This window comes from Hemicordylus capensis, chromosome 1, assembly GCF_027244095.1.
Source record: "Hemicordylus capensis ecotype Gifberg chromosome 1, rHemCap1.1.pri, whole genome shotgun sequence".
NCBI classification, from domain to species: domain Eukaryota; kingdom Metazoa; phylum Chordata; class Lepidosauria; order Squamata; family Cordylidae; genus Hemicordylus; species Hemicordylus capensis.
Genome location: NC_069657.1, coordinates 237,735,981 through 237,808,069, shown reverse-complemented (window position 1 = coordinate 237,808,069; position 72,089 = coordinate 237,735,981). Strand labels below are relative to the sequence as shown.

The window sequence follows — 72,089 nt, the reverse complement described above, 5'->3', positions numbered from 1 at the left end:
AGCTCCATGTGAGTAATCATTTACACAAGCAAAGACATGGGGCAGACCATGTGTCGGTTGTCTAGTACAAGGAATGTACTTTGTGCCAAGAACAGAGAGTTAAGGTAAGGAAGTTTCACTACAGTGTATGTGACACTCAGCTAGAACATTCCAAGCGCATGGAGAAACCTTTCTTTTTGTTTATGTCTGTTTAGAGCTGTTGCTAGGGTAGACTGAAGAAATCCAAGGAGTTCTCAATCATTTGATATAAGCAACGGGCATAAATCTTAGAGGAACTTTGTTAAGACTTTTGTATTTCCATCACAACTATGATGGTCAAGAATGCTATCCCAGGGAAGAGGAAGAGGAGAGCTGGTCTTGTGGTAGCAAGCATAACTTGTCCCCTTAGCTAAGCAGGGTCTACCCTGGTTGCATCTGAATGGGAGACTTGATGTGGGAGCACTGTAAGATATTCCCCTCGGGGGATAGAGCTGCTCTGGGAAGAGCAGAAGGTTCCAAGTTCCCTTCTTGGCATCTCCAAGATAGGGCTGAGAGAGATTTGTGCCTGCAGCCTTGGAGAAGCCACTGCCAGTCTGTGAAGACAATAGTGAGCTAGATGGACCTATGGTCTGACTCAGTCTATGGCAGCTTCCTATGTTCCTATGGACTTTACTTGGTGTAAACTCGACATGTAAATGTATACACTTGGGGAGAATTGGATTTCCATAAGTTCAGAAAAAAATGTGTTGTATGAACTGGAACTTAGACTTTGAGGATGGCCTTGGATATGCCCTTGGAGTCTGAAATCTCTGAGAAGTATGCTTCCTTTTCTTACCTCCCTTCCTGTGGGTGGGCAACTTACAAGTCCCCTCCCTGTGGGTGGGAAGCAAGAGCAGACCAGGAGCCCAGGAGTCTGTAATGCTTGCCTGGGGGATAATGGTGGGGCCAGTCGCTCCTAGGATGTTTATACCTACAGGTCCACACCTGGCTCTCCAGAATCCAGTGGGAACAGCCAAAAAGGAGACCAACTCTCCCTTGAAAAGGGAAGTGATAGTAGGGAGACTTGCTCCATGTGATGAACTGGACGCATTCAAAGGAACAAAGGCAAGCAGAATGAAAGATTGAATATGGGTATACAGTAACACCATAGCTGACAGGAAAGAAGGGATAAGCCACTAACTCCTGAAGGGAAGAGAAAGGAAGGGAAGGGAAGGGAAGGGAAGGGTAGTGCTTGTAGTGTAGCCCCCTTTGGGTTCCTTACTGGGTGCTTTCAGGAGTGAGGTTAACTCTGGGCTGTGTTTTGCTTGTAACAGGGTTGTAGCATCCATTGGACAAGGGGGTGTGAATGTCCCTGTGCTGCCGCTGCCCTCCATGCCTGCTGCAGCCCTACCTCTTATACTGCCCATAATATTCACCTCTGGGGAAAGCAGGCCACCTCCCATGGCGGTGGTGGGCAGACGTCTCCCTCCCCCACTCCCAGCTGGCCCATGACTTCTCTCAGGACTGTGTGCCTGCACACTCCGATTATGGATAGTGTTGCGTGTCGCATGTTGGGCAGCAGTGATGCGTAGGGGAGCAGTGAGGTGAGTAACCCCCCCCCCACACACACAAAATCAAGGGAGGGTCCTCGCAGATGGAGGGGGCATAGATCATGAGCACAGTTCCTGAGCAAATCTTGCTGTAGGCACAAGATAGCTAGCACGTGAGCAGAATGCCTGTAGGCACAGAACTGCTAAACTGCCATGTCCAGAGACTCCTTCTTATAGTGGTTCCATCCTTTGATGTCTTCTGGATCACAAAAGGTGTTTTTCTGCTATCCTCTGAATATTGTCTTTTAATTACCAAAATTAGCTCAGGATATTTGGTCAGTCCAGAGAGATCTCTGAATCTCATCTTCTGTAAACTCTGTGCTGAGAAGGGAGGGGCGGGGAAATCTGCATCTAAGATGCTGCAAATTGCATTTCCCCCCAATAGGTGTTAAAATTCAGAGTTAGTAAGGGAATTGATCCTATTTGGTGTCAGACAGTCATTCTTACTTCTTGTGTACCTCTTATCTAGTGTGTAATTATATTTAAAGTAACATATATGTCCGTGAGACATTCAATACATTTGTAGCCTCAGTGAGGTGAGATTAAAATCTGCAGACGGATCTCTGTATGCATTTGGCTATGTTGAACTTCCATGGAGAACAATACAGTTAATCACTGACAAGGATTTAACACTAATAGGAAGGGGGAGGAATCAGCCCCCTGGCTCCTTCCACAGACACTTGGTAGTCAGTGGTATTAGCATATGGATTACAGCATTCAGCATTCAGACCTGGCTTCATTGTGTTTCCTTGCATATCCATTTTAACAACACAATGCTGGATCACCTCCTGCTCCAGAGCAGGGGGAGCAACATCCTAGTTCATCTTGAGTTCAGGTATCACTTCTTTAAACTGAAATCAGACACAGGCCTATATTTCACCATACTTCTGAGTTGGTACCTCTGGTTCTGATATGTTATAGACCATTCATAACAGCGTGCCCTCAAAGAGCGCACACCAGCCCCCACTGGGGAACTTTCTCCCTGGGCTGCTGGGCAGCTTGCTATATGCCTGGCTTGTAAAGAAAAGATTGTTGCTGAAGGCTAAGAGTATTTACATGTGCCTCTATGTTCCCTGCTGACCAGCCCAGCCCCTGTGATGAAGAATTGGCCTTCTGGGGTGACATGGATGACCCACTCTCCCAGTACCAATATGAGAATGAGCATTTCCAGTAAAACCGTTTGCCTGTGTTTTATCTTAATTACCATTGAGGAGATCACATTTTATTTTATTTGCTTCGGGAGGCCCCAAGCAAAGACCTCCTCTGAGCAGCCGTGGGCTAGACTCTCGAGGAGGTTTGCACTTTTCGAACTCCCTAAAAGAAATGTAACTCCACTGAGGAATTCACACCAAATTGTTCAGTATGTGAAGCTTAATAAGCTAAACAGCTGCAAATTTAGATGCTGTCATGTGTGATGGCCTGAAGCAGGAGTCTTAAGCGGCATTTGGGAAGCTGGCTTTCACTCTGCTTTTGGCTGGGAAAAGAACAGGGAGACTGCTTCACTGACAGCGCCAATTCGTATTTGACCTAAGTGAACAGTGGCAGGTGCCTATCCGTTTCTAGGCACTATAGCAACTGCGTTCTGCTTCTGCCTTTGACAAAGTGGAAAGTGAATGTGATCATCAGTGTCAGAACTGCTGTCTCTTGTGCCTACCTCTCATCCTGGACAGTGTGACTTGACAAGCTCAACATGTAATGGAAAGCAGTGACAACACTCAGGATTCATCTGCTGGCTCTTTATATGTCCCAGTCCTAGACAGTATTTAGACTCCTTTCACTTCATAATAGGGCTTGCTATAAGTCAGGAGTTCTCTAACTTTGCTCCCCAGCAAAGGTTCCCTCTAACAGGGATTCCCAGATGTTGTTGACTACAACTCCCAGCATCCCCAGCTGCAGTGGCCTCTGGCTGGGCATTATGGATGTTGTAGTCAACAACATCTGGGAATCCCTGTTAGAGGGAACACTGCTCCCATCATCCTGGAGTTGGGGACGATGGGAGTTGTAGTCTCTACACCATCTGGAGAGCCAAGTATGAGAACTCCTGCTGTAAGTCACTCTGCATCAGTAGCAAAGGAACACTGCATACATGCTTAGTAATTAAACTGACTCATGGGATTATCAACGTTTGTTATGGTACCACATGAGCTCAGATAAGTTAAAGTAGTTTCATGCTACCTAGAAAACAGGCATTTGCACATCCTTCAAAATAGGTATATCCAAAATGGTTTTAGTATGTTCACACCCGCTGTAAAGTTATTTCCTGCTCACATCTTTGTAAACAGTAATTAGTTGGTTCAGATAAGTTCTTTAATAATTAATTAAGAGTTCTAACCATGCCATTTAGATGGCTTCACATTTCTCAAGGCGCTCTAAATAACCACAGCCAGGGAGACATGCAGTGGATAGATCTGAATCAGGGAAGCCAAAGTTCAGATCCTCACTCAGGGAGGCCAGCCACCATCTGTCAGTCTAACCCACCTCACCAGGTAGTTGGGAGGGTAACATAAGGAAAAATGCAAATGTGCTTGACAAAAGATTTTAAATATAACAAGCTAGGCTCAAAAGCTGTTGGCTTCTGACTAAGCACTTCATCATTGCTGAGGTGATTGCTTAAAATGCTGTTCTCATTTCCACAGCGGCTGTTTGATTTTATATCTGAAATAAGTTTTCGTGAAAGAGAAACGCAAGTATGTAGTACACTGCTCTGGGCTCCTTGGAGGAAGAGCGAGATATAAATGTAAAAATAAAAATAAAAATAAAAAATAAATAAGTTGCCACTGGATGACCCATCATTACTTCTGAGCATCCCAGAGGAACCAAAATCAACAGGATAATGCAGAAGTTTGTTGGGTGGAGTAAGTTTTTATGGCTTCTTGGTCAGAAATAGTTGGCTGTTCTTATGCAACCCAGCCTCTTCCATACATCTACATTTGCTGTGAGAGAGCCTGGGATAGCCACTCTCCACATGAAGTGCAGAAGGAGAGAGCTCTGAGCAAAGTATTTGACAAAATAATTATTTGCAATTAATTACAGCATGTGGACAATACCGAAGTTATCTTGGGAGTAGAATTACATGTCACCACTTTAGAATGGATGGGGGAGAAAGGCAATTCTGAAACATTTTTACCGTTGCCAACATTTTTATCAGCTGTTGCACCTGTGCCTTTAACAGCAGCTTGATGTGGAGGCATCAGCAATTGATAGTGCTTTTCTGCTCTGAAAGCGCCACCTGCTGATTTCTACACATCACACTGCTCTTAAGATATGGGAGCAGGCCAGGACATCCCCCCCAGTCAGTTGGCAATCCTACCTAAGAATCACTAAATAAGAGCGTGCACTTATGCTTTTGAAGATTTCCCTCAAGATTTCCATAACTATATTTTGAGTTATGAAAGCCTCAGTGGCTGATAGCCTGACTAACGAAGCGTGTATGCTTCAAGTAACTGTGGGGGCATGACAGGAGGCTGTGTGCAACTCCCCCTTTCCTTCTGTGGGGATGTTGCTCCATCATAGTCCTTGGAGTCTGGAGTGCTCCCTGCACTCTGGAAGGGCCTTGCAAGATCAGAAAACATGATGCTGAGGGATGTCAGCCACTGTGAGCCAGGTTGTTCTACAATTCTGCTGGTTTTCTTATCATAGACAAGGGGGAAAAAGGCCTTTTGTATGATAAGCTTAATTGCCATTTGGATTCACGTGAGGCAAAGAGTAGAAGGTGACTCTGTTGGGACATGAAGGGCTTATGTACAGTTATGACAGGAGCAGCAGTTCCAAGAAAATTATTGTACACTCACTAACATCAGATGCAGGGGGAGGACAACAGAAAACAAAGATTTGGAGATATTAATGTCTAAAACAGAGCACAAGATGCCAGTGAAAGCAAAACATGAGCAGATACCATTTCCCTATAGTATGGGGTGTTTTTTTCTGTGTGACGTGTGTGCAGGAGGCTGTGTCCATTTGCCAAAAGGAAGGACACCAACTGCTGTGCCGCATATAGCGCATGGCTGACTTTGCAGTTGTGCCTCATTGCCCTCTTGCTCAAGGTTTTCTAATTCTGTCTCAAAGCAATATCAGTGTCTCTAGGCAATCAGCCCAGAGGAATGCAAATTACTCCTTCTAGAACTCTCCAGCACCTTAGCCTTTCTCAAGGGGGCATGGCAAAAGATAAATAGCTTCCTGAAACTGCAGTTGTTTACTGAGACTCAAAAGTACAATCAAGAAGTCCACATTTGGTTAAAAAAAGTAATCCAAACTCCATTAAAAGAAAAATCAAGATTTCCCCCCCTGAGTGCTATAGAAAGCTGTGAAGATGGTAAATTGATATGCTTTACTTGGGACCCAAGAGTTGAGGTTTTTTAATGATTCCTCCCCCCATGAAGAGATCTTGCTACACATTTTCAAATATGATTTCAGAGACAAGAAATCTGTTTAAAACTAAAATTGATGTGTTATGAATTCAAATGCTTTGTTAGATACCCACTAAGAGGTAGAATTTCAAGAGAAGCATAGCCTGTATAAAACTTTCTCTCTGAAATAATTCAGTTGTGGATGACTAGGGGGATGCTTCTGGTTAATTTTCAACAAGTTTGTTAATTTTCAACAAGATTTTTATTCGTTTCCTTTAAAAAAAATACCCCACTTTAATTATCCATAAAAAATGATTTGTTCTTTTCAAATGGACGATTGTTTATTGGTGACGATGACACCACTGGAGAGATCACATGAAAGTGGCACCTAAAATGTAACTAAGAAATTAGTGACGGCCACTTCCTAAGCAGCACCTGTTCACAGCTGCTCTTCTTTGGAGAGATCTGTAGTCAACACAGAACTCGTATAATCATGATTCTCATCATGCAGAACCCTTCACAGGGGAAGGAGTTTAGCTGACTGCATCCCAAGCTCAGAATGTTCTGCCTCGAAATGGGTTTTTTTGAGTATTCCAAACACAAAACTGAACACCTTTCAAATGAAGGGCCTGTTCTGATCTCGGAGCTTGGAACCCTGTTCCAAGTAGGGACGTTTCAAGTATTCGGAGTGGCACTAGGGTGGGCGGTGGGAGGTACCTTTAACAATCATTACCTGGTTACCGCTTGGACTTGCCAGCCCTGCCCACCCCCCCATGAGCAGTGGCACCCTGCCCAGTATCTCGTGCTGAGGCTGCCCCATTTATGGCACTCTTGGGGCCTCTGTGCACGTGCGGCAGCCATTTGTTTGTATGCAAATGGCTGCTGCATGTGTGGAGAGGCCGGAAGAGCACGGTCAGAGCACGGTCAGAAGAACACGGTAGATGGGACAGCCTTGGCACGAGATGCCGGGTGGGGTGGTGCTGCTTGCGGGGGCTCACAGGTAGGTGGAACCAAGGTAATGAATTTTTAAAGGTACCTCCCACCATCCCTTGCTACCATCCCTCGCTCCCCCCTGGCTGAGAACACTCAAAACCCAAGCTCATTCCATCCAAACAACATGCTTGACTGGTTGTTCTGATGGAGCATTCTGGGGATTAGCATTCCATTTCAAGATCGGAACAGTACACAAGTCCCGTTCTGTGCACATCCCTATTTAAAATGTGAAGATTAACCACTGTGCAAGATGCTAATTCTGGCATACTTGCTTGCACTATGTGTATGTTTAAAAATAAAATTTATTTGAAAGTTTTGCAAACAATTTGAATTCTTATAGCTTCAATGCCCCACGGTCTGTGCACTTTCACGTTTTTCTTCCCGACTCCTTCCTGGAATGTGTAACAAATACTTCTGTGTAAGTGCACATTTAAAGGAGCAGTGTCTTCCTCAAGTTTCTTGTCTGAGATATGGAAAGGAGGTCCTGGTGTGGTCAGCCACTGTGCTGGCATGGTTCGTTTAGCATGCAGATATGTTATAGATTACGTTCCCGAGGCGGGAGGTTACATGCATACATACATACATGCATACATACAGGTCAAGACAGCCATAAGAAGATAATGTTAACTCAGGAAGGGAGGGAGAGAGAGAGGAAGGAAGGAAGGAAGTTGGGGAAGAAAGATAGAGGGGAAGAGCGAGAAGAGGAGAGAGGAGAGAGAAGAAAAAGGGAGGGGAAGAGATAAAGAAGGAAGGGTGAGGGACAGGCCTGGGCCTGTCAGCAGCCTGAGAGGAATGTGTCCATGGTGGTGATGGCAGCGAAGAAGGGCCTGGTCATCTGCTACTCCTGCTCCTGTGGAGAGGAGCAGGAGCGGGGCTCAGGTGAGGAGGTCCCTGGAGTTAGTGGCTGTGGCTTGGCCAATCGGCGTCAGCAACGCTGCAGCTGTAATCAACAGGGGTGAGGGGGATGGAGCAACAGGATGGAGGAGCAACCAAGAGGGGGTGAGGGGGTGGAAACAACGGGATGGAGGAGGAGGAGCAGGAGAATGGCTCAGGTGAGGGGGCTGTGGTGGGGGTGAGAGGAGCAATCAAGTACTAGTGAACAGATGCTCTGCGTGGGTTAAGCTAGTTTTTGTTAACTACTTTGACATGTTAGGATTGATGAAGGCTAATATTGATTCCATCACCTGCCAGCAGCAGCCTTATTGGGACAATCCATCTCTGAATCGAGAAGACCTCTGGGTTTGGAAAAAGGGTAATATCCACCAATATGGGACTCTGACCCATAAGGGCAAGGTGTTAACAAAACAAGAACTGCCAGACAAAGCAGGGTTGGAAATCTACTCTGGTTCAAATGCTTGCAAATAGCTCATTATGTCTTTTGAGGAAATCTTTGGAGCCACACCACTATGAAAAAAAATTAGCCAGTAAACTTCCCATTTGCAAAGAATTACTTGCTCAATTTTATGACACTATTAATTCATGTCAGTGGTATGTAGATCTTCTATATACAAATAAGTGGTCACAAGACTTTGCAGAGGAAATAATTGATAAAATCTGGCCAAAAATGGTCCTCAAATACCTTTCAATCCTCCTCTCTGAATATAAGTGAAATAACCTTTAAAATGCTTACATTTTATTTTATTTTATTTATTTATTTAAAAATTTTATACTGCCCTTCCAAAAGGCTCAGTCACCAGCCAGGCTCGCCTCTATATTTCCAAACAGCTCTGTTGGAAGAATTGCAGAAGTAAGAGCACTTTCCTTCATGTTTGTTAGACATGCCCTAAGATCTGTAAGTTTTGCTTATATTATCTCTATACCAAATAAGCAGATCCCTATATTGTTTTTATTAGACAATCCAGCACTATCTTCTCTGAGTAAATTTCAGAATTAACTTGTAACTCTCTTAGAATTAACTTGTAACTCTCTTACCCAGAATGTTGGGGGGCAATATGCTAAATCATTGTAAACCGCTTAGAGAGCTTCCAGCTATAGAGCGGTATATAAATGTAAGTGCTATTGCTATTGCTATTAGTAATGGTAGCTAAAATTGTTATAGCATCTAAGAAATTGGGTCATTTGTCTATTATAGAAATGCTTTATAAAACTCTTGGATATAATGATAATGAATAACGTGACTGATTTCCAGACTAATAAAGCATACATGTAGCAAATGTGCAGCACATACTATGGGAAGAGGCAATTTTAGTCAATTTCTCCTTCCCTCTGTAGCCATTGTGACTCCTGAAAATACATCCCTGAGGACTGTGTAACCGTTAGGGACATATTTCTGGGAGTCACAGTTAGTTACAGAGGAAAGGGAAGATAGATTTTTAAAAACTCCCTTCCCTATAGCACATGTAGAGTCACTACACATGTCAACTTACAATTTTTTTAAAAAAATTATATAGTGAAAATTATTTTTCTGAGACAACTGCCTTATTTTAGTTATGTAGAAAGGAGAAAAAACACTTTGACCCATGCAGGAAAACTCAAGGTGATTTATACTTGGTAGCTGTCAAAAGTTACATCAAGTTATCAGTCTAGATTTCATTTGATTGTATTTTTGGAGATACACTGATATGATGTCTTATTGTATCAATCAATCAATTTTTATTGGTACGGCTACAGACCAGCAAATAACAGTACAGATCAGAGAAAGAGGGAGATTTCTTATTGTAATACCCGTGGTATTCATTCATTCATTCATTCATTCATTCGATTTTTATACCGCCCTTCCAAAATGGCTCAGGGTGGTTTACAATTAAAACAAAACCATTAAGATCAGTTAATAATTAAAACAAAAATTATAAAACAGTATAAAACAGCAATTAACAATTAAAACATCATAAAACAGCAATTAAACAATCACCACAATTAAAAAACCCTGAAAACCAGGTTACAACATTAAAACCAATTACAACTATTTTAAAAACCTGGAAGGCCAGGCCAAACAGATAGGTTTTAAGGGCTCTCCTGAAGGCTAGTAAAGAATTCAAATTGTGGATTTCTCCCGGGAGTGCATGCCATAGCCTAGGAGCAGCTACAAAGTAGGCCCGCCTTTGAGTCCTCACCAGACGAACCAGTGGTAATTGGAGATGGACCTCCTCCATGTGTGGAGGAGGGATCATGCAGAAGAAGGCACTAAGATAACTCAGACCTAAGCTGTTCAGGGCTATAATTTGGGTACAACTGAAAAAAGAAGTATTTTGCCTCAGGGGAGAATCCTGGTAAATTGTTAGTAGTAGAAGAAGATCTCTGCAACAGTGTTGGAACTATGAATTTAAAGGGGTCTCTGAGCTTTCAGCGCCTTCATTTCTAAACCTTCTGGGATCTCTTCTCAGCCACAGCCAGTCCTTAACCTACTTCAAACAGCTCCTCCATCCATAGGCTATATGGAATTTTAATCCCAGCCAAATTGACAATTATTCCCTTCTCATTGAATTTGGATTGAATGTTTTGTTGTTGGCAGCTTTGAAAATATTCATGAATATTCTGTGCTATCTATTGCACCAGCTCAACCAGACAGCATTAGAAGCTTCACCGCCCCAAGCACAATGCAGTGGATATTTGATTAATGGGAAGGTGGGTACAAATAAGCACGGTTTCTAATGCTGAATGGAATTATCCAGCTATTCAATGTGCCTTGTTGGACATTCTATATGTTGCACTCTGATTATGCAACGTCTATTTATCATACTTAGTGTACTTTAGTTCAGGTGTATGTCAGGAAGCTAACATGTAAATGTAAATAAATATACTCCTCTGTCACTGTAGTCCTGAGAGCTAGGAAATGATATGTTTTCTTTGTAAAACATTAAAAATAAATATCTTGTGAGTGTATCAGGCATCTAGAGAATGCACAAATGTTGTTTATTCCTCCCGCAGCAAGACCATGGTTTATAGTTCATACAGGAGGTTGGCACATTGACAGCCTGATGGAAGGGTGGCAAAGCGTGGGATGGGGAAACTGCAGTTGGTTGCCCCTCCTATAATATCACAGATCTGGCTGTGTCTATAGGAAGTTACAACAGAGCAAGAGTTCTAAGGCCCCAGGAATCAAATGCTGTTCTGCCGTGTGAACTGCAAGGTTTGGTGTGAAGGGCAGTGCTTAACTATAAGGCTGAGGGAGGTGATACATGCTGGCATCCCTTCCCACCCAGCAGTTGATCACTTAATCTGTTATATGTGTATGTGTGGGGTGGGTGGAACGCAGTGGCTAGACCCAGTCCAGACACTTTCTCAGTAGCAATGCCCGAATGACATTGTCTCTGGGACAGAAGAGAAGAGCAGAGGCGTAACTATAGGGGGGGCAGGGGGGGGCACGTGCCCCGGGCGCCATCTTTTCTGGTCACGTGGGGGGCGCCGCCATGACAAAAATTTTTTTTATTATTTATTTATTTTTTTGTTAATACAAATGTTTCCTGCTCAGTGCAGCAGCGCTGCAGCAGTCAAGGGAGCGCATCGGTGCCCCCTCGCCCACAAGCGGTCCCTTCTGCGCCGCCCGCGCCCCCCCCCATTGCTTTGCTGGCGCCTGGCGGCCAGTCAGTGGCCTGGCTTGGCGGCCGTGGCGGGCGCTTGTGAGGAAAAACCTAAGTATAATGTAGTATGTTGGGGGGGCGGGGGGGCACCATTCAGTCCTTGCCCCGTGCGCCATTTTCCCTAGTTACGCCTCTGGAGAAGAGTGCACGTGTGGAGACCTGACTCTCTGAATCAAATCCCCACTTTCTTTCCCTCTTTTCTCTGTGGGAGAAAAAAAGGAAGTGGATGCTTAACTATCATCTCCCTTGAGAAAGAACAAGATTGGAGGTAAGCCTATTCCCCCGCTTGTTCCTTCTGCAAAGAGGGATGTGGACAATGGCTCCTTAGCTGATCAGGCCTCAGCACAATCAATCTAAATTCTCTTCATGATTTTATGGTAGGTATCTCCTAATATTTTATTCCAGTTTCTAAAGGATGCATGAATCACTTTGAAATCAGGAGCTGAAACGTTCAATCGGACTGCAGTTGTTTTTTTTTAAATCAAACTTAACTTTAGAAGCTGCCCTTCCTTAATTTCTTAACACACCCCTATTCCCATGGAGATTTATTAGGCTTCTTTAAATGTCCACAACCCCCTGAGACCTTATTTAGCAATAGAGTCAAGTGGTATGTAGCTCAAGAATGCCATTCTGCTTCTCGTGTATCCTGTGTGATCAGAGGTCGTTAGCAGGAGATGTACAACAGCTTTCACTGAAGGATATATCTATCAATCTTAGAGAATAAGGCAGCATGTCAGGACAGAGTGAAGAAGGCCTCCATGGGCTGGAGCCAAGGATAATGGAAGAAGAAATACTGGGAAAACTCCCAACAAAGAGACCATATATTCAGTACTGAGGTATTTAAATAATTTATAGTACCAATGGTACTTTTTTTTTTACTGCAAGCATTTCCTTTAGTTCATTTAATTTGATTGTCGAAGGCATGAGGTATGTGAGAGTATGCTAATTTGCCACCCCCCTCCAGCCTCAAAGGCAGGATGCCCCTGAGTACCAGTTGCGGGGGAGGAACAGCAGGAGGGAAGGCACGCCCTCAACTCCTGCCTGTGGCTTCCAGCGGCATCTGGTGGGCCACTGTGCGAAACAGGATGCTGGACTAGATGGGCCTTGGGCCTGATCCAGCAGGGCTGTTCTTATGTTAATAAAGACAAGAGGCAATGCAACTGGAAGGTGTGGGCACAACTTTATTAAACCGAACATCCAAATAAAGCAAGATAACAACAGGATTGGACTCTCCACCCTCCTTCACAGTATGGGAGTTAACAGTCACTCTGAGCCAAGATGACGTTTCCTTCCCTAAATCAGTGTCACATCCCTAAGGCTGATCCCTGCTCATGCTAGCCAACCCCAAAGAGGTTAAAGTATGCACCAGGAGTATTGTTCCCTCCAAGCCTTAAGGTTGCTGATGCCCCTATGTCAGAGAGAAGTCCTAGTCACAATTTCCTGACCCATGAAGCCTCTAGGGAACAACTGCAACTCTTGTCACACTTAAGATGTGCCTTAGGGTCCTCACCATTACACTTTTCTATTGTTCTTCAGACTCCACTGTACCAAGGTGAACCTAACTAACTATGGCAAACGGTGTGATGTAGACAAGGCTCTCTATGACTGGTTGATCAAGAAGTCAGAAATTCCTGTCCAACATAACAACCAGCCAAACTGTTGCTCAGGATGGGGGTGGTGGTGGTGGGTGCCTTGCAAGTGCCATGTGAGCAGCCAGGCGAGAGAGCTGATGGCTCCTCTATACCCTGCCACCCAGCTCCCAGCCAATAAGTGCACCCCACCCTAGTGCTTTTATCAAGGCTGGGTGGGGCAAAGATGCCGCATCTGAGACAGGTGTATCCTAGCTTGTTATTGGTCACTGAAGGCTCATTACCATGTCTCAGACAGATACTGGAAGATGCACCAGCTCTATCTTTGCTAAGTTTGGAAAGACAAATCCAAAATGGAGGGACACTCACTGAAAACATTTCTCTGCATGCCCTTATAATCTGGATTTAGTGAGTGAATGCCACCCACTGGGTGGTATACGTAACAGAGCATTCTCAGTTGATCTGAGAGATGGTTCTGGAACTTTCAGTTCCATTGACAGCTAGTGTCTGCCTCTGGGCTGCATTAAGCATCAACCCTCTATGTTTGAACTTTCAGGTTCTCATGATGGCCAAGGGCACTTTTAATCAACTCCATCCGGTGAGAACAAGACTGTATCTTGGTGATCTGGACGTTGTGGCTCATTCATTTCTTTTCAGTTTACACTACTTACATGAATGCATTCTATATTAGGCTGTCTTTCATGAGAATATAAGAACTGGCATGCTGGATCATATCAAATAGCTATCTAGTCCAGCACTTTCTATATCAACAATAGCCAGAATAAAATTTTGTGAAGATTCACATATATGGTGGCACTATCCATCCTATGTTCTTACTCATTAGTATTCACTGGAAACTAGTTCTGAAGACAGAGATTGTACTTGGTTGCTATGTCTAAAGTAACCATTGATATGCAAGAATGCACATCCTGGGTAACAAAAACCAAGGTACCTGGATCTGGCACCAAGCCCATTCCTGCCCTTCCTGTATTTCTTACACCAGGGTTTTCCAACATTGCATCCACTTCTAAAAACTTTAATAATGTGTGGAATTGTCTCTAAGCTATATAAGACACACTGGGAAGTTGTTCCAGAATAACTCCAGCGCAAACCCAGGTAGTCTTTTCTGTGAGCAGTTCCTAATGTCATTCTGGGCTGCAGCCACTGTTACAAGAAAGCTTTTACTATAGGCCTCACATTACTACTTAAAATATATTTTAGCAAAAGAAAGCTAAAGAAAAAGAGTAGAACATGTATGCATGCATGCAAGCTAAATATATTTTAACAAAAAGTGGGCTAAGGAAAAAGAATGGAACAAATGTAAAAAAACTGCAGACTAGTTTGACTAAAACTAAGTTTGCTACTGACGATTCAATCAGTAGCAAAATTGGCTACTGATGATTCCATCAGTAGCAAAATTAGTTTGTTTAGTCAAGCTAGTATGCTATATTTTACATTTGTTCCATTCTTTTTCCTTAGCCCACTTTTCCTAAATAGAACCAGATAAATCTAACCAGATGCTAAGTCGAACCAGATACTTCAGCGGCCATAGGCAAGGGAAACATTACCACATTTAAAACAGGAGATATTACTTTAAATTTCCAGGCACATTCTGCCTCAGTAAGGCACAGTCATTCAGGTATGCAAGACTAAAGATCTCAGGTAACCTTAATGAAGACATTTTATGAAATAGGAGTCTTAGGTTTCAGGGGAGTATGACCTCAGACCTCATGTGGTCTAACTGAGATCCTGAATTCTGAGTTTAGCCAGTGACACTAATAATTGGGTGTTTTGTGTTGACCCTGCCTCTCTCTACAAGGAAGGCTTAACATGCACGTTTCTTCCCAGTAGGAGTCCAGGATGGTGGGGAAAGCAGTTAATGGTCCATCAGTACTATTTAGGCTATATTTGGACTAGGCAGACTCCATATTAGTAGAAGATGCAGATGTTGTTAATTCTGGGACAGGCCTATGTATAAGGGGCCAAACAGGAGCATACTGTCACTAGTCACATCCTCCACCCCATATCCGCATATTCCCTGACCCCTTATGATTCTAATCACAGTCAGGATTTTGCCCTGGATTCAGCACTAATCAGTGTTCAGCTGGTCTCAGCATCATCTGGAAGTTTGCATGTCCCGTTTGCCTAGTTTGGTGTTTTGTTGGATTTCTGTGCTTTGGTTCAGCTAAGCAGGGAGGGAAGGTTGTGTTTGAAATCTGAAACTTGGTGAGATTCTGTTTTAATCTTGAAATGTATAGATATACATATTCTCTAATATTTGCAGATGAAAATATACTTTTGAATGTGTAGTGGGAAGTGTGTACAGTTATGACTACAAGCGTGCTACAAATGGAAAGTAAGTGCTAAAGTGCACACAGAGCACACATTCTCACACCAAGGATTACTGCCCAAACTCCTCACCCATTACACACTACTAGGACCAGGAAGACCTGAGTTCAAATCGCCAATCAGCCATGAAGCTCACTGGGTGACTCTGAGCCAGTCACGTATCTCTCAGCCTAACCTACATCACAGGGTTGTTGTGAGGATAAACATAACCATGCACACCTCTCTGGGCTCCTTGGAGCAAGAGCAGGATATAAATGTAAATATGACATGAGACGTGATGGATCCACCCACCCATGTGGAGATTTCATTTCTAGAGTCTGGGGAGGGAATCTGAATATTGAAGAAGCCTCTCTCACCTTTTGAGGTGTAGAGCGAGATTTAAAATCCAAAACAAAATTTTAGCCATTTTTTAAAAATACAGTTGGTGCTGTGGTTGGGTCTTTAAAATACAAAATATGCATAGTGGATCAAGTATGTTGTTGGGTCAGTGTTAGTTGTTGAAAGAGCATGCAAGCTTTTGAGAAGAGTCTTGTTGCTTAATGGAGAGTTCTGTGCAATGCAGAAGCCTTGTACTTGCATACCTTTACAAGCAGGACCAATTAAAGATATCACCTTACCTGCAAAGTATGTATATGCGTTTCAAAGAGGGAGCGATTGAGGTCGTACTGGTTATTCCAGACTCATAAAACTTCTCGGCAGCCTGTCTTCTCTTCAAGAGCATGGTAGTGCATAATGTCTAAAAAGAGAGGGGGCAGGGTTCGAGCTGCCTGAAAGACCCACTTTCTGATACAAAAACATTTCTCTCCTTATCTCAGATGTGTAGGAATTGGCCTGAAGATGGGCATGCTATCTGTACATACTTGGTGGCATTCATTATCCATTCCAAAGGCTGAACTCTAATCAGACATGAGGATACAGGGAGGCACATTATTGCACAGAAACAGCAGATTGTGCGGAGACAACACAGGTTGTAGCCGAAGCAGGGAAACTAGTACAACTGAATTATTAGTCTGTTCCGCTTGGGATGAACCATAACAAACAAAAATCCAAAGTAGAATTCACACAGCTCTCTGGGTACAAGAAACTACACAGCAACATTGTTGTTTCCCCCTCCAAAGACTACTTGAGGGAAGGGCCTGGATGCTATAATAAAACTAAGGCAATTGCTGGAAATACGATCGCCTCAATTAATCCGATCAGGGCCAAGTCGTTATGCGAAACATTTGTTCCAGTTCTGTATGCTGTTGCATTCTGAAGGGTAACTATTTATGGGAACAGCTCCAACTGGATTTATGGACGATGAGGAGGTGGAGGAGCCGTCTATGGTTTCAGTTACAGTTCGCCACTGTGCACAGTGCAACAAATTGGGCTGCTGTGAACATCACTAGCACAAGCACTGTCCAATCAAAATTTTTATCACTGACCGGAAATTCTTGAGCCGTGAGGGAATGCTGTTTGCAAAAGGCTAGGTCTTATTTCTTAGCCCTACCCAAGCTCAAAACCTTCCTTGGTTACTCTAGCAGCAGGCTTCTATATCCCTGCCTGCTCCTATTCCTACCACTTCATTAGCTCTTACAGTGAATTAAGGTTCAAATGGACACCTATTGCTGTAGGACTTGGTCCAGGTTGCTTTTCCGGAGATGTAATGGCTGCTTTATATTATACAGAAGCACTCTTACCCCTGGACTTCCAGGCCAAAGTCCAGGGTCTCCACAGCTCCTGGGGGCCTACAAATCCTCTTTATTCTGTCTGGGTGGTGTGGTCGCCCAGCTGAGCATGGTGCTTAATTTACAGGCGATGGGGAGGGGGCGGGGCGGGCTCCAAAGGCCTGTAGGTCCAGGCTCCAAAATTACCTAGGTGCACCTCTGTTTATACATAAGCCTCTGTAGCAGGGAGGCTGGAAATCCGCAGGGCAACAATTGTGTAGAGGACTGTGGAGTTACCTTCCAGTGTACAATCTGTTCTAGCAATTCTAATCTTTAGAAACTCATCCCTTTTCTAGGCCTCCTGTCTGTGAAGAAAAACCTTTTGGGTTGCATACTGACTAAATTAAGTTATGACTTGGGTTATTCCTGCCTAACTTGTCCCATTGATTTAAAGGGTGTTTAGTGACAACTAACTAGTTGGTATGAGAAGCCATGACTGCAATCCTATGTACATCTATTTGAGACCAAGTCCCACTGAAATCACTTCGAATTTACTTGTGGGCTGCACAAATAGATTAGATGTGTAAGTCTTCACAGATGTGTGAGTCTTTCCCCATACAACTTTCTTGTGCCCTGTCTTAGCTTACACATGATGCACTGGCATCCTGCCCCCCTCCAGTGCAATTATATTTATTTACAACAAATATTTATCTCTCTTTTCAATTCACGTTCCCAAAGCGGTTTGCATAGATATAAATAAAATGTCTCCCTGTCCCCAAAGGGCTCACAGTCTAAAAGGAAACATAAGGCACACATGATCAACAGCCGCTGAAGGGATGATGTGCTGGGGATAGAGAGGACTAGCTACTATGAAAGTAAAGTAAAGTTGTGCCGTTGAGTTGGTGTCGACTCATGGTGACCACGGAGCCCTGTGGTTGTCTTTGGTAGAATACAGGAGGTGTTTACCATTGCCATCTCCTGTGCAGTATGAGATGATGCCTTTCAGCACCTTCCTATATCTCTGCTGCCCAATATAGGTGTTTCCCACAGTCTTGGGAAACATTCCAGTCGGGATTCGAACCGGCAACCTCTTGCTCGCTAGGCAAGTTATTTCCCCGCTGTGCTACTATGAATATTTATATACTGCTCTTCAACCAAAGTTCACAAAGTGGTTTACAAAGAAAAATAAATAATACACCAATAAAATGGTTCCCCTGTCCCCAAAGGGCTCACAATCTAAGAAACATAAGGCAAACACCAGCAACAGCCACTGGAGGGATGCTGTGCTGGGGCTGAATGGGGCTAGCTGCTCCCCGCCCCCCCCCCTAAATAAAGCGAATCACCACTTTAAAAACGGAACCTCTGCTAGGGTTAGGGTTACACATGACTCATGCTCTCATGGGAAGGTCTATGGCCACCCCTTTAGTCTTCCTTTGCACTGGTTTCTGCCTTCTTGCTGTTCATGACAGTAATGGCTATCTCACACTCTCTTTTAGAAAACAGGGGAGTATGGAGGATCCTGGGACAACTGTTTTTAATCCAAGGGCAGCTGTAGAGACATGCCACAACACAGACGCCCCATCGTTCTCAAAGGCTGCAGTTATAATGTATAGAAACCAATAATTCGTGAAATGTGTATTGTAGAGTAGGAAGTGCGAAGCAGTAGTAGAGCCTTTCATGCACCTCCAGTTACAAGCAGCTCACGAAGCAGGGCTGGGAAAGGGGCATCTGCCTGAACCTCTGGAGAGCCACTGTCCGAGTAGACACTGCTGGACTAGACGGACCGAAGGAAGCTTCATATGTGCTCCTGTGACCAAGAAGAATCACACTGCTCCTTCAAGAATCACACTCCTCCTTCCTATTAGAAGTTCAGAACTTCTGCTTTACCTTCCAGGGTGAAGATTTATTTATTTATTTATTTATTTATTTATTTATTTAATTTACACCCCGCCCAAACTTGCATCTCTGGGCGGCTTAGCACACACTTATTACAAAGCAAAATACAAATGCTACTTGGGGCAGTGCCATAAAAAGGATTTGGGTGGTAGGATTGCCAAGCTGGCAGCCAGAGGACTGGTCTTTCCCTATAAAGTTGCCAGCGTAGCCAATGAGATGTGGGGCCTGAGGAAGTACTTGGCTGTTGCCCTTGACAAGAAGCGAAGAGGGAGGTACCTCTGTCTCCACCCGAGGGAATTGTGAGGTGGCAGCCAAGCCCCACCCTCACCTTAGGTCTCCCTCAAGTAAAGATGCACTTCCCTTGAGTATAATTTCAGCCCCCACAACTCAGCAATCACGTTAGAAATTTAAAAAAAAAGGGGGGGGGACCACCTTTGGGTTGCCTATTGATGTGGAAAACCCACTCTGCATTTCTGCATTGCCTCCAGCAATTCTGAGCTCCAAACACACAAAAAACTTTCTCATACAGAAAGATCTTCATACTTCACATTAACACCTGAATTAGAAGAAGAAGAAAAAAATCACATACATCCTTGTAAATTGCAATTTCAGTCAGATTTACATCCCAGCATGTATTTTTCAGAAATCCAGCTGTAATTCAAATTATAATTTATGGTTTATTGTATTTAATTTTTTTATGATGCAATCGGATGCAAAAAGTCTCCAAACTCCTCCACAACAGTAATGGGGAATGCTCCTGATCTGTTTTATAGGTGATCTTCTAGGCTAGAAAACTCTGGTCCTCTTAGGCTAGAAAACCTAAGACGACCAGAGTCCTCCACAGAATCATTATGGGTGACAATAAGGACTGAAAGGCAATGTGTTACTAGAGATGTGCTCCTTCCCTCTGGATCAAAACACTGAGAGTGACCTGGAGTTGGAGAAGCAAATCAGAGAGGCGTCAAAGAGAGACAAAGCTGTAATAATGGGTGACTTCAATTATCCTCACACAGACTGGGCAAATTCAAGTCCGGGTATTGACAAAGAGATCAAATTTCTAGACATGCTAATCGACTGTGCCTTAGAACAGTTGATCGCAGAACCAACCAGTGTGGTGTAGAGGTTAGAGTGCTGGACTAGGACTGGGGAGACCCAAGTTCAAATCCCCATTCAGCCATGAGACTTGCTGGGTGACTCTGGGCCAGTCACTTCTCTCTCAGCGTAACCTACTTCACAGGGTTGTTGTGAGGAGAAACTTAACTATGTACACCACTCTGGGCTCCTTGGAGGAAAAGTGGAATATAAAAGTAAAATCAATCAATCAATCAACCAGAGAGAAAGTTGATTTAATCTGGAGTCCAATGCCACTTTCTCTCTGGTTGATTTGATTTTTTACATTTATTTATTTTGACATTTAAGTCAGGAGGGTCAAATCACCATACAAAGCATAGAACTTATTCAAAACCACAATAATGCTCAGTTGGAATGTATACAAAGCAGGAGGAATGGATACCGCAGAGGATGCTGACCATATCCCTGCTCCAGAACTGAGCTTCTCAGGCTGAAGAATTGGGCCAATTTGATAAGGAGCACCTAGCATCTGGGGCTTTTTCATTTGGAAAAGAGGGGACTATGGGGAAACATGATAAAAGTATATAAAATAATGCATCAAGAAAATTTTCTCCCTCTCTAACGAGTAGAACCAGGGGCCATCCCATGAAACTGGAGGCCGGGAAATTTAGGACCAACAAAAGGGAGTACTTTTTATTTAATTAATTTAATTTATTACATTTTATATCTCACTCTTCCTCCAAGGAGCCCAGAGCGGTGTGCCACATACTTGAGTTTCTCCTCACAACAACCCTGTGAAGTAGGTTAGGCTGAGAGAGAAGTGACTGGCCCAGAGTCACCCAGCTAGTTTCATGGCTGAATGGGGATTTGAACTCGGGTCTCCCCGGTCCTAGTCCAGCACTCTAGCCACTACACCACGCTGGCTTTTCCCTCCATACTGTGTGTTATCTATGGAATTCTATTACGGGATGTGATGACGGGCACTGTTTTGGATGGCTTAAAAGGGGGCTTAGATAAATTCACAGAGGACAGGTCTATCAATGGCTACTACTCTGGTGGCTATAGGTCACCTCCAACTTCAGAGGCAAGATGCCTCCAAATACCCAAATACCAGTTGCAGGGGAGCAACAGCAAGAGAGAGAGAATGCCCTCACCTCTTGACCGCAGACTTCTCAGAGGCATCGGTGGGCCACTGTGTGAAACAGGATGCTGGACTGGATGGGTCTGATCCAGCAGGGCGGCTCTTATGTATGACCAAAATTCAACTAGAGAAATTGTTTTCCCAGCATGAAGATACAAAACATTACCTGTTGAATTTTGTGATTTCTTCCAGTTAAAAGGTGCAAGATCTCTGGCAGAATCAAGCTAGAGATTTACATAACAGGCGGTATAAAAATATGATCAATAAAGTAAGCCAGCAGCCAACTTGTATCAGAGGTGCCCTGAGACTCAGACAATACCAAATCCTAGCCTGATGTATGTGCTGGTATGGTTGTCAAGAGGAGAAAGAACTTTAGTACTTGCCATGTATGGGAAACTGCTGCCACTTTTTGTCCTGTAGAAGCATCAGCTGTTGGCAATAAGCACTTATAGTATGAGTGGAATGAAGAATGCTCAGCCATTCAATAGGCCACAAACCATCTGAATCTTTTGCAGTTTAAAGGGGACTGGGAAGTGGAAGAATTTTCAGACGGCTGGTTGAAGGGGAATGTTAGACATCACAGCTGCTATGAGGTAAAAGGTTACTCTTGACTAGTTAAGCGTGTTTGTATGTAATGGTCTCATCTTTGTCCCTTAAAGACAGCAGTCCTTTGTGGGACTCTTTAGGTTGCCTTGTACCATACCACAGTGGTGCAGCCATCACCCCTACAATACTTCTGTGTAGGAGGGTCTCCAAAGAACTGCTGAGAGCTCACCACAACTTCCAGTGGTATAAAATGGAAAGGCTCCACCACAAGGGCATGCCTTCCTAGAGGCTGCTGGTGTAGCTAAGGGAACTTTCCCCATGTCGGCCTAACAGTGAATCAAGCCACTACAAGGAATTTTCACTCTGCTGATTCACACAAGCACCCACCAGTGTATGGGATCAAAACTGGGTCATGCCAAGAGTGCACCTGCCTTGATGTCACCGCAAGATGTCCCGACACACTGTCAAGGCACATCCTTTATTGATGTAAGGGGGATATTCACCTGAATCACCTTTCTACACACATACTCCATGAGGAGCGATTCAGATGAATGCCCTCTCCTCCAATTAAAGGATGCCCCAACAGTGTTTCAGAATGCCACAAGGTAATGTCAGGGTGGGCATGCTCTTGGTGTTGCCCAGTCCCTGGCCAGTGCTTGTACAAACAGGCCAACCAACTCTTGAGCAGCAGCTACACAAGTGTGAGAATCTCCAATTCTTTAAAAGGCCTTTTAAAACCCATCTCCTACATGGGATCACTGCTGGGATCCACATGGATGCTGGCGGTTCTCACGGGCAGCCAAGCCACGGTTTGGCTCTTTAAGCCTGAGCTTGGCTTCTTGTGAAAACAGACTCTAGAGCTAAGCCACTTTAGCACTGTGAAAGAAACTGTCATGTACAGCTTGAGAGAACAACCATGTCATTATGGCATGACTGAAGAGGTATTTGAAAGCTAAAGCATACTTCAGCCAGATGCACTTTTGGAGGTGTAATTTTTTGCTAAAATAAACTAATGTCCCTAGGGAATTTAGCAACTTCGCTAATTTACCTTGATGGTTGCACTAGAACATGTACAGCATCCTGCAGATTGTCAATGTAACACAAAAACATTGAACTACCGCCACCTGCTGGAGGGGAAACACCGGTCTTTTAGAGTTATCCTTACAAATAATCAGTGAAAATCTCAATGCTTTTAGATAGAACAGTTCTCATGAACATCACCCTAGTCACACATTATGAACCGTGTACAATGTATGCAGGTACAGTTTATTCACATGTTATGTTGAAGACAGCTACAGGAGTACACTACCCATTTGCATCCTGCATTTCATGAGGCCTGTACCCAGATTCACTTTTAACATGAGTGCAGGTACAGTCATTCACACAAGATTATGTATGTGTACAGACATCTGAACATTGGTACAACATAGTGTCCAAATAGAGCTCCTGCTCAGACATCATGTTGCACAGGTGTACAGAGTCTGTATACAGGCAGGATACAGCCTAGCATACAGCAGGCTCAATTTATAGCACACTCTTATTTTGAATATTTCCAGATGAATTCTCTATCCCCGAATATGCTATTTTCATCTATTCAGTACACATTTAATCTTTTAAAAAAGCAAACCAGGGTATTTGTTCAAAACATCTTTAATGTACGCAACTATGACACTCAGCCAACAGCAGATTAGCCTCACTGTGTTTCAAAGACTTCAAATTAATTGTCCACACAATCAATGCTGAAATATTTTGTTGGGAAGTCAATGGCACGGCAAAGTTTCCATAGCGAATCCTTAATATCGGCCTCACACAGGTTATGCTATAGGTTTGCCTAACTGAATTTAATATGGCTGTCTAAAAGATAAGGTCAGCATTCTGGTTATCGTGTCCTTCTTAGCTGCTGATTATAATAAATACGGGAAGATCTAAAGTCATTGGATGAGGGAAGACTAAGGAACTAACACCTCCTAACAACCACCAACTGGAAGGAGTAAGCAGTAAGCTGCCAATAACATTTACCTTTGCACATCAGTTACATGGCTCTAGCTTAATGTTTGGTGTCCACCTAATTTCATAAAGGTGTATAATAAAAGGTGCTTTTAAACATATTCCAAGAAGCTGCAGCTTAGACCAAGCTATCAACAGGCTGATATCAAAACACTGAGTGATAGATAGCCCTTTATAAAAAGCTCTCCACAGTGTGTCGCTGTGCTACAGGGGACCCAAATCTGTTCACTACAGACAGAAAAACGTGTAGGCCTATGTGTCAGCCTATGCAGTACATGCTTGCTGGGCTTGGGAAACCACAGATGTCTGAAACTAAAATGCAGTTTCTTCCGTGGATGCTTTAAGGGTTATAAATTTGCTCACTGACCACTGACAAAGAAAGCAAGAAGCAGTAAAGAAAACCTTTCCATATGAAGCAGAAAGATAATAGTTAGACTTTGGTACATTCCTGTCATAACTGTAGGAGACTCTGCAGTCTTCTGGGGGACATCATAGTTAAGCAGCTTGATAGGCTATTAGCTGTATAACTACTAAAAACCAGGACAAACCAGCTTCATATGTTTTATCTTTTGTAACTTCCAAAAACAAACTAAATTTCCATCACTATCAGTAGAACTGATGATGCAGATATTCAGAACAGAAAAAGGTTCTCCCCCTTAGTATCAGATACATAAAATAGCAACATTCTTGCATTTTTTAAAAAATACACTCCAAAAACAAATATTGTACAATCACCTGTGTTAACATCCCGAGTGTTGTCTTTTGTAAACTTAAGGGGGAAAAGGCTAGTAGCTTTTAAAGCAGATCAGATACCGAAGAGAATGAAAAATACTGACAATCCAAATATTTTTCTCTGTTAGCTAATAATAATAATAATAATAATAATAATAATAATAAATGAGATGATGGCCCATTTAATCTGCCTTTTCAGATGTAGTGAAGTGCAACAAGCTGTATCAGTAATTGTTGAGATGGAGTTCATAGTTCAAACGCAGGGAACTTAGCTTTAGTCGGCACCAGTAGGTCAGAAAGAAAATATATTGTTCCAGCCATTCCTAAAAAGAGACAGAAGACAAACAATAGTAATTATTTATAAGCAGAACTACCATAGTGTTTCCCTAGTTTCCCTACAGGAGACAAGATGGATCCTCTCTTCCCGGTAGCAGCCAGAGAGTAGGGATGTCCACAAATTGTGATTTGACACACGATTTGGAACACATCCCCAACCCCTTTAAAATGGAGGAGAGCAGGTGCATAACTGCTCCTTTGCTGCTCACTGCCACTTGCTGAATTGGCGGCACTCCTCTCAGCTATCTACATGCACCAGCAGTGCTCTCCCCCAGCTGCCCTTGTGTGCTGGCATCGCACAAGTTCAGCTGAGGGAGAGTGCTGCCCGCGAGCTTAAGATAGCTGGGAATAGCGCCGCCAATTGAGGAAATGGCGGCGATTGGCGGAGGATCAGGAATGGACCTGCTCTCTTCTGTTTTAAAGGAGCTGGGGATGTGTTCCAAATTGTGTGTCGAATCACTATTTGTGCACATCCCTACCAGGCAATGAGGCCCACAGGAAATGCTGTCATAGGCATACTTCAGTGGCTTCTTTGGATCGTGGAGAATTAGCTGATTAACAGTACTGCAAGCCAAAGCAAGAGGCCATTTAAACATGGAACAGGAGCACAGGCAGTGCCAGGTAAAGTAAGAGTAGCATAGTTAGGTGGGACATGTCAGTTCAGCTGTAGCTGTAGGCTAGTCATGACCAATGTTTCTATGGTTGGAGGTGCTTTAGCAGAGCTAATGTAGTACCATGACTAAGAGACAGAATCATGAACTAGGAAATCAGACGAATATTGATATACTACTTTTCAACAAGAGTTCCCAAAGCAGTTTACATAGATATTAAAAAACATAAATAAAATGGCTCCCTGTCCCCAAAGGGCTCACAATCTAAAAAAGAAAAAACATAAGAGACACCAGCAACTGCCACTGGAGGGATGCTGTGCCCAGTTGCACTCCCCCTGCTAATTAAAGAGAATCGCCACTTTTAAAAGGTGCCTATTTGCTCAGTTAGCAGGGTTCAAATTTAACCTCTAGGTAGCAGTAAAATATAATAGCAGTATAATGTTGTATTAGACTGGGCTGAAGGCCAGTCCAGAACTTTAGTAAAGACAATCCCAATATAGTATGGCTGGGATTTGAATACAGGTTATCCAACTTCTCTAAATACCCAGGAGTCAAGGACAAGCCTTCGATAACCAGAGGTAACAAACCCGCTTGGCTCTACAATGTTTTGCTTGAAGTTTGCTCTTCAAACTATAATTTTGAATCCATTTTGATTCAGGCCACATCACAGTGACATTTTGTGAACCTATATGAGTTGTAGTGGACTGGTGCACAATTTGGAACAGGGGAGCATATTTCACTTTTCCATCATTAGTCTTCCATGTTACTATCAAATAATTACATTCACACTGGAAAACAGGGACAAAGGAGAAAAGAGATTACCTTCGAAGAGCGAAAAGGGAGTATCTGGTGTTCGACACCCATGCTGTCCATAACTCAAACACCATTCTGCAAACTAAGACAGGAAAAGGTTTAAAATACCAAGACGCATTAGGCAAGGTTTCACTATGGCTAGCTGCCAACACTAGACAACAAGTTCTCCACAGATCACCATTTCTCACAACAGTCCATTTTTTCGCCTTCATTTTTAAGGGTAGATATGCTGAGACAGCAAAGGACTGGCGGGGTAGGGCGGTAATGGAGGGGTGGTGAAGTACTCGGCCTGTTGCTGGCGACCTGCTTACAAGCCTCCCCCAATAATGGCCTCAGTTGCTGTTGTGTTAGGGAACATCCACATCCAGCACTAGAACTGTCAACATCAGAATGTTCCCAAACTGACAGTTTGGTTGGGGAAATCTTACACCAGGCCTGAAGGGGCAAGAACAGCTCTGCATGGAAGCCAGAGCCCTGAGGGCTGGGAAGCTGAATGGAAAGAAAACCCAAGGGACAGGAAAACTCAACATCAGGGTGCCTAGAGGCAGGGCAACTACACAGGGGTGAAGCTGACATGTTCTGTGCTTCATTTTTAAAGTGAGACATACTATAGCATAAGCCAGTTTAGAGACCATGACACGATTTTCAGATGTACAAGGCCCCTTTTGCAATTATTCAGTGGTGGAGAACAAGTCTGCACATATGCAAAGGACACTCATTGTTCGATTGGACTAGGATCCCAGGGATAGCACAGCTGAGTCCCGGCACAAATGAAGTTCTCGAAATCTTCGTCGAGAAGGGCTGATGGTTACAAAAGTGAATGAAAAGAGGGCCGAGAATCTGGCTGGCTGGAGGAAAGAGTAGCACCTTCACACATACGGAGATGCGGGCCATATGTTAGATCGGTACAAGTGTTGAACAAAATGTGTGAATAGGGATGTTTGATACAGTATGCAATCATCTGCATACAGATCGGTATGCAGGTACAGTTATTCACATGTTATGCTGAATGCAGGCACAGCAGTATACAGGTGAAACTCGGAAAATTAGAATATCATGCAAAAGTCCATTAATTTCAGTAATGCAAATTAAAAGGTGAAACTGATATATGAGACAGACGCATTACATGCAAAGCCAGATAAGTCAAGCCTTAATTTGTTATAATTGTGATGATCATGGCATACAGCTCATGAAAACCCCAAATCCACAATCCCAGAAAATTAGAATATTACATGGAACCAAGAAGACAAGGATTGTAGAATAGAACAATATCGGACCTCTGAAAAGTATACAGTGTACTGTGCTTGATTGGCCAGCAAACCCGCCTGACCTGACCCCATAGAGAATCTATGGGGCATTGCCAAGGGAAGGATGAGAGACATGAGACCAAACAATGCAGAAGAGCTGAAGGCCGCTAATGAAGCATCCTGGTCTTCCATAACACCTCATCAGTGCCACAGGCTGATAGCATCCATGCCACGCCGCACTGAGGCAGTAATTGCTGCAGAAGGGGCCCAAACCAAGTACTGAATACATATGCATGCTTATACTTTTCAGAGGTCCGATATTGTTCTATTCTACAATCCTTGTCTTCTTGGTTCCATGTAATATTCTAATTTTCTGGGATTGTGGATTTGGGGTTTTCATGAGCTGTACGCCATGATCATCACAATTATAACAAATTAAGGCTTGACTTATCTCGCTTTGCATGTAATGCGTCTGTCTCATATATCAGTTTCACCTTTTAATTTGCATTACTGAAATTAATGGACTTTTGCACGATATTCTAATTTTCCGAGTTTCACCTGTACTTCCCATCTGTATCCTGCATTTTAGGGAAGGGGCATGGCCAGTGCTGGGTGCAAATGTGTGGCAGCCTCACATCCTCTCCAGCTGGCAAAGCGTTTTGTCAGAGAAGCTCCTAGCAAGTGAACCAAGTGCTCACTGGCTGGAGTGGGCAAGGGGCCGCTCAGTGTTCGTACCTGGTGTGCTGGGGGAGGGGCTGATAATGGGAGGGTGCCCCCCTAGACTCTCGTGGCCCAAGGATATTTGTGTCAACACCCACCCATCCATGCCGTAATCCCTACACACCTGATTGTGACCTAGTGAAAGGGGGCAAGAAGGGAAATGTATGGAAGGCTGGTGATATTTCACACCCACATTAATCACTAAGTACCAATATCACATCATGAGAGCTGCATAAAAAGAACAGGTAATGCAGTTTTATTACTGTGGCCTACATATGAGAGAGCCAGCGTGGTGCGGTGGTTAGAGTGCTGGACTAGGACCAGGGAGACCCGAGTTCAAATCCCCATTCAGCCATGAAACGAGCTGGGTGACTCTGGGCCAGTCACTTCTCTCTCAGCCTAACCAACTTCACAGGGTTGTTGTGAGGAGAAACTCAAGTATGTAGTACACCGCTCTGGGCTCCTTGGAGGAAGAGCGGGATATAAAATGTAAAAATATAACAACAACAACAACAACGATGACGATGAAGAATAGCACATTAACAGAAATGCCTTTGCAGGCATTTTGCAACATCTTAAGCTGCCAGTTTTGCAAATTCCATCACAACTTACCATTTCCTGGGTTTGGTATAAGCCCTAACAAAAAGATAGATAGCTTGGAGCTTATGACTTAATGGCAGCATGTAAGCTTCCTTTTTGCAACCCACGAGCTCTTTAAAATCCAGACAAAAAAACCCCAGAACAAAACCCAACTTTCTAACTTTTGAGGACAGATCACAAATAGTTTTGTTGGGTGCAATAATATTTAGCAGGACACAATGCTTTGCTAAATCTAACATCGTAGGTCCATATCCTTAAGTCAAAGTTGTTTCCAAAGACTTATGAGGCATACCTGAAAAGAAAGTTATCTTGTGTGTGTGCGTCAGCTGCTGCTCACCTTGCAAGCTCTGTAGAGATATTTCATGTCTTTAGTAAGGTTGTAGAGAGCCAGGAAGGCATATGCATTGCCAGCTGTACCATGACACAGGCCATAACCTTTCTTCAGCAACCCGTACTGCCAAATCACTTCAGCACACTGCATAGCATCACTGAGGTACTTTTGATCCCCAAACACCTGTTGAGACAAGCACCATTTTGCTCTGCTGTATTACTGGCAGCCCCTGCATCATCTAAGCTTGGCCGGGGAAGTCTCAGGCATACTTTTGCTAATTAGCTCTTCCATCAAGGAATGGCTGCTCATTCTCTCTCTCTCTCTCTCGGACAAGAACACAGTGACTTTGCCATTTACCTTCAAAGATTTTTGGAGTGATAAATGGAAGGGGCATTGCCATTATTTAAGTCACAACTGGCTGTCACCATTAGTCAACCACCACAGAACAGGACACATGGTCAACTCTCTGAGCAATAAGAATGTCCCGCAATCAGGATGCATGACGGAGATGTCTCCAGAAATCATTTGTAAAAGTCTAATTTCCATTTTAGTAGGGGGTAGAGGAGTTATTGCATTAGAAGATTATAGCCTCCATGTAGGGAGGGACGGACACTTGCTAGGTTCCTTTACAGTTAACACTAATCTCATCTCTCTATGGAAAGTTACTTACCTTAAAGGCCTGAAGGAGCATGTAGATAACGCCAGGTGCACCATGGCACCAGTGAACGAGCAAGTCTCTCTTATCATCAATGCATGGAGGGTAGTTGCCAGAGCGGAACTTCAACTGGCAGACATAATCCACGCTTGGCTTGACCACATCATGCAGCTTTGCTTGGCTCACACCAAGATTGGGCTGAGACAGACAAGCAACAGTGTTAAATCAGATACAGGCTGCTACTGCCATCAGCTTTTCATGCTGGTTTCAGCTTCATTAAAAATGCTACTTCTTCAGCCTCTTCAAAATATATCTTATACATTAAAGATGCTGAAGGGAAACCTGTGGCGCATGGGGTCTCTTGTGTTAATGGTTATACCCTACCTCTTCATCACAGGGATCCACAAGGTGGCTAATATGAAATATAAAGCCATAATAAAACCTTTTACACAATGATCAAATAAAAGAATCAAAAGAATTCAGAAACAGCAAGCGCATCGGATCATATACAAAGCTGGGGGGCGGGGGATAGACAGCATCTTCAGAAACTTTCTAGAAGGCAGCAAAGAGGGAACCTAACAAATGAACAGGGGAATGCATGCCAGAGGTGCGGAATCTCTTGTTCCTGATTGCTACCCACCTCTCTTAGACAGTGGGGGCATTCTGAACAGAACATCTAAAGAACAACAACAATTATGTACCTGCTGCTTCTCAACAACATTTCCAGAGCGGTTGATACAGAGAAATAATAAAGAAGAGCTGAAAAGTTGGCCGGGCTCCAGTCCCAACCTCCCTGCCTGTTAAGTCTCTCTGCCTACCAACCCGAGTTGCTGGTGCCAGCTCAACGTAATGATTTGAGACCCTAACTTTGCACATGTGTTGTGGGGTGGGCAGCTCCCAGCAGAAAAAGTATCGCACTGTGACTGGAAATGGAGATTCCCTTAAGGCAGGGCATCAGAGTGGAGTTAGGAGGCAGAACAGATCTTGGCTGAAAGCAAGGGAGGGGGAAAGTGCAGAGTAACTCATCCTCATCCTTGGGACACTGGAGTGGATTCTGACAGCATAGGGATTCTCCACCCTCCTCCCAATAGTGGGGGTGAGGAGCCAGAAGCTAGCAGGAAGCTGTTCTGTAGCCAGCAGCTCACAATGTATATCTTATCCCTATAGTGACCTCACATCTGGATGAAGGTGAACTTCCATTTCAGACCTGAGAAATGTGAAGGAAATAAAACTCAGCACACTTTCTTGAGCAGAATTTTTGCCTCTGAGCCAGAGGAAGAACATTGGAGCTTCTTTACAAGAAATGATCAAAACGTAATCCTGCCTTTCAGGCCATTCCTGTTTCGTCCAGGCTGAAAATCCAGGGATAGACTACTAGACTTTGCCCACCTATTTATTACATTTGTATCCTGCCTTTTCCTCAGAAGGCCTTGTCCAAAGGTCACCTACCTACATTCCAGTAGTCCCTACTTATCAGGGACTGTCCTTACTTCCCTGATGCCTATTTCTGGTAAATTACTGTTCCCGCACCCTGTATTGCTTTTTGGGGAGATGTTAGAAATACCTTTTCAAAATGTTTGCTACTGGGCACTAAAATTCTTTTGATTCTAGAGATTTCAGGTCTTTAGAAGTTAGATTCCAAACTACATCTTTATGCTACTGCCCCATTTATTGAATGCATGCACATTAACACCAAACACCAGTGCATTCACATTCTATTCGGTATTCTTAAGTTTTTAAAAAAGAAGCCAACACGACCACCCACTGTTATGGTAACCTTCTTTCAGAAGGCTGTACAGGACAGGCTGTTGAAGAATAAGGAATACAATGTCCTACAAGCAGAGAAGAACTTCCATATGAACTGCCATACATACAATCAGAGCACTGGTCCAGCTTATCCAGTATTGCCTGCCCTAGTTGGCAGAGGTTCTTTTCAGCTCTGTTACTTTTAGCTGGAGATGTCAGAACTTAGGATCGTCTGCATGCAAAGCATATGCTCTGTCATTGACCTATGGTCCTTCAGCAGTGTATAATGGGTGGGAGGAGAGTTAGGAGTGCTCATATGGCAAAAAATAAGTGTTTTAAAAGTCACAAGAACCCTTGTTTTTATCCCTTAGCAAAATGTGTATGTGTATATATGTGTGTGTGTGTGTGTGTGTGTGGCAGGGAGATGTATCCAATGAACTTCTAAGTCAAGCAAGGATTTGAACCTTGGTTTCCCCACAGCCAAGCCTAAGGTTCTACCCACTGGACCACACGGGCTACACAAATGTTTATCTAGGTAAGCATAAGGAACAACAGTTTATTATCTCTCGAAATTTAATCTCAGGTTTTGGAAATTCCAATACAATTCTCTGAGCTTTAAAACAAACACATAAAATTAAATTTAAGAAGCAAATCAGAGATTGAGTGAAGCACTTATGGCCTATATTCTTCCAGAATGGTTGCAGATCCAGGAATATCACATTTAAAGTAAGCAGCTGGCTTGCTGTCACCCTAGGGGTGGGAGGTGGGGGGATTTCCCCTCCCTCTGAAGCCCATGGCAGCTCCTGAAAATGGTCCCTGAGGTTTGTGCTCCTGCCCTCTTGCCACTGGCACAACACTGCAGGGGTAGTCTAGATGTCAGACAAGTCTTCTATTGATTCAACAGAAGCTGGAAAAGACTTCATTGTTGAACTCCAGTTACAAACTTTCAACAGATTAAGGGGGAAAAAGACTCTTATTTTCATCTGCAAGCACTAAACCCCTTGGAATAAATCTTATATAAAAATAAAGCAATCCACACATTGGTATCCAATAAACTGGAGGGGGGGCACCCAAGAAAACCACCCCTGAGAACGTTTGTGTTTTGAGTAAAGGCCACAGAGATACGGCTGTCCCAAGGGGAGAAAGAGAGACAATGGTCGACATCCCCACTAACAGTGTGCATGTGGAATGAAAAGACCTCCTGTGCAGCACTTGCCGTCTCACTACTGCAGTGCCCTCCCCGCAGAAGAGTGCTGTGCAACCGCTTTCAGGTCATGTGGAGCATTTCCGTGGTGGGGAGGGGTGGACTGGCCAAAATATTACACTCCCAACCATGCAAGTCTCTGTGCTGGGGTAGTGGAGCCATTAGCAGTATGTGCATGGGGTTTTTTTTTTGCTCCCCGCGCACAGTTAGTGGGGACGCCAGCCAATGAGTCATGGTTGAGATATCATTTTAACTCTTGTCTCTCAAATCCCGGTTCAACTTTCTAGCTTATGCAGTACAATATGGGCTCATGAAATTCTATTTGCGCCCAAATTCTTGGCGATGGAAGAGTGTGCAGGCACAAAGCTTCCCATGCTTTCCATATGGGTTAGAAGGAGCCCTCCCAACTCTGCAGGATGCCTCTTACCTGCATGAGAAAGTAATAAATCCCAGCTAGGCCATGGGCTGCTCCTACATAGTATTCTTGGTACCATTCATACATCAGTGGGCTTTTAGATGTGAAGTTCCGTCCTTTGGCCAGCTGCTCACCAGATGCTATAACTGTGTCACAGATCTGCAGGGGAGAACTAGAAATACATTACTGTTGTTCCGAAGTGGTCACTTCAAAATTTCACCGACGTCTGAAAGAGAGAAAGGAGCTCTGTGGGGAGAGCAGGTTTTGCTTACCCTCTCTGCAGACAATCTCCTGTCTGTTCCTGGGTGGGCAGACTGTCACCCAGATGAGTGGCAGGGTCAGGGTGCTGGGACACGTCGCTGCTCTGCCCTCCCCGCCCCGGCCCCAATAATGCGCCACGCGAGTGCTCAGTGCATTACTGAGATTCTCTCCCCCCACCTCCCGCCCGTGTGCCAGCCACTGCTACAAGCAGCCGGTGACACACAATTTAAAAAATGAAGTTAAGGAAGCACTTGCTGCCTTCACTTCATTTTAGAGGGAAGCTACTTTGGTGGGTTTGCCACTGTGTAGCCTCTGGAACCGGGCACAATCCCGGTGGTTCACATGAGTGTGCAAAACCGGGCTGGGCTCCCTTAGCCCGTATTTGCACGCTCGTGTGAATAGCCTCAAAGACTCAACATATACCATTGCTGCCCCGAGGCTTTGGAGCACACTTCCTGCTGAAATAAGAGGCTCCCCCTCTCTTACAACTTTTAAAAAGGCTTTTAATTAGATATTGTTTTAATTGTGTTTTTAATAGCTTCAACATTTTAAATTTTAATTGTTGTGATGTTTTAATCTTTTTATCTGTTTTTGTTGTTTTGTTGTGAACTGCCTGGAGACTTGCATTTTGGATGGTATATAAATGTTTTAAATAACAAACAAACAAACAAACAAGCAAGCTTTTTGGCCTAGAGAACTTCTCTCATTGTGAGTGGCTAAGAAACTGTCACACCACAGAAGTGTAGCTAATGTGGAGTCTTTTATGCCATAGAAGAATAATACACATCAAAGTCAAAATCCAACTCTTCCTTTGGCAGAATATTTCTTGTATCTGCCATACTGGGTACTTTCCCTTATAACTATGAAGTATAAGAAGGCTTAGGTCAGTGTTTTTCACTTTAAGGCCCAAAAACCAATGGCTTCTCCCATTCACTCTTAATACAGCTCATTGACTAATTGTTTATTGGATCTGCGTGAAACTTTGGCCAAAGCTGGATATGCTACATAGTTCCCTTGGCACAGACATGACAATTTTCACGTTGTAGTGCTGCGCTTTGACCAGCATTGGGAGGTGGGCTCCCTTAAGGGAAATGGGGCTTTCTTGAGCTTCTGCGCCATCTTGGAAGAAGGCGTGCACGAACTACTTGGAAGTGTAGCCCTTTCCCAGCGTTTTCCTCACAGAGCTCTTAAGAGAGGGCTCCATTTTTCTTAAAGGGCCTTCCCAACACTGAGAAAAACACAATACTGTGCAGAAGTCAGAACTGTGGAAAATGACTCTCAGATTGAAGGGTTTTGGGGTTTGTTTGTTTTTTGCCAAAGTGGACTCCACTTGAAAAAATAGTGAGAATCACTGGCTTAGAATGTTACATGTGTGCATATGTGTGTGTGTGTGTGTGTGTGTGTGTGTGCACACTCCCCCCCCCATCTTTATAAGGACACTGTAAGTGAAATTAGTATCATTATTTGCAGACAGAGGCTAGCCTATGGTCATTTAGTGAGTTTATGGCTGAACTGGAATTTCAACCACGGACTCCCTGACTGCAGACCAACCTTGCACTAGTCCAGTTTCACACACTCAAGGCCATTCTGGAAACCAGAGGGTACACTGTACTGTACCTGTTGGATGTAGTTTCGGTGGATCTTTTCCATTCCAAAGTGTTTGTTCACAAAGAGCAAAGCATACAGATATCCCATATGACCATAGAGCATCTCAGAAGGGACAGGCACGTTCACTCTGAACAGATCCAACAAGCTTGAAAGACAAACGTTTACATGAAACATGGGAATCTTTTCAAAATAAACAAACAATATTTACAGCAATATGCAAAGTTGTCACTTTGTGGGCACTATACTAAACCAAGAACTTTACACAGATATTGAGTCTGAGGGTATTCCAGCCACCCCTTAACAGTAAACTTGAGGCTCTGCTTGCCTTGAGTTAATTGTACCAGCACAGTCGCTTCTCCCCAAATTATTTTATAATTTTATATAGTTTTAACTAAAATATTATATTAAATATTAATTAAAAATAAAACACATGTGTGTTCAAGAAAGAAATGGAAGCAATAACATACAATAATTATTGAACAGCTTGTATACAATATTATTCAGTCAACTATTTAGGGTGCATTAACTGGTGCCAAATATTGAGTCAATGTAATATTAACCACTAACACCAACTCTTGATTCCTATAGGAGCAGGTGACTGGGTTGGAACATGTAAGCATGACTACTCAAGAACATTCCTTTCAATTGTCAAACTATAAATCCCCAACAAGTCTAAATATATTTCTGCAGCATTAGCTGTGACTGACAGCTTTTTAACTCCCCTTCCCTGTAGCCCAATCACTCAAGATGTAAATGAACCCTCAGTTTTGCTTCCCATAGCTGTTCCAAAAATGGTTTTGGTGACCTTCCTTGTCAAATTGGCAAGCAGGATGCACGTGATATGGTTCCCTGCCCCATCTCCATAGACAATAACCATTGCTTCCAAAGGGACAGAAAGAAAGAAGCACTTTGTGTTTCCCCTTTCAGTGTTGCTCCAGCAAACTGAAGGCAAATTTATTTAAACAGAATAAAGTGGTTAAGGAACAGCCCCAAGCAGACAAAGAACCACAAGAGGCGTATTGAAAAATTGGTCAAATTTAACACATTTTTAAAAGTTAAACAATGTATTTGGATACTCTGTACAGGAGTACAGCACTATAATTACAACATGTAGGATCTCAGTTCTGTTTTATGTATGAATAGCAAATTGAGGTAGTCAAGTACTATCAGTCTGGAAGCAAAACGGGACTATCTCAAAATAAGACAGTGATTTTTATATGTTCAGGGAGATTCCCTAGGTACACAGAATTATAGAAGTTTGTTTAAAAAAATAAAATTTAAAAACGTTTTAAACCTCAAGAATGGCCCTATATATGGAGTGCTGAGGCATCTGGTGGGCCACTGTGGGAAACAGGATGCTGGATTAGATAGGCCTTGGGCCTGATCCAGCAGGGCTGTTCTTAAAAAACATGTCAAGAAAAAACACATCAAGTTGCTCAGTGATTTCTCCTTCCCTGGGGCTTTTAAAGAGCATATCTGATGAGTGTCAATCCAGGATGGTTTAGGCCTCAGAAATCCTGCCTCTGTGAGAATTCTTACAGTGCCTTCCCAACACTACAATATCAGTGCTCTACTCTCACAGTACCGTTAGATGGCAGTATAGGATTAAACTCCATTCCCACTCTGTAATATGACAGAGGTTAAGTGTGGAAGGAACAAAGGAGAAATTTCTAAAATGAAACAAAGAGTGGGATTGTGTTGACGTTAATATTCTTATGATGGAGAATATGCTTCTGTCTCCAGAGATACTGGGTCCACACTTTTTATAAAAGCTAGACTCATATCAGGAGGAAGATCTGCAAATTGCTCACTCATGCTCATCATCCTAATATTAAAATGTATCATAGTATGAAAATTAAACATTTCAGAACCTGGAGGAGATAAGCTGGAGAATCTATTTTTAAAACGACAGAGCAGTACACAACAGGCAATATTTAAATACACATGGATAAGAATATAAACAGGAAATACGAACATGAGAAACAATATATACAAAGGCGGTTTACAGAACATAATATACTGTACAAACAGGAGCAAGCTTAAAGTAGTATTCAGGAATTTCTTAGTCACAAAATAAAACTTACTTATACTCCGCAATAGAAACTGTGAAGTATGGCCCCTGTGTAACTTCTGTTCATATCTATGGCATTATAACATCAAAGTGAATGTGCAGCAGCTGTGCTTGGAGGACCATGAACCAAATCACTACTGTTCTTCATGTGCTCAACAGATCAAATGATCTTCATCATTACTAAACCAGTTGAGCAAAGTATATGAGCAGCTAGAATATTTAAATACATGTCTAGCTGAATCACACCCCATACAAAGATATTATAGACATGGGAATGATTAATGGAGAACATATACAGTTTTGCAGCACTTACCCCATCTTGGAACTGACCACACTGGCAGTCAAATACTTGAAAGAAGCCACACATACATTGAACTACAAAATGTGTCAACTCCCTTCTCTCAGTCCAAAGACAAGATCAGCTACACTGGCAAGAGAACACGTTGCTTTAGTCAACCTACAATCTCTACATAGCCTGAAATAATGGATGCTACAAGCTGAAAGTGGACCTCCATATAAGTCCTTCCCCAAAAGATATCTGCATTTTCATGTAATTGGCCTCTTGGTTTGACTGGCCACTTTGACAGTCTTTTTTCAGATATTTCAGCATGTTTACCCTAGCTAATATGTTTACTCATATACTCATTCCTAGTGTCAAAGGTGTAAGTCAACAAGAGGCATCAGCTCAAATACTCTCAGGACATTACCGAGCAATGCAATCTTCTGCTTGTTTATCATCCTGTAGCTTATGGTACACAACAGCAGCCACTGCCAAAGGTCCAGCATCACCACACAGGAAGGTGATGGATCGTTTTGTCAGGCAACTAAGGCTCTTCTTCACATACTCATGAGCCACCTGAAGGTAGGATGGGTCTCCATATACATCATATAGATGTACATATAGCAAAGCAATGCCTGCAATGAGATTTAGAGACGGTAGAAGATCAAAGTCCATTGTCTGTGATGCTGCACAATTTAACATTTCAATATTCATTTCAGCAACTATGTCACAGTGAAAGAAATGTTGTGGCAGTTGACATTCATCTGGGAATGGTGACCATTCCAGATCCAGCTAGTGAATTCAGAAAATAAGGAGATGCATTAGGTAAATGTTAATTTTCACTATTGGTATTCACAGTGTCTTTGAAAAACAGATATGTATTTTTCAATAATTCCCTCACAAATGCCCACAGTTACTGCAATTTTGATATTTATTGTGATATATATACATGAAATCCATTTGCAAACTGTGTAGATAATAGTTCAGCTGGATGACCAAAAGACTGAGCTATGAATCAGGAAGCCCACAGTTCAATTCTTGCCTACGTCATTAACTTACAAGACGACTTAGGCAAGCCATACTCTCCCTCAGCCACAGTCCCAAAGCTGAAATATGGAGATATGACTACTTACAACACTGTTGTAAAGACTGCAGCAAGATAAAGTAGGTGAACTGTTTTTTAAAAAATACTCTAGAAGGCCTGAATAAATGATAAATATCATCACTGGGTACTAGAGCAATCACACACACACACACACACACACACACACACACACACACACACTCTGATATTTTATAGGGGAACACTTCTGAAGTCTTTTGAAGCCACAACCTGTTTTGAGCCATGTACATAATAGCAATCATACCAGAGCAATAGGAAGAGGAGCAGCAGCACCATAACTTTTATTGGATCTCCAACCCAATATCCAACATGGCCAGGGGGCAAAGAATCCAATTTTGAAATTTTCAGAATTGGATTGGTCAGATTCAGATCGGATCCAACTTTTTCAAATGTACACAGGCCTCACAGATAACCAAAACTGACATAAGTCTGCATTAAAGAGTCCAGTTGGACCTTCCCCGTGCCCTTCAAAAATTTCACTTCTGGACACTAGGGAAGGGGGCTGCAGAATGGCAATTCTAGCAAATGATGCTAACTTTCTTTTCCACAGACATGTCTACAATTTCCCCAAAAAGCAAGAATAGGGAGAAAGATTTACTCTGAGTAGGTGCCACAGAAATAGATTTTCCCTGGTAAACAGAAACAGCTGGAGTGTATCTTCCGCATAATAGAGAAGCTGTCAGCATGGCCTTATTCAAAATGTCTTCACAGGAGAGAGCCTCCTGCCTAAAAACTGAAGACATCATTGAAAGGAAGTGTGGACTGAGGGCATCCTCAAAGAATATCACAGAACCTAGTGGCCTGCATCATTTCCACAGAATCTTCTTTTATCCCTTTTGTCTCACTTTCCATCTCATTAACCATTTCTAAGATGACACAGGTCTTCATGTTTAAGCCTAAATTAATAGAGCCAATGTTGGCAGATTTCAATGCAGTTTAAAAAGGGAGAAGAAAAAGAGCCGACTTCAGAATTGCTTTCTACCGTACTGGGGATAGTTTTAAATTTCGATCATTTTTCTCATTTCGCATGGGTAATCTCCAAAGCTTCATACTACAGACAATTCAATTCTGCATGTATATTAAGGGCCAATTTCCATTTCCTGCTGAAGTTAATAACCTTGCCCGCTCTCTAGGCAGTCTCAATGTTAGTATTTCCAACAAGGGCAGCTCAGAGGCATGTTACCATCAGTCACTTCTGTTAAGTCGTGCACCTGAAACTATTTTTCAAGAGAGAAAGCTTTATGCTGGAAGACAGCCATCTTTCCAGGACTTGCTTAAAACAATGCAAGCTTGAGACCTTAACAGACATGATGTCCACCTACACTAGCGAGCAATTAGCTAGTTCCTTGCTTGCCCAGATAGCATACAAATTGCCTTCAGGCAAGTATGAGAGCAATCAGTCTCCTCACAATCACTGCAAGATTTTGCTAGGCCTGCAGGATGCCATGGCAATGCTTGTTGGAGTATTCTGACCCTTTGATACTGGGAGAGGAGGATGAGATAACTAGGCACTTCCTTCCCTGGAAACACTGGGGTGCCATTGTGACCGTCCCTCCTGACCCTTTACAAGGAAGGAGCAACCATGTCCCAGCACTTCTTAACATCCTGTGCTCTGGTGACCATGCATTAGTGAAGGGGTATCAATTCAGTCAGAAAAAAGCAAAATCAAACCATCTGCTTTTTGCATAAAAGAGCTGAGAGAGGTAATCAAATGAACACCATGGTAAATATAAATCCCAGATTTGCAAGATTTGTTTTGAACTGCTTGGGCTTTGCTTGCATTTTGCAAAATTTAAGGGAAAGTTATTGTAATCTTGTGGGGAAGTTTAGGGATAAAGATTTGGGAAGAAGACTAGGACTCACAGGAAAACGGAGAGCAATTGTGTAGAAGGGTGGAGGAACAGGGATCCATTGGAAGGTCTGGGATTTATGTTAAATTCAGACGTTCTCCATTTTCAGACTCTCTGGTTGAAACTTTATGATGTTTTATCTTGTAAACATCAGGGATAGATACTTTTCCTTTAAAAAAAGAGGGGGGGGCTCCATTTCTGACAGAAGGTACATGCTGCACAAGAGGCAATCATAAGTTATTGTCAAATATTAAATTGTGTCTTATTTAGTGGATAAAACTACCGAGGCAGTCTAATGCATTAAAAACTGGTATGAACCTGCTCTTCCCCAATCTTGGTATTAAAACAAGACAGCCTCTTTCCTCTGTGTTGGCAAAGAACAACGTACCATACAGAGAGGAGGCATTGTATTGGCTGTTTCCCAAAAGGAGCTGCATCACTGACAGATTTGTCCAAATGTTACACTTCTAATTTTTGAGCTGAAGTTTACTAATTGTTTTAAATCATATGTAGCAAGAGCAGGAATATTCAAAATAATCTGAACACACAAAGCAATACAGCTATAATTTAATACTTTGCCAAAAAAAGAAAAACAGTGCAATGGACAAAAATATCCATTTAAGACACCAAGCAGATTTTCATTTATGATGCAAATAAGATTTGCCACCTGCAAGCTTATTTTGGCAGCAGAAACAACTTATGTAAATATTTAGGTTGCTTCCCTTAAGCAGATATCCAATTTGCTGCTTTAGAGTTAAAAATAAAACAAACAAACCCATTATAATACTGGGTTCAACAATCAATTTCTCATCTTCACATAAAGTTAATATTAAATAAGACATTTGTTTTAAGAACATATGAAGCTGCCATATATTGAGTCAGACCATTGGTCCATCTAGCACAGTATTGTCTTCACAGACTGGCAGTGGGTTCTCCAAGGCTTCAGCCTCATCTTGGAGAAGCCAGGGAGGGAACTTGAAACCTTCTGCTCTTCCCAGAGCAGCTCCATTCCCTGAGGGGAATATCTTAGTAGTGCTCACACTTCTAGTCTCCCATTCATATGCAACAAGGGCAGACCCTGCTTAGCTAAGGAGACAAGTCATGCTTGCTACCACAAGACCAGCTCTTCTCTTTTAAATGCAGTAAGAATCAGAACTGGTCTTCACTGTACCACACTTACATATGAACAAGTCCCACTGAATGTAAGGGGGATAGACATTTCTGAGTAGGTTTAAATAAGACTGCATTGCACATAAAGTCCTTCTTACCTCTCCACACATCATGATGCCAAGAACGTGCTTCTGTTTCAAGAATTCTAATGAAAGTGAAACAAGCAGGGTCTTTTATGCACAGCAGGTTTTACCGTGAGTTTACGGGCTTTACTGCAAACTCAAAGTTGTCCAAAAAATCCGACACAAATAATGGATTTTTTAACCCCGGATATAAATCCGGTTACACTCTCATGCACAGTGAAAAACCTGAATTGTGTGTGAACTGCTCCCTGATAACTCACAGGGACTTTGGGGTACATCTAGCCGATATGTGAAAGCACCCCCTCCATTCTGGAAGAGATGCGAGTTAAAGGGCTTCTAAAACCCCGTGTGAAAAGCTTCCAGGTGATCTTGTTGGGCTTCAGAACCCCAAAGTATAATCCTTAGGAGAGCTTTTGTTCCAGCTCCTTCGAGCAACACCAAATCAGAAAGAGAAAGAATTATGCAGAATTATGTTTGCTAATATGTACCAACAATTGATTTCATTTAGCAATTTGGCCACTTTACATCTGTTTTCATTCAAGGTAAGATTTTGACAACCTACCTTGACCTATAAACTCATTCTAAAACTGCCTATTCCTCTGTCTCTTGACAAGGAAGCTTTCAGAACCCACAACAAGCAGAGCTGTCATGTGATATGCGCAACTCTCACATGAAGATTGTAATGCATAGTCAAGCTCTTAGCCCCAGGTCCAGACCTGTTTTCTCAGCACTCTGCAATGGTGCCTTGCCAGGAAGGGGATGGGAGGAAGTGATAAACTCAGCAGTCAGAAAGCCAGGGCCCCCATTCATGGCTAGGTGGTGCGTATTGCTCCCATCCAACCATGATCCGATCTTACTACTGGATGAGGAAGGGGCAGTCCCTTCCCAACATGCAAGGGAGAAGAATTTGAGACCAAGCAGGGGAGGAAGAGCTCTCACTTCATGTTTCTGTAATCATCAAAGGATGGAAGAGGATCCTTGAAAAGTGAAGGTGGAATTTTCCACCTCTCAAAAGAAAGCTGGCAACACAGAAATCTTATGGAATCATGGCAGGGATCTGGGGAGGGAAAGGGGTGGGAAGGTAAGGGTATATATGCTTGATACCTGGCAGGAGCTTAATGATGAGGAGAGAATACCTCTGAGGGAAAGAAGCTTTTAAAGCTCAGCCCCAGCATATGCCACACATTGCTATCATTCATCAGCCAACTACCTTCCACAGAGAAGGAACTGGGAGAAAAAGAGCCATGGTCATTCATTTCCAATATTTCTGATTAGCTGCCACATGAGTGCCAATTGATTTCAGATTGCCAGGAGATTATCTACATGAGAAGATACTCAACAAGCCTTTCCTACAGAAGCAATTAAGATGGAATGCTACTGCCGTGGCCCAATTAATTTCTAGCAACCTGAAACCACACTGAGCAAATTAACAAAGCTAGGTTGGGGATGGGGGACGAGGGAGCCAGAACAGACATGTCCTGCAATAGCAACACATTCCACTTCTCTGGCTGTGACCCAGGTGAAATCCTTCAGAAGCTCATACTCAATTCCAATCATATTAGACAAGCTTGTACAGTTCTGAACCCAGAAGGAGAGAATAAAGAACAAGCAGAGTTTAGCTACTTTTCTGCCCAATACAAACAAGCTGAATTCTGCCTCTCAGGTGGCCAAGCATCGCCCCAACCCCCTACTGTATGCTTCTAGAAACCGCCTCAAGCAAGGTATATTTATACAATGCAATAAAAAACAAAAACAAAAACTCTTCACCTGGCCTGCATTCTGTTACTGAAATTCAAGCGTTGCCTGCAGAAAGAGGAGCTCTACAAAACGGAAGACAGACAGTGCAAGATGTTCTTACTTTGCATGAACTTGCTCTGTTCATTTTAGGCTGCAACGTTTGGTTGTCCGCAACCCAACTGAAGGAATTTTAAGCAGACTTTTATGCAAATTTAACTGACAGATTCGTTGACTAAATGTGCTTGTGAACAAAATAAAGATCTCAGCAAGACAAATCTTGAGAAACTGAGCAATCACACCCCAAAATGCAGTTTAATGTGGGTGTTTTGGCTACTGTTTATACCAGCAGCATATTACAGGCATGTTCTGTATGCATATGGGAATTTGCCAATCCACCAGGGAATTTGCCAGTCCACCAGGAGACATGCTGTCATATGCATGCAGTGGGCACTTTCAAAAAAGGCCCTACAATGTCATTCTAGAAGTCCCTCAGTGCCACAACCCAGAAGGCCCTAGTAGCAATACACCCTGTGTCTGAAAGTGGGAGAACCCAGAGATGGGCCTCTGAAAAGGTTCTTAGCAACCAGACAGGTTCATATGGGAGTAGGCAGTCACTAAGAGAGTAGGCAGATATGGTGCAAGGTGTGAAAGTACCAAGGATGTTCAGCATAGCAACTAAGGCTAGATCAGCCTTAGGAGACAGTAGTACAGGAAGACAATTCTTCTGCCCACAACAATCCACTCCAGATTCTGGGCCTTAAGCAATTTGGCACAGCAGCAGATGAGGATGGACAGACAAAGGGAGAAACTAGAAGTCAGAGATCCAAGATTTGGACTTTATTTATTATTACATTTATATTCTGCTCTTCCTCCAAGGAGCCCAGAGTACAAGGTTATGTTTATCCTCACAACAACCCTGTGAGGTAGATTAGGCTGAGATATGCATGACCGGCCCAGAGTCACCCAGTGACTTTCATGGCTGAGTGGGGATATGAACTCTGGTCTCCCCGGTCCTAGTCCAACACTCTTCGTCTGTTATCTACCTCAACTAAAGTTGAATACTATTGGCCTTTCCCAGGGTTTGATGCTTTCTTTGGGATACCATAAAGCCAGAATATGTCTAAAGAAAAGGCTTCTAGACATATATAGGTACATAGGAAGCTACCATATACTGAATCAGACCATTGGTCTATCTAGCTAAGTATTGTCTTCACAGACTGGCAGCGGCTTCTCCAAGATTGCAGGCAGGAATTAATCTCAGCCCTATCTTGGAGATTGTGCCAGGGAGGGAACTTGGAACCTTCTGCTCTTCCCAGAGCGGCTCCATTCCCTAAGGGGAATCTCTTACAGTGTTCACACATCAAGTCTCCAATTCATTTGCAACCGGGGCGGACCTTGCTTAGCTAAGGGGACAAGTCATACTTGCTACCACAGGATACATTGTCCTCGGCCAAGAAATGTTCTCGTCTTTACAGTTGCCTTCTTTCTTCCTTCTTGTCAGCAACTTATCAAACTTGACAGAGATCAGTCTTAGGAAAGCCTTTTTCATTTGCTGGTTTTACCATCCGCTGTGTTGACAGGCTATATGGCTGGAATTCAAATTGCAGAATGTCTGTGTCCATGTGGGTCTGGGGAAGTAGAAGACTTCTTCTTGTTGTTGTAGTAACTTCTACAATGGTTGTTGTGATGTATTTAGTCCGCCAGTGCTCATGGTTTATCCTAGGAAGTCTTTGGAGTTCTATACACATTTTTAATTAGCTGACACCAGGCCCCATGTTACAAGAAGAGTAGCCAGCTTTTTATAGTTCTTGCCATCAAAGTACATGGCAAGCTTATATAATCTGCCTAATGGAATTATTCCGAGGATCTTTTTGAGTGTCCTATGATTTATCTTATCTGTTATTTTAATAATCCAATTTTTGATTCAAATATTTTGGTTATGAATAAACAAATGGATTGATTTTGACACTTGCTGCCTGTTGCCATCTGCCAATTTTCAGTCTTCCTCCAAGTTTGGTTTCATCTATACAACTGCTAGAAGTAAGCTGAGAATACGTGTCCATCATTTCCTTCTTGCGCCTCTCCCTGCACCTTGTCCTGGCAAAATAATGACTATCTAATGACTCAGTTTGTGTTTGCAGTTAAGGAGGAGAAGCACATAAAAAGCACAAAAAGGAAGGTAAGAAAGACTAGGAATGGAGTCCATTTTGGGATAGCAAACAACTTGTCTGCAAAGAAACAGTGAGCATATCTTCTGGGAACAGATAGTTTTGGTTGGAGATGGAGTTCCAGTGCATAGACCTTTTGCACCAACTATCCTAATGACCACTAGAGAGTAGAGGTAGTTAGTGAGGGTCTCCTTACTTGTCCCTGCTTTACCTCTACTCTATGACCCCTGCCTTGACTCCTGAGGTACCTCCTGTAGAGACTCAGTCCTCTTCCTTTCATTTCCTTAGAGAGTAGATGGAAACATCTCTCCCTCCCTCCCTATTCAGTATGTATCTGATAGATAGGACTAGGCCTTTCCTATCTAAAATGCACTGCACCAATACATCTATTTAGTTTAGATTGTACAATAATCTCCATGCGTGTTCTTCAAATAACTGCAACAACTAAACTCTGCACTCTACTCTGTAACTGGAACAGGTAGCTTTCTTTTGGCACTCTGCTAAATAATTAAAACCCACAACAGTTTTGCTCTATGTCTATATAAGAGTTTTTGAGTGTGGAGTTTTTGAGTGTAGAGGAAAAGTTATGCATGTGGATGTGGTTTTGGGAATTACCATAATTTTGTTCCCCAAACCAGCTGACCACATTCAGCTCAACATTACCAGGCGACTGGACTGGACTGCAACTCGTTACCTGATGAATGGTTCCAATATTCATTTGGCTGCACTAGAAATCACCATATCCCACAAGCCATAAACTCATCAAGAAGCCAGCATAGAACGGGCAATGAATATAGAGGAAAAGTACTAGTTTGAGAAGTGGGATATTTTTCTGTAATCCATCATTTCTATACAAGTCTTCAGAATACAAAATGCTTTACAACTCTTTTTTCATGCATCTATATTTGCTACAAAGGTCTCAGAGGTCAAAGGAGGTCTTAGTTAAATGACCCCAGTTCCAGTATGATCCCCAAGCAGCAGTGCACTGGAAGGGTGGGGTGTAAGTATTTTAAATAAACAGGCACGGATTATGGGCTAGATTCAAACCTGTGAGCGTCATTCACTTTATGCTGGCATTTATGCATTAGTTTATATGGTGCCATCGATTCACATTCTGTTTTGCAGAGTTAACAAGAGGACAGGTCCCTGCCCCAAGGAGCTTCCAATCTAAGATAGCATAGGAGGAGGCAGTAAAGGGAGGAGAGGAAAACAAAGGCAATAGGTAACAGGGGTATGACATGTATTAGGTTTAACTGCATGTATATCCCCTCATTACAAAGCTTTTGAACCGATTATATTTGATTTCTGCATCTTATCAGTAAAACAAGAGCAGCTTAAAAAACAGAATAAGATAACATCACACTCTTTCCTCTACAAATTCAGTGTGAACTACATGAGATTTCTGTGGCTCTTGCCTCTCCAGGTATTGACCAGACCAAGACCTGCTCATCCTTAACAAGAGAATATTGCACACCCTCCAGTCCCTACGCCTCTTAGTTGAAGACACACACTTTCTCTGAAGATCATATGCATTTATTTCAACACCATCTTACCTGCCCAGCCTGTATAGCCAGTGCAGTCCTTGGGGTCAGCTTTTTTCAGGCCCCTTTCCATCTGCTGGAGAAGCTCTTTGACCTTATTGTTCAGGTGCTGAGTGAACTCGGGAGTCAGCTGTGGGCATTAACAAAAATATTCTTGTTAGAAGATATACAGTGGCCTGTCAAGTTGCTGTGAAAAAGCATGGCAGGAGTGCTTTGCTTAGCACTTTAAATGGTTGGAGGGTGGAACCCTTTCAGGTGTCTCGAGGAACAAAATGGCTAATTACTTAAACCGCAGTGAGTGGGAGAGAAAGAGAGAGAAATATCACTGCTCACAATTACCTACAATCTAAACTTGTTTACTTGGAGATAAAAGCCCTACTGGTTTCAATGACACTTTCTTCCAAATAACCAGGATTAGGAATCCAGCTTTCAATATGTAAAGTTGTATCCCCAAGCCAAAAGCACCTTGATTATCTGTGCCTTTATTACCTCTGGCTACCATGCTACTGTACTTTACCCAGAGGGGTCCTTGAAGGCTACTCAAATTTTCAACAGGAGATTCTGCTAGTTGACTGCAGTTCAACAATAATTTTTAAAAGGATCAAAATAGCACATTGCAATGCTGTTGGACAGGTGGTGCTGACTCACCGTCAAGTGTAGGATAAGTTGCTTTACAGAGCATCGTGGGAGACCCTGGTATATGCTGTGGTAAGCATGTAACCCTTGAAGGGGAGTGGTGCATTTCCAAACAAGCAGTCAAGCATGTGTCAAAGAACCAGTCAGTTACAGTTCAAGTCCACTGCATTTTCCGAAGCATTTGAGGACATGTTTCTTACCTTCACACTTTAAATGTTTAGTGTAGAAACACAGGCTTGCCTGCACTGCTGTGTAAAGTGTGGAGCAGTTCTGGCCACAGTTATACCACCAGGTTTTGAAAGAGGGGAACCTCATACATACCCAAAAGAGGCACCGCAGGAAGCTTGTTGGAGAAGTGCACTTAAAGGACTGTGTTTGCAAAAAGTGGCAGCCCCTCAATTACCACACTTTAGTGCCATGAATATAATAAAAGTGTACAGAAAATATCTACTTTAACTTCCTGCTTCCCTAAAGATTTCTATTTGGATGATACAAATAACCATGTTTCTGTTGCTCAGAAGGTAGGAAGTAGTCAAGCGGTCAAGCTAAAAACCAGTTACATAAAGACATTTTCATAGGAAAGACTCTCTATAATCTGCATTTAATTCCTTCCACCAGAAATAAGGAAACAGATAGTTGTTATTTCAGTTTTGCATGTGGGAAGCTGAAAAATTCATCTGCACAGCAAATTTATTTATTTATTTATTTGGTTTAAAAAATGGCTCAGGGTGGTTTACACAGAGAAATAATAAATAAATAAGATGGACCCCTGTCCCCAAAGGGCTCACAATCTAAAAAGAAGCATAAGATAGACACCAGCAACAGTCACTGGAAGTACTGTGCTGGGGGTGGATAGGGCCAGTTACTCTCCCCCTGTTAAATAAAAGAGAATCACCACTCCTCCACTCTATCCCTTGGCTCAAACCAGCTTTCAAACTGAGCCTCTTTTATACATATCTGGAGTGACACAGTTGACACAGCCTCTTCAGTTGTTCCCATGCTGCTCCTAGGACTGTGTAAAAACATCTGTGCATGTTGTCAGGCTTGTTTGGCTGTTTATTGTTATTTATTTAAAATATTTATACCCCGCCACTTCAATACACTACTGCTCGGGGCGGCTCACAACAATAAATAGATACAATATAAAATAAAAGTAATAAAATTAACCAAATTGAGTAAACAAGTTAAAAGTCAGGTTAAATAACACAATCAGTATTAAGTTCAAATTAAAAGTTATTTAAAAAGCTTAAAAAACCCTGAAAATGATAAAAACTAAAGAACCTGACAGATATAACCAAAGATGGAACATTAAAAAGCCTCCTTAAATAGGTGTGCCTTTAGTTGTTTTTTAAAAACAGTGAGGGAGGGAGAATGGCAAAGCTCTTCAGGGAGGGCATTCCAAAGCTGAGGGGCCACAACCAAAAAGGCCCTGTCTCCAGTCCCCGCCAACCGGATCTCTGGTAGTGGTGGGGCCATGAGCAGGGCCTGAGATGATGAATGGAGAGCCCTGCCAGATTCATATGGGCGAATGCAGTCCTACAGGTACCCCAGCCTCAAGCCATATAGAACTTTAAAGGTCAAGACAAGCACCTTTGAATCTAGCCCGGAAGTGGGCCAGTTGCCAGTGAAGCTGCCGCAGAATAGGAGTGATACTAATGAAACAACTTGCACCCACGAGCATCCTTGCAGCAGCATTCTGGTCCAGCTGAAGCTTCCGAACAGTTTTCAAGGGCAGCCCCACGTAGAGCGTATTTCAGTAGTCCAATCTGGATGTTACCAACGCATGAGTGACTGAGGTCAGGTCTGACTTCTCCAAGTAGGGTTGCAGCTGGTGTACCAGCTGTAGTTTACACAACACATAAGTTACAGTCACCCTTTGAGACTTCTAATTTTACCTTTAGTGGCACGGTGGAGTGGTGGGGTCACTGCACTGCTTGGCCGCCCTGGAAGGTCCAGGGTCTTGGGAAAGGGGAACCTGATTTAAGAGTGAATCCTCCCACCTGACCTTCTGAGGTCAAGAAGGAGCAATACTTCAGCAGTTCCAACACTGCTAAATAGTCCTGAAAGCACAGAAGGACTGCTGTTAAGGGCCAAACAAGATTCTGTGGGAAGAGTCTGGTTTGTTTATTCCTTTGTTGTCTCTGGAGTGTGTGTGTGTGTGTGTGTGTGCACTTTATAAATCAAAAAATGTGTGTAGGAGAGGGGAACTAGCCCTACTGCTGCCTTTTGAAGAACTCCTCTTTTCAGCCTGGTTCATTTCTGGTATGGGAATAAGGCTGAGAGGAGAATGCCAGAAGCAACAAGCATGAGTAGCTAAGGCAGGTGAAAATTCAGCTGCCCTCACCCAAACATTTTTTGTTGTTAGGATACACACACACACACCCACTTTAGATGTGAATAGAGCAGACATGTGAACAAATAAAAGTGTCTGCTCCATCACATATGGTAATATGAAAGGTAGCCCAGCTATGCAGGCAAGAGACTTTATCTGTTTCTGGGATCAGTGTTTAAAGGGGTGAGGACCGAGTCTTCACGATTGAGATGGCTTTAGAAACCATGGCATTCTCACTGATATCCCAATTTTTGATCTACTCTCAGTTCCTCTGCCTTTAATCATGCTGTCTGAGAACAAGCCAAGTAATGATTTTATTTTACTTTTGAAAAAGGCAAGCATTAATCAAGAGATTTTTGCTGTGGTATGTCAAGCTGTGGGACTTTATTACTTGAAGCATAACATTTTGTTTATTCCCCTATAGACACATTTAAATTGCTTTATACACATTAAAAACACTTGACAATGAAGTTGAGCAGCAGGACATAAATTCATTTGGAAGCTTTGGTAAGATACCTTTGGACCTCCCCAATCTCCATGGAGTCATCCTCTCAGTCATATCCCACTGAAACAGCTGTGCATCCTGCCAAGCTAGATTGTATACTGGTGTCCAGGGAGAATGCAAAGTGGTGACAATTAGATTCACTGATAAGAGTATCTCTGGATAAGCGATTCGCAGGTGGGATGGACCACTGGTGTAAATTTTGCCTACTAGTGAGACCTGAACCAACAGTTTCAAGATCTTTGAATATCCCTATAAGCTTAGCTGACCCCCATAGTACACAGCTTCATGATGCTACTGTTGAGCAGCTAACTGGGCAAAGAGGCACCTTTTAACGTGGTGATTTTCTTTATTTAGCAGGGGGAGAGTAACTGGCCCTATCCACCCCAAGCACAGTACCTCCAGTGACCATTGCTGGTGTCTATCTTATGTTTCTTTTTAGATTGTGAGCCCTTTGGAGGCAGGGATCCATTTTATTTATTTGTTATTTCTCTATGTAAACCGCCCTGAGTCATTTTTGGAAGGGCGGTATAGAAATTGAATGAATAAATAATAATAATAAATAAATAAACAAACAAAAAACAAGTCCAGCATGACCCCAGCCTTTATGAAGGGTTATTAGCAGAGAAGAAAGTATGCATTAGAGGAACTGGAGTGTAATTTCAAATTTGTTTCTGGTCCATAAAATAAGAACCTTCTAAAAACAAATGCTTCCACAGCATTGCACAAGTTTGCAATGACCCTGATATGCCAAAGTGTGATGCCTCAGTTCCCTAGGCATCATTACTATAACATGTCCTAACATTTCTCCCTTGTTTTGAGATGTACGATAGCAAAGATAAAAAAGAGCCATCCTGAACAGAGCAAATGCAGTGCTGTCAAAATGAATATTATTCTTCATATGCTCAGATTCGTGGGTGTCAAAGACTCAGCACAGCACATTTTTTGCAGTGATGTTATAAAATTCACTACCCAAGCTAAATATCCTACTGTGAAACTGCATATTATCTTTGGAAAAGCTGACGTGGGGATGGTAAGTGTCTTGCCCAAGGGCACTGACAAAGCAATCATAGTTCAGGAATACTTAAGCTTTCCTGGGCATTTTCTCAGGCCACACCTCTCTCTAAAAAGAAGTTGGATCTTTTCATCTTAGTTTTTCAGGAGTTACAGTATAATCTAAATCAAATCTTAGATTCAGAAAGAGATAAACACATTCAGTTTAAGATAGGCCTCTTTAAAGGCAACGTTGTGCACTTCATTAAGACAGGCCAACTTTCCCTTGGCCCCTTTATACTTTGTGCATGCACACGCAAGTGTCTGTCTGTCCTTACCGGATAGGAAGGACTCCAATCCTCCTCCCAGTCAATACAGAACAATCAAATCAGCAACTTGTAAACCCATCCACTGTCACTGCCTGACAATGCTGGACAACAGTGGGCAATTGTATCTTTTCAATAAGCTCTTTGCTTCTTCACTGAATCCATAAAACATACCAAGGAATTAAAATTCTCTGATCCAGAAGCTGAGGATGAATTTCATATGCCAAAAGATCTTTGGCCTTAACTAAAGTACCTGATTTTTCTTTTCTCCAACATAGTGAATCTCATAACATTGGAAAACCTTTACCTATCAGTCCCTGAAGAGATACATTTTTTCCTCCCTAAGGAATCTGCAAAGTGTCAGGAGTCACTGAGTGATTAGCACTGACATTGTACAGATGGGAGTCAAGTGATGCTAGTTAGGTGGGCAGATGGCTCTGGAAGGCAGGATGATAGATTTTCATTTTTTGATAGAAGCTAAACTCCTGATGACCATGTCCAGATACAGTAAACGAGAACTGAAAAAGAGGTGTAACTATCGCTGTTGGAGAGGGTCAGAGATATTTACATTCACCATTCATCTACAGACAGCATCTCTCCTTGCATTCAAAATAAGGTCAAGGAAAAGTTCAAGGATAAGTAAAAGACTTCAAACCTGAATGATTAAATCCTACCAATTACTACTGCTGAATGGGAACATCTTGAGTTGAAGTACATCAAGATTTCACACAGCCATGCAACATGAAGAGAAAAGTAGCTGCTGTAAAAGAAAAATTTAAGAAGCAGTACTAAAACTCACCCTCCCTGACGAATCAAAGTACCCCGTGGCCAAAGATTTCTCATAGTCTGCAAAAGGATTCGGGAAAGCCCTCTGGGCCATTATGGCAAAGAGCAAACCTGCAAAATTAAAATAATATATATATACATAAAGAGATCCAGGAAACCTCCGACCCTCCTTCTGACACACCAATAAATCCGTGATCCCGCTGCAACGGCTCACATTCTACTCGATTTCAAATCTACAAAGAATGCAGGCCAAGGTTTGCACTTTGCTGCTACTGCAGCAGCATGCTATAGTCCCTTAGCAGAGCCCACAGTAGGAGGAGATGATGGTAGCAACAATAATAACCCAGATCAGCAAAGGAAGGATCGATTGTATTGCAAACCTAGTAACTCGACTCGACCTTCTCTTACAGCGGGGGGGGGGGATATTTTGAACACAATCCCTCTCCCCACCCCCGCATCCCTCTTACCCTGCACCAAGAGACAACAAACAATCTGTGACTCTCCTTCCACTTCCTGTCAACGCACACCAATCATTGCTCGATCGGGCTGCATGTCTCTACTACGCACCTCCAACGTCTTAAAGTGACAGTCACGAGTTAAGCTCTAAAAAGCAGTTCCATCGTTGCAACCCAGAAGCTTTAATTGGATGGCTTCACAGCTGATCTCTCCAGGATAGTTGGCTCTAAAGCCCTTCTCCGTCCCTACTCGTCATTCCCTGTTGAAACCTGCAGCCTGAACTTATTCATATCTGCTCCAAAGCAAGTCCTGATAAGTTCAGTAAGATGTACTCCCAAGGATGCGTCGAACTGCACCCCGTGAACGGAAAGCCTATTCCTCCTGATCTCTCCTGCCTCGCCTGTATCTGCTTTTTCGAATGTTAAGCGCGCAAGCTCCTCAGGGCAGGGAGCTGTCTTTCTTTTCCTTTTGTTTTGTTTTGTTTTGTTACTCTGTAAACGTGCAGACACATTGAAGGTGCTATGTGTAAAAATGATAGTGATGACACTCTAGTGGCTGGGAGTGTCAAGCTTTTTGAAAGGCAGCCGTTGGGAGGATTTCTGTTTCCTAAAGAAAATACAATAGCAACTTAATCTAAAGGAATTCACCTAAATGGCGGGCTCGGTTTTTCTCTCATCGTACGATATGATTTATTTTTTATCATAACTGTGCACGTAATACTACACGCACAGCGCCTCAGAGACTTTCTACACATTTTTCTTTAAATGCTCATTAGCTGCACACAATCCGCACGTCTTCCCTCAAACGTGTTTCTGTTGCGGGAATACCCATTTCCAAAGCACAGAAAGGAGGGGAACGTTGAGAGCCACCCTCGTGACTCCAGCTGAGCTGCGATTCAGTTTTCCTCCGCATGCAAGCTTATCACCTTTATTTACTGTTTGTGCTCTTGTGCCTTTAATGGTAGCCTAAGATGCTGAAGTGTAGTGAGTGGGGCTCTTTTCCTACTACCTCTGTGCCAGGTAAAGCTGCTTTCTGTGTATCATGCTACGGTGTGGTGATGCTGCTGCACATCATGTGGCTTGAGAGAACACCCTCAAATGGTCCTGTGCAGCATTAGGCACACCTGAGGCTGGTGAGTTCAGAGAACGCTCACCCCCCATTTCGGAGAAGTGAGCTGAAAGCCCCATCTGGAAATGCTCCTGGAGATTTGATTTCTAGCAACTGGGGGGAAAGAGCTGAATCCAGAAGAATGATAACTTAGGGGAGGCATGACTGCAAAGGAACAGGCTGCAAAAAGGTAGCGGCCTTAATCATGGGTAGATGAGATTATGTTATTACAAATATTATGAATATTTATATACCGCTTTTCAACTAAAGTTCCCAAAGCAGTTGACACAGGGTATACTCTGCCACATATGTATGTGCACTATATTTTTTGAACAGCATCCTCAAATTCTCCACATAAGGCAAAAATAGGGATGGTGACTTACAAGGGGCAGGTAAGAGAAAATAGAGACAGTTGGAGCATACAGTATATGGTCACTGTGTCAGATTTATCTGCTGTCTGGCCACACGGTGGGGACCTCCGCTTTACTATAAATCCCCCATAAATAAATCCCCCAACCAAGCACCTATTTTCCCTCATAAATCCCCCAACCAAGCCCTCATAAATCCCCCAACCAAACACCTATTTTCACCATATCACTACTTGATTGCCCCACTCCCAGCCCCATTTCACATTGCTGAAAGCACTTCTTTATCCTTTATGTCACAGCATGCCTGTGGCAGTGATATAATTTGTGTAGTTCCACAAGCCTCCCCTGTAAATTAAGCATCATCATGCTCGGATGGGCAACCACACCATCCAGGACAGACTAAAGAGGATTTAGGGGGCCAATGGGGCTGTGGAGGCCCAATTGGCCCAGAAGTCCAGGGATAAAAGCGCCTCTGTCTGGAACCTCACTGTCCCTAATTTTACCTCTTGTGGATGGCTTGTTCAGTTGCCACCCACCCCCACCCATGTAAATTGCTTGAGTTATCATTCTTCTGGATTCAGCTCTCTCCCCAATCGCTAGAAATTAAATCTCCAGGAGCATTTCCAGATGGGGCTTTCAGCTCGCTTCTCCGAAATGGTGGGGTGAACATTCACATATCGGCCAGATTTACCCCAAAGTCACCTTAAGTGGCGCAGCGGGGAAAAGATTGACTATCAAGCAGAAGGCTGCCGGTTCATATCCCCACTGCTACTATATCAGGCAGCAGCGATGTAGGAAGATGCTGAAAGGCATCATCTGATATTGCATGGGAGGAGGCAATGGTAAACCCCTCCTGTATTCTACCAAAGAAAACTACAGGACTCTGTGGGCGCCAGGAGTTGAAATCGACTTGTTGGCACACTTTACCTTTACCCTGCGAGCTATCGGGAAGCACTTCACACACAATTTGGGTTTTTCATTGCACATTAGAGCCTAGCCCGATTTATGTCCGGGTCATTGGGTGGGAGGCAAATTTGAACTCACAGTAAAGCCTGCTGTCTGGAAATGCTCCAGGTGGATGGATCTATCATGTCTCTTAATGCACCTGCATGTAAATGGGTATACAACACTAAGGCACAACGCAATGCACAGTATATAGAGGGTGAAATCCAGTCTTCAGCAATGTGCAATACTGGATGGTGGCTTGGAAAGTTATCCTTCCCTGGCTTCTCCAAGATAGGGCTGAAAGAGAGTCCTGCCTGCAACTTTGGAGAAGCCGCTGCAGGTCTGTGAAGACAATACTGAGCGAGATAGACATAAGAACAGCCCTGCTGGATCAGGCCCAAGGCAGCCCATCTAGTCCAGCATCCTGTTTCCCACAGTGGCCCAACAGATGCCTCTGGGGAGGCCCCATGGAAGAGCTCAGGGCATGCCTTCTCTCTTGCTGTTGCTCCCCTGCAACTGGTATTGAGAGGCATCGTGCCTCTGAGGCTGGAGATGGCCCATAGCCATCAAACTAGTAGCCATTGATAGACCTGTCCTCCATGAATCTGTCTAAACCCCTTTTAAAGCCATCCAAGCTGGTGGCCATCACCACATCCCATGGTAAGGAATTCCATAGATTAATTATGCGCTGTGTGGAAAAAGTACTTTCGCTTGTTGGTCCTAAATTTCCCAACCTTCAGTTTCATGGGGTGACCCCTGGTTCTAGTGTTGTGAGAGAGGGAGGAAAAATTCTGTCTATCCTGTCCACTCCATGCATAATTTTATACACTTCAATCATGTCTCCCCTTAGTCGCCTCTTTTCCAAAGTAAAGAGCCCCAGATGCTGTAGCCTAGCCTCATAAGGAAGGTGCTCCAGGCCCCTGATCATTTTGGTTGCCCTCTTCTGCACCTTTTCTAGTTCTACAATATCCTTCTTAAGATATGGTGACCAAAGCTGTACGCAGTACTCAAGATGTGGCCTCACCATAGGTTTGTATAAGGGCATAATAATATTAGCATTTTTGTTTTTGGTTCCCCTCCTAATGATTCCTAGCATGGAATTAGCATTTTTCACAGCTGCCATGCACTGAGATGACACTTTCAGTGAGCTGTCCCCAAGATCATGACCATGACCCCAAGATCTCTCTCCTGGTCAGTCACTGACAGCTCAGATCCTGTCAGAGTATATGTGAAGTTGGGGCTTTTTGTCCCAATGTGCATCACTTTACACTTGCTTACAATGAACTGCATTTGCCATTTTGTCGCCCAGTCCCCCAGTTTGGAGAGATCTTTTTGGAATTCCTCACAATCTGTTGTGGATTTCACTACTCTAAACAGTTTAGTGTCATCTGCAAATTTGGCTACTTTGCTTGTCAGCCCAACTTCTAGATCGTTTATGAATAAGTTAAAGAGCACTGGTCCCAGTACTGATCCCTGGGGGACCCCACTTCCTCCCTCCCTCCATTGTGAAAACTGTCTATTTAGTCCTACTCTCTGTCTCCTGTGTCCTGGTAACTGTTAATCAGTTACCGATCCACACATTAACCTGTCCCCTTATTCCATGACCACTAAGTTTACTCAAGAGCCTTTGGTGGGGAACTTTGTCAAAAGCTTTTTGGAAGTCCAAGTATACTATGTCAACCGGATCACCTTTATCCACATGCCTGTTGACCAATGGTCTGACCCAGTATATGGGCAGCTTCCTATGTTCCCCTATTTTCATTTGTGAAATGTTGGAGCATATAAACTTGGTTTATCTGCTTTGGTAATCTAGAATAATAAAATAAGCTCTGCATGACACCCTTCTCCTCCACTGCTATACAATTACTGTCTTTCCGTATGTCATCAGCAGCCTCATAAAACATGACTTACTTGCTTATTTTATACATTAAAGCAGGGCTGCTCAACTTCAGTCCTCCTGCAAATGTTGGCCTACAACTACCATAATCCCTGGCTATTGGCCACTGTGTCTGAGGATTATGGGAGTTGTAGACCAAAAACAGCTGGGGGGGGGGCTAAATTGAGCAGGCCTGCACTAAAGCAAGTATTAAATGAACATTTTGACTGTAATTAAGTGGCATGCTTGATTTGCATAATTAGCAAACAATGTGCACTATATGCAAACTAGGCTGCCTAGGTTTGGCAAACTGGAATATGGCAGATCCAGTCTGGACGGCTTTATGGATTAGATCAGGGATTCGCAATGCTGGGTCTCCAGATGTGATTGGACCAACTCCCATAATCCCCAGCCCCAGTGGCCTTTGGTTGGGGATTATAGGAGTTGAAGTCCAACAACATTTGGGGACCCAAGGATTAGAGGATCATGTCCATTACTGCTAAAACAACCTGAAGTAATCACTCTACCAAGATTTCCCCTTGTGCAGAGCACTGTTCCCTCTAACAGGGATTCCCAGATGTTGTTGACTACAACTCCCATAATCCCCAAGCAAAAGCCATTGCAACTGGGGATTCCTGGAGTTGTAGTCAATAACATCTGAGAATCCCTGTTAGAGGGAACACTGGTGCAGAGGCAGAAAAGTTGGAGAAGTGGGATTCTGTTGTATTCTATTTAATGATCTTTTGTGTTTTGTTGTTTGTCCCAGTAGGGGTCCAGTAGAGAGTGTGGGGGTGGAGTCAGAAAGACTAGGAAGGAGAAAATGGAGTTGTTCTGAATAAAATCCCAGTTAAATCTACCTAAGATTATTTGAGTTTACAAGGGAAACAGTTATAAAACATTTGGCGACGAGATTTTGAACCAGCTATGCTTGTGAGCCTGCAAAGCTTGTGAAAGTTCCTGTATCTTGCTTTCATTGTATTTGTTAGAGATAGAGTTCCAGTGCATTGGCCTTTTGCACCAGCTCTCCTAATGACCACTAGGGGCATTGAGAGTAGGTGTAGCTAGAAAGAGTCTCCTTACCAGTCCCTGCTTTACCTCTACTCTCAGACTCACAGGCATTTCCTGTGATGAGTCAGAATCCCTTCCTTTCCTCTTAGAGAGCAGATGGAAACATCTCTCTCTCTCTCCCTACCTATTCATTATGTTGCCTTTAGATAGGATTAGGTCTTTCCTATCCAAAGTGTACTTCACCAATAAATCTACTTAGTATTTAGGTTCTACAAGAACAGAGGCGTAACTAGGGAAAACGGTGCCCGGGGCAAGCACTGAAATGGCGCCCCCCACTGCGCCCCCCCACCCCCCCAACATACTACATTATACTTAGGTTTTTCCTCACAAGCGCCCGCCGCTGCCGCCAAGCCAGGCCACTGACTGGCCGCCAGGCGCCAGCAAAGCAATGGGGGGGGCGCAGGCGGCACGGAAGGGACCGCTCGTGGGGAAGGGGGCACCGACGCACTCCCTTGACTGCTGCAGCACTGCTGCACTGAGCAGGAAACATTTGTATTAACAAAAATTTTTTAAAAATTTGGTCATGGTGGCGCCCCCCACGTGACCAGAAAAGATGGCGCCCGGGGCACGTGCCCCCCCTGCCCCCCCTATAGTTACGCCTCTGTACAAGAATCTCCATGTGTCTTCTCTAAATAGCTGCAACAACTAAACTCTGCATTCTACTCTGTAACTGGAGGGGGTAGCTTCTATAGTGCTCTGTTAATTAATCACAAAACCCATCATGGGTTCAGCAGCATTACTGGGCCCACATTCCTGAACTGTTGCATTCTACTGTTGTTGCTGCTGCATCTTGTTTATCCAGCTTCCTGAATTGCACAACCACTGAAGGCACTATTTCCTTATCAATCCTGAACAGTGGATGCCCACTGCAGCATGGCTCATATCCCACCACCTTTTTTATTGTCCACCCAGGAACCTGCTCTTCTCCTGGAAACAATAGAGGTCCTATTTCTGCAATTACCTCCTCACTATACAGACCCCTGTTTTTACTCCAGCAAAGCAGAAGGCTATATTGCTTCACTGCCTGGGCCGTGAAGGCCAAAAAAATATAATCATTTGCCCTTTCCTATCAACTTCAAAGCGGATGCCAAGCCTTATGATAGGGGTGTGCATGGAACCGATTCTGGTGGTTTGGTTCAAATTCAAACCCATTCGAACCGGACCGCTGGTCCACAAGTCGGTTCGAATCAAACAGCCCCTGGTTCAGTTTGAGGGTTGGACTGGGCTGAACCAGTTCAGAACTAGTTTGAATCGGTTCAAGGAGTATGCTTGTAAAGGGGGATCCGTTGAGGATTCGCCTTTACAGGCAAAGGAGGGGGAGAACCCTGCCTTTAAAATACTTCTAATGGCAGCTGAGGTGGTGGTGGCGGCAGCGGCGGCGGCGAGAGAGCACCTTACCACCAGCAGCAGCGGGTCTAGCACTTGAGCATACTCCAGCCGGGGTCCCGCACTCTTGCACAGTTCCAGCCTCCGCACATGTATGGAGGTCATTTTTGTGGTCTCTGCACATGTGCAAAGGCCATTTGCACAATGACGCAAATGTGTGTCACCACACAAATGGCCTCTGTGCATGCACGGAGGCCAGAACCAGGCTGTGCTGGTACACTGGACCCAGCCAAACTTTAGAGGAGACGCTGGTGGTGCTGGTGGTAAGGTGCCCCCTCACAGCCTCCCTGGCTGCCATTAGAAGTATTTTAAAGGCAAGGTTTCTCCCTTTGCTTGCAGAGATGGCTAGGAGGGTGGGAAATGCTATTTACTGTGCCAGATTGCTCTCTCTCGTACACCAAAACTAACCTCCTGAAATCCAGGCTGTTCAGTCTAAATCCTTCCAAACCCAGTCTTCTCATATGGCACTGCCCCAGAAAGTGGCAGCACAGGAAAGGAAGAGCTACCAATGCTACTGATGTGGAGACTCTGCCCACAAAGCCAGTTTTGCTTCCTGTCCTGCACAGAGGGTCACTTGCAACAGGTGCAAGAAAAGGGGACATTTTGCTAAGGTTTGCAAGTCTGCTGTCCACTCCATTACAGATTCACCATATTATACATTTCAAACATAAAATTCAGATGAAGGCAAAGTGGGGAACATACCCATAGTATTGCGCCAACCACTTAAAGAGGAACTCTTAAGATTACAACACACTGACATCATAGAGCCTGTCAATTCATCACAATGGGTCTCTCCCAGTATTCTTGTATAGAAATCAAATGGTACACTCTGAACGTATGTAAATGTTGTTGGAAGTAAAGGACTTTGCGCTGTCTCTTTGCCTCAGACAGTGGAGGACAGACTAGTAAGTCAGAGGGCTAGAAGGTCAAAGACATTTGGTCATCACTTCCCACTGCTCTGATGCTATCCCTTTGAAATGTAGATTGCTAATCTTAGGGGATTCAACTTCCTTCCTCCTTCTCTCTCTTCCTACCTGGCTGTTGACCTTGCAACATGGCAAGTCTCTTGCCCTGCACCATATGTGCAGAGAAGATGGTGAATCCATCTGCATCCATTTAGATAGATAGATTAGAGATCCTAAATCCTCACTTTCCTATCTAGAATGGAGTTCCTTAATAAATACCTTTTATATTGATTTGAAACAAGCAATTGGCTCCAAGTTACTTTACTCTTAGCACACATGCATGCATAACTAAATCCGCTGTGTTTGTGCCTCTGTGCACTCTGCTATATTGAAAAAGGGATTCTCTCACCACAGAGAATTTCCAACAAATGTAAGAGATGTGAACTCCAACATGGCAGAGGATTGCCATCCGTTACCCAATATCAATGAGATGCTGCTTCCTCTGAAAGAGGCCTCAGTGTTCACAGCTTTCGACTTGTCTTCGGCCTATCATCAAATTCCTCTGCTCCAGACTTCTTGCAAATACACAGCCTTCATTACCCCAGAGGGTATTTTTCAATTCAGAAGATTGGGTTAGCCTCTGCAGCTTCCATATTTCAAAGAATGGTGCATGCAATTTTGGGGACTACAGATGCCATCATTTACTTTCAGGATGACATTTTAGTGTTTGACAAAGCTATTGAGCATGATGCTAAACTGACAGAAGTCTGAAGAAAACTCCGACAACACAGACTTAGTATCTTTGCAGAGAAATGTCAATTTTGCAAACACTTTGTGACGTACTTGGGATACACAATATCTCAGAGTGGCATACATCCCAAAAGAGACTTTGTGAAAGCTATTTGGGAAGCACGAGAGCCACACAACAAGGATGCACTTTGATCATTTTTAGAACCCTGTATTACTCTATATTTGTTAGACAATTTGTCTCAAAAGTTGCTCTATTGCATCTTCTTTTTAAAAAGAATGTAGCATTTAATTGGAATGCATCCTGCAAGGCAAGTTTTCAGACTATCCAATTGTCGATTGCTGAAAGCCATGCTCTCTCTTCTTTTGACACTGAGAGGCACACGATTGTAACCACTGATGCTTCTGACTATGGTTTGGATGTTATCTTCACCCAGCAAAAAGGGGACAGGGAAGTTACAGTTGCCTTTGCTTCCAGAATGCTTACTGCATCAGAGAAAAAGTCTGTCATTGAAAAAGAAGCTCTAGCATGTTTCTGGGCACTGAGGAACTTCAGGACTGACTTGTGAGGTAGAAAATTCACTTTATGGCCAGACTACAAACCCCTATGTGCATTATTTACTACTCAGGGATCAAGTGGAGCAACCCCAAGAATAGCCAGATGGATCACCAGACTTATGGATTTTGATTTCCAGGTGGAATATCTTCCAGTTCCAGGTCTTTGGAATATCTTCCAGGTCAGATGGTTTATCTCAGCTTCCACTTCCAGGCCAAGAGGAGGTCCCTGAAGCTGAGGATGAAGGAGTTTTAATTGAGCCAATAGCTTCATCCACTCATGGATCGATCACATCTTCTGAATCGAAAGCGGCCTTCAGTGCTGATCAATCCTTACTGAACTTAAATCTTATATAACTAATGGATGACCATGCAAAAACAAGGTACCTGAACATCTTTAACCATACATGCACATAACAAGTGAGCTGACCCTTCTCAATTAGCTGGTGCTGAAGACTGATCATTTGGTGAAGTGAAAGTGATCAAAATTGCCCACAAAGGTCACCTGGGCATGAGTTTGACTAAAAGGCAAATCAAAGAAAGTTTAGGGTGTCCAGGTATGGACAAATTGAAATGTAATCAGGCACTGTATGGCCTGTGCTGCAGTTAATAAATCACAGAAGACCTTTACCACCCCTTGACTCCAGTAGAGTATCCCAATGGTTTGTGGACAAGATTTGTTCTGGATATAATGGGGCCTTTCGACACCAAAACAAAGATTTGCTATAATGATGGTGGATTACTGTTCCAGATGGCCAGACGTTTCATTTGCTGACAACATTACTACAAACAAGATGATGCAGTTCGTTCACGGCTGCAGATTTTGTGAGAGAAGGTCTTTTCAAAGAAGTAGTGACTGACAGGACACAGCTTACCTCATTTGAAATGGAGCAATATTTGCATAACCATGGGATAAAACACAAAACTATTTCCTTGTACCATCCTTGAGAGAATGGCTTAGTGGAAAGAATGAACAGGTTAGTGAAGGAAAGTTTACAAGTGGCTACTATGCAACAACAACCCTGGAAAGAGGCAATCCATGAAGCTCTACTTGCATTATCAAACTACTCCCAATTCTACTACAAAATCACAATTTGAATTGCTAAGAGGACGCAAAGCTACCACCAAACTTACCCAATGACAACAATTGGTAGAGTTTTCCCTGCCATCTCACCCTGCAGATGCAGAGATTCATGACCAGGTAAGGCAGAAGCAACAAAAATATAAATTGTATGTGGATCAGAAACAGGGCATGAAACAACAAACGTTTCTGGGAGGGGGCAAGGGAGACTTTCTTTGAGTATGGTTGCCTTCTAAAGTGAGAAAAGGATGTTCCCAATATTCTGGATAGGGATGTGCATGGACTGGTTGGCGTGATCCAGTCTGAATTAGGATTGAACTGTGTGTATTCTAACCATTTTGGTCGAACTGATTGTCTGGTCTGGTTGGTTAGATGAACCAGCTCAAAGTGGTTCAAAGCAGTTTGCAATCGAACCACTCGAACTGGCCCAGTTCATGGCAGTCAGGTTTGCTACTGAACTCATTCTGCGCATTCCTATTCTGGTCCAAAGCGAATAATTGAAATCCTAGGACATTCTGACATATTGGATGATGGAAAGAAATTGAGCAGTTCAAGACTTTCCACATGTATACTACAAGACAAAAGAGAAGAGATTCTGATCTCAATAGAGGAACTGAGGATCTCACAGATGAGGCTGATTAAAGTAATGGGCAATCCTTGGTAAAGGTAAAGTGTGCCGTCAAGTCGGTGTCAACTCCTGGCAACCACAGAGCCCCGTGGTTGTCTTTGGTAGAATACAGGAGAGGTTTGCCATTGCCTCACAAAATGAGATGATGCATTTAAGCATCTTCCTATATCGCTGCTGCCTGATATAGGCATTTCCCATAGTCTGGGAAACATACCAGCGTGGATCTGAACCAGCAACTTCTGGCTTGGTAGTCAAGCAGTAGAAAAATCACAAATAGTTCCTGTGCCAGGGAACCCAAGACCAAGGTGAAGTGTGCATGACAGGAGACCTCCTAAAAGCCTTCAAGACTGTCACTAAATTTTAAATCAATTCAACTAGCTGACCCCGCACAGAGCATCTGTGTGCTCTTTGGGGCCGGTGGTTCCCCCTCCCCCCACCTTCTGCCCCAGTCTCTCTTGTCCTCACCCCAACCTTCTGCCCAGGCCTGCACCACTAGCATGCTTTCCTTCCCTGCTGGCTGGGCCCAGTGCGGCTCTGGCGCCCTCCCGGGCTCCTCCTGGGTGCGGCTCTGCTGCCCACCTCCTATCACCCCCACCGGGCCTCCTCTGCCCTCCACCTCTTCCTGGCAGCCCAGCCGCCACCTCACCACAGCCGGCCTGGACCTGCCGCCGCCGCTTCCTCACCACGGCCGGCACGGGACAGGCCCAGACGCCTCTCCTCGCTGCCGCCTCCCCCCTCCTTGCTGCCTCCTCCTCCCCCCTCCTCACCACTGCCTCCCTGCCACCCGCTTCTCCCCCCCCACTTTCTTTTCCCCCTCCCAGCAACCAGGCCTGGGCCTGCCTCCACTGCCACATTTCCACCAGCCAAACATCCCCACGCGTCCCCACATCTCCACACATTTCTTGAAATAATTATATAGATAATTATATAGATAGATTCTGGTTATTATAAATGGGAGGGATGTGTTTTCTTCTATCTGATAATCTTTTGTGTTTTGTTGTTTGGATGTTCATCCCTGTGGGGATCCTGTAGAGAGTGTGGGGCTGGAGTCAGAAAGAAAAGGGCGGGAAAGGAGAAGGAGAAAATGGAGTTGCTCGAGATAAAATTCCAGTAAAATCTACCTAAGATTACTTTGTGTTTATGAGGGAAGCAGTTATAAAGCGGATTCCTCTACAGGCATAAGCCTTTGGAGGTGCAGCTTGTTAACAGGGCCCCACAGAAATTCCACAGAGTCTTCCTTCAGCGCACAGGCTGCTACAGCACCCTAGTCAGAAGCATTGTGTTGCTTGTTCCGGATTCCCAGCACAGTGCTGAATGAGGACAAGATCCTTCAGATAAAAATTCAGACTCTTTCCATCTTGGATCTCCATACACGGCTTTGCAGTTCTTAATTATTGCTTCCCTGTATAAAATCTATGGAGCCAGATTTTATAGTTTCTAAGTAAAATAAGTGCATAATTACATTAATATTGCAAGAGCAGGAGGATGATACAAACCAATTGTGCTTCGTTCAGGATTTTCTCCAGACATAAAATCAATACTTGAATCAGAGGACATGCACAAGTCCCACTGATCTAAACATTTCAATTAGATATGTCCCATTGATTTCAGTGGCATTTAACTGTTATTCATAATCAGAATCTGACTGGTAACCAATTTTTCACCTACTTTCCTTAAGGAAAGTAAGCTTATGAGATCACCCAGCATTATGTTGGTCTGTTCTCACAGGCAGCCTAGCCTAGGTTAGGCTGCTCATGTGGAGCGCCGGGATCTGGGTGCCTAGAGCACCTGTTTCACAGGGGTATCCCCCAATGCACGACACTGATTGCACAATGCACTGTGTGGGTGCATTGTGGATGTCCTGGCATCTGGAGATCTGCGTTGCATGTAGCAGTGTGGATCATGTGGGAGCACGGTCTGCATTTCCCACCAATGTTGGGGAATCATCTGGGGGAACGGTAAGGTTTGCGCAGCCTTCCCACCCCGCTGCCTGCCCACCCTGCCTCTGCTTGTGATAATAGCCTCTCTGTGTGTGTCCATGTGTGTCCCCTATCAGCTTTGCAGTGCCTAGACCACTATGAACCAAATTTGTTACAGCTGTAGGGACACATAGGGACACCTCGACTGCGTAGTTTGTGATGATGTTTTCCAACCCTATTCAAGATGGCAGACATATGAACATTTAATGCACAAGTGGGCTAATTTGTCTAACCAATTTGAACCAAATTTGGTACAGTTGTAGTGAGTGACACATAGGGACACCTCAACGGCATAGTTTGTGATTATGTCATCCACCCCAATTCAAGATGGCAGACGTGTGAATGTTTAAGGTTCAAGTGGTCTAATTTGTGAAGATGGGAATGATCAATTAAGATTATAGTGAAAAGAAAGTAGGCAGACTAGTTCTTACCAGAACAACTTATTTTTCAGTCATTGATGTAATGTGGCTAGTAACCTCAAGTTCCCTTTCTGCCTGTAATGTGTACATAGGAACATAGGAAGCTGCCTTATACCAAGTCAGACCCTTGGTCCTTCTCACTCAGTATTGTCTACACAGACTGGCAGTGGCTTCTCCAAGGTTGCAGGCAGGAGTCTCTCTCAGCTCTATCATGGAGATAGCAGGGAGGGAGTTTGTGCTATCTGGAGCTTTGGCTCTACTTGCATTTTGTCCAGCACACTAGCATTCTTAAAGGCATGCTTTGGTCTTGTGCTGTCTTGCAGTAGGGGAAGGGGTCACACTCAATGATTTGGGGTTGGGGCCAGGGAACTACAAAAAGCAATGACATCATTTCACGTGTTTCCCTGTATTCAGTTGTAACTCCATGCTCAGATCCAATCTGGCCATTATTTCTTACAATTTTGTGAATATTTAACAAGAATATCTGCTCAACTCAAGCTTCAGATGTGGATCCTGAAGCCTATACATCAGATTATTTGCAAATGATCCCCTGGTTGCTGTGGGCAAGTGATTCTGAAAAGGTAGCAACCACCCTGCACATTTTAACAGGAATACAAATTACAGTGCTTATCTGCCAGCACCAATGCAACCACCAGGGAGCTTGGTGAAACTGATTAGTCTATTGGTACACCGCAGCCCTACAAAGTATTAAAAGAATGCAGTCTCTACAAATGACATAAATTAAAAAGAAAAAATCTTTCAGGTTGTGGTAGAATAAAATCTCCACCCTGAAACATTCATTTAAACTGAACACCCCTCTGAAGACTGTTATTTCTCATAGTGACATGTTACTTAAATATTCTCTTTTCTTGTCAGTAAAATGGTCTTTCTTCCTGATCCTCCATTGACTCTTTCCTACTCAAATGCACCTGGAGCTGCTGGCAGGTGGCCGAGGGAGAATGAAAGCAACAAGCAGAATCTCTTACTCATGGCTTATTTAGAAACAACCCCGTGTATGATATTAATACCTAGGCTGAAGTCCAAAGTGGGCTTGAGAGATCTAACCAAAAGATACCTTATCTTTCCCTTTAAAATAATGTTTCTTTCTGTAATATAAAACAGTTTTGTCAAGTGAATATCCTCGCCATAAAACAGTGATGCTGCCAGTAACATTGCTATCCGTAAATATTAGAATGGCAGCTCTCTCAGTTTGATCTCTGTCAAATATTCAGGAAATTTGTATAGTGGGAATTGCAGTGGTAGAACTTTTCATCTTAGAGGCACAGTCTGCACATTGATATAATGTGATGTAAAACTTTTGCCCAAAGGCCTTTCATAAAGAATGCTAAAGGTTTGTCTAGCTGAAGATTCCTTCGACTAGTTCTGCAAACAACAGGGTAGCAGTGGGAATGCTAGAAATCTTCTCACAATATGCCATGGGGTAACCACTTCATGGCAGTGTTGCTCTTACCACCATGCAAATTCCAGTCACTCTCTAAAACTCAGGTTAGGCAGGCTCAGTGTGGCATGTATTATGGATGGCAGATGTTCATTGGTCACATTCATTGAGGTCATTCTCATGACCAATATCAGGGTAGGGCAGGTGGGCGGGGTGGGGGCGGGGAGGCAGGGTTCAACCTACCTTCCACCATACGGTTGCTCTGAATGTCTTCAGTGTGCGAGCCACCCAATCTACACTGCCAGGCGCAGCTTGGATCAGCAGAGGCCGGGACTCATTTTCCAGGCCTCCAGATATCCCACAAGGCACTGCGTGACTAACACAGTGCCTTGGGGGATTTCCCCATCAGACAGGTGCTCTATTGGGTGGAACCTGGAAAAGGTGAAAGGAAAATGCTTAGTGGGCTCCACCAGTAACAGAGCAAATAGCAAAACTTTTGCTTTTGTGACTGAAGCTGGCAGAAATGGAGGGATGACCCTGTGTTTAGGTTCTAGTGTGGGGTGAAGGTGCTGTGCAGTGAAGTAAATGTAAAAATTTAGACCCTTCCTCCTACACAATTTCCCCACTGAAAATCCCTCCTCCCACTCCCCGCCCCCCCGGCAAGCTGTTATTTTCCCTGGGAGGAAAAAATTAGCACAAAATAACAGTTTCCTTTCTGGAGTGTAGCAGTTTGGGGTGGCAATTTGGTCAGGAAAACAGCCTGGAGGCAAACAGGTAATCCCTCCCCCCCACCCCCATGTTCACACCACAGTCTTGATTTGAACTGGAGTGCCATCCATGGATTTTTTTTTTTTAAAATTAAGATTCTTGAGGACTGTTTGCTCATCAAGCATGAGCAATAACTTGTTGAGTAGAGAAAGGAAGGGCCATTCCCCTCCCAGAACTGGAGGTATATTTCAAAACATGCATAAAATGGGCTGTAGTAAAAACAACAACAACAACAAAAGCACATCTCACGTAAGTATGGGCTGCTCTGTTTTCTTCTCCATCGGAGAATACTTTGCATGCAGGTGGGGAATTGCCTGTGTTGAGTATGGCTTGACTCAGCAAAAAGAGACAACCCATGTAGATGCAGGATGTGTGTGTATTAGAGCTTCACACAACTCTCTGTGTATCTCAACCATTGGTGTTTTGTGTGTTTCAGACTGAAAGAGGATGGAGGAACACCACTTCGGTGTTCAAAGTCAGAATTTCTGTGCCCTGCAGCCTGCCACGTGATCTCCAGTCAGATTCAACACCCCCAAATACTTAGCTATGCATATCTTTATCTCATACTTCTCCTTCCCCTCACCTCTCAAAGCAAATTCTACAAAATCTTAGTTAGTATGTTCAAAATAAAACATGACAACTGAACTAGTTAGGAGTGTTATCATTAATGTCATAAATATTGGGGTGGTGGCCCTGTCGTGAAGCAAGGTGAGGTTGAATGCTTCAGGCAGTGGATTTGTCACACTGGCTTACTTATTCAATTGCTTACTGCTGTCACAAGTGTAACAGTACTTTAACATGCTGTGGCCATGTTAGCACATAACATGGAACTGTGAGTCCAGTGGTCCCCATCCCCTGCTCTTCTGTCCAAATTCGGGCTCAGGAGACAAGGGAGCCTGCTGTCAGTGAGTAGAGAGGAGAGGGAACTGGGTGTGCAAGCTTCCTTCTTTCATGAAGGACAGCCTACACAGCCAATGACAGCTGGAGAGAGGGAGGAGCTTCCTCCCTCAACTCCAGTTTGAGGGAATGCAGCCTGCGCTTCTGAATTTGGATTTAACGCAGGCTGCATTAAACCTTGGTTTGGAGTGGTGAAACTCACCGCTTTGGAGTTAGGAGAGTGGAACTTCAGGTCGCTCTCCATGCGGAATCAGAATTCTGAGGGCTGTCCTGCATTTGGACATTCAGGTTTGGCAACCTCTGACCACTTCAACTCCAGTTCCATGTTATGTGCAGGTGTGGCCTTTGTATCATTAGATGTGTATAGAGAAAAACAAATGGAAATTCTTAAATTCACTTTTGTTCTCTGTGCATATAGAAGAAGGAGGGAATTATTTAATAGAAAATGAAGGAAATGGGAGAGTTTTGAAAGAGAAAACAAGAAAGGGAAGGGAAGAAAAGGGGGCACCATTTGGTGCTCTGTTTAAGGCAGCAAAATGTCTTGGACAGGCATTGTAAATGCCTTTGACTTTTGCCACTTCCTTTGGAGCACTGAAAATCTGAGTTGCCTTAATGTAGAATTTAAACCTTTGTGGCTGAGGGGATAAAGAATCCTGTGTAGGAAAGTGTTCTGCTTTCCTGTGTTGCTAAGTGCAAATGACTGTGTAGTTTATCTTTGCTGCTAATTTATATAAATAAACATCTGTGCTGTGTTCTTGTATTAAATGCTGGATGCATGCTACTAGTATTTTTCAAGAGTTTGCCTATATGCCTGCTGGAGCAGATCCAGTACAGCTGCCTGTAATTGGCACATATGCCAGGCCTTCAGTGTCAGAATATACTGTTGGGCTTTCTCCTTCATGGAGCAACATCTGTCAAAGAGTACTCATTCATCTGACATAAAACCCAGTGTAGTTGAACGCATGTAAATCAGCTGATCCTGTCTCCACTGGTGTTATGTGTATATAGTAGTTTTTACCCTGTTTTGAGTTGTCTTGATTTTGAAACATTAGATGTTGAAATAAGTTGTACAGCTTACAGTCAGTTATGCCCTCTTGCTCCCTTCACTGATATCTCCCGTTCTTCCCTACTATTCCAATTAACTGAATGTGATGTTCAGGATCCCGAGGTAAATGAACCAGTCACCACCCTATAGGAACCCTCTATGTCTCTTCTATGTTTGTTTCTTTCTTTCTCTTCTTTGAACACAGACACACACCAAATTAAACCATCCAGCTTTCACATCCATAGAGCATCACAGGAAAAAACATGGTCCAAACGATTCTGATCTTTGTAGGTATAGACACATCACGGCATCTAAATATCCTTTCCAAGGCCTTCATTGCAACCCTACCAGATTAGTTTCAATGCTGTATAAAATCTGTATCTATGTGCAATTGATATGACAGGGGCCCATCCAGCCACACTGGTGTCCTGGAGTCAAAGTTTCATTTAAAACTAAGTGTACTACTGTTAGAAGACCAAATCTTCAATGAAGACCAAACCTTCAGGAAATGTGCTAAGAAACCCCAAACTAACTCCTTGCTTGTGTAACCGCCACCATTATTACCAGTCTTATTGTTAGTTTATGGTGTGGATTAACTATAGAGGCTCCCTAAATTTGGCAACTAACGGATTTAGTGATCTCCCCTCCCCTTTCTTAATTGGTAATGGAGCATGCTCAGAAGGTCCTTGGAATCTTCTGGAGGTTTTCAAGCCCAGCAGAAGCAGAAAGCTCCTGAACTGAGAGGGAGAAAGATTTGGAATTCCTCTGTTTTGTGAACTTGCTTATTTATTGCAGTTCCTCTTCAAACAAGATTTCCCCACTGGTTTGAGATTCGGGACAAGTCTGGCTGGCTCGTTGCACGTTGGTCTTCTTCATTTTGGCTGCTCGCCCGCGGGACCTTTAGTGGGAGTGGTATGGACTGTGCAGGAGTACTGTTGGGAGAGTTCTCTTAGAAGAAAGAGACTGGGGTTTGGTTTGGTTTTATTTAGTGGCCCTATGATATTATTATATGTATGTTTTATGATTTCTACCAATTTGTAAATGGGTATTTTAAAGTTTATCTTTATGTATGTTTGGCACATTGAGTCGTACAAATAAAATTTAAATGCTTCTAAATCCTTGAGTTTGGCATAAGAAATATTTCCCCCCTCTTTTTTGCAACCACTGGTGGAAATATACTGTCGAGAGAGAGAGAGAGATTTGAACCCCCAACCTCCATTTCTTGAGTAACCAGTATTACACTTGCACAGCCAGACAGAGGCTAGTGCTCTGTCTGTGGCCAGAGTGTGACCATTCTGTGTGACCATTCTTGTTCTGTTGAGAATGAACTGGTGGTCTTTGCCTAGAGAGACAACTGAATAAATGCAGCACACACAGGCAGCTTTGAGTCTGGACCCAGGTCCCAAACAGATAACTGTTTCTGTATGATGCAGGGTTTTACCTGCATGTTCTCCTGATGCAAATCCACCACCCTCTTTAAGAATCTTTTTTAAAAATCTCGATCTCTTTTCTCAGTTGCTGTTCCCATTTCCTCCTGGGTATTAATTTTGTGCAAATGGTAAACAACACCAAATCTTGTTTTCTTTTACAGTAGTGCACTCACTATCCACACATCATACATACACTCACTCAACTTTATTCTAGACTAATGAATCCAGGATCAAAACTAACATGTCCTGGTTCTGTTTTCATATTCACTAATATGGAATAAAATAATCTCTCCACACATAAACAGACATTGAAAGACAAGGAAAACCCATCCTTTTAACATATCATCTCCTGATTCTGTGAGCAAAAGGATAGAACTGGTTCGGACAATATGTCTGCTAGCCAGTTCTAACGAGGAGTGGAGCATGTGTGTTTGTCTTCCTCCCATTGGGTACACCATCC

General features: G+C 43.4%; 1 protein-coding gene across 3 annotated transcripts; it reads right to left on the bottom strand.

Annotated features, from left to right (window-relative positions):
* Positions 1 to 23,320: 23,320 nt before the first annotated feature.
* Positions 23,321 to 60,494, bottom strand: LANCL1 (LanC like glutathione S-transferase 1). 3 transcript variants are annotated; one of them, XM_053284460.1, is made up of 10 exons: positions 60,479 to 60,494; positions 52,584 to 52,681; positions 47,008 to 47,125; positions 37,751 to 37,958; positions 34,982 to 35,117; positions 33,116 to 33,262; positions 29,754 to 29,936; positions 29,090 to 29,266; positions 26,195 to 26,267; positions 23,321 to 24,748 (listed from the first exon to the last, which is right to left on the bottom strand). In XM_053284460.1, the coding sequence occupies exons 1-10, from the start codon at positions 60,480 to 60,482 to the stop codon at positions 24,672 to 24,674; spliced, it is 1,221 nt and encodes a 406-aa protein (XP_053140435.1). In that variant the 5' UTR covers positions 60,483 to 60,494; the 3' UTR covers positions 23,321 to 24,671. The 3 variants fall into 3 exon arrangements, with proteins under 3 accessions (XP_053140435.1, XP_053140436.1, XP_053140437.1); XM_053284461.1 differs by lacking the exon at positions 60,479 to 60,494 and adding an exon at positions 53,038 to 53,143; XM_053284462.1 differs by lacking the exon at positions 60,479 to 60,494 and adding an exon at positions 52,951 to 52,972.
* Positions 60,495 to 72,089: the final 11,595 nt, after the last annotated feature.

Bases quoted from the DNA above. Each gene is read 5' to 3' on its own strand.
- LANCL1 (XM_053284460.1), bottom strand. The intron at 35,118-37,750 runs GTAATGTCCTGA...TTGTCTTTCAAG, and splicing joins GCAGAAGATTGCATTGCTCG to CTTGTTGGATCTGTTCAGAG. The intron at 26,268-29,089 runs GTGAGCAGCAGC...TTCCTGTCTTAG, and splicing joins ATCTCTACAGAGCTTGCAAG to TTTGCAGAATGGTGTTTGAG.